At 35.3% G+C, this 72,089-nt stretch overlaps 1 protein-coding gene and 1 non-coding gene across 9 annotated transcripts; one reads left to right on the top strand and one right to left on the bottom strand.

The window, feature by feature from the left end:
• The first annotated feature begins 36,919 nt into the window (after positions 1 to 36,919).
• LOC121210298 (small nucleolar RNA R71) lies at positions 36,920 to 37,026 on the top strand. Its single transcript, XR_005905412.1, has one exon. It is a non-coding gene; the product is annotated as a small nucleolar RNA R71 (small nucleolar RNA).
• A 10,237-nt stretch (positions 37,027 to 47,263) lies between these two features.
• LOC107902342 (uncharacterized) lies at positions 47,264 to 52,349 on the bottom strand. Of its 8 annotated transcripts, XR_005905148.1 has the most exons (4): positions 52,029 to 52,180; positions 48,847 to 50,036; positions 48,451 to 48,649; positions 47,264 to 47,660 (listed from the first exon to the last, which is right to left on the bottom strand). XR_005905148.1 is itself a non-coding variant. In XM_016828553.2 (2 exons), exons 1-2 carry the CDS (start codon positions 50,338 to 50,340, stop codon positions 49,416 to 49,418), a joined length of 639 nt encoding a protein of 212 aa, XP_016684042.1. In that variant the 5' UTR covers positions 50,341 to 52,182; the 3' UTR covers positions 47,312 to 49,415. The 8 variants fall into 8 exon arrangements, 2 of the variants coding, with proteins under 2 accessions (XP_016684042.1, XP_016684035.1); XR_005905146.1 differs by having other exon boundaries at positions 48,451 to 50,036; XR_005905145.1 differs by lacking the exon at positions 48,451 to 48,649 and having other exon boundaries at positions 48,650 to 50,036.
• Between the last annotated feature and the right edge of the window lie 19,740 nt (positions 52,350 to 72,089).

Below are 72,089 nucleotides of genomic sequence, written 5' to 3'. Positions count from 1 at the left end.
TCAAGTGGCAAAGTGATAAGTGGTAGCCTAGCTACACTTATCTGATCAAGGACAAGTGATAAGAGGTCATATGTCAAAGTGAAGTGAAGTACTCAATTTTCCGTAACCGTTCCTTAATTTTGATCAAGGATGATAAGTGACAAATGGGCCCAAAGGAATTATGATAAAAGAATAAGTAGTAGTGAGTTTATACCAAGGAACTCACCAAAGATTGTGGTTGACAGGTAAATTTAGTAATGGTGTATATTGTATAAGTGTACAAGTGTTTGGTAAGATTTATGTTTTATGCCTATGAACTTACTAAGCTTTTCTATAAGCTTACATGTGTGTGTTTATTGTTTTTGTAGATTAACGTATTTATACATTCGGAGGATCGGATCTACATCAAGAATCACACTATCCAGATATACTCCGGTAGTTTATGTTAAGCAACTTTTTGGATTTATATGGCATGTATAGGGAATTGAAGTAAAAGTAAATTTGAATGTTATGGTTGCGTTAGATATCGAAATATATACATGTTTTTAGTTTGAAATGGTTGATTGGTTGAACTTAATTAGTATTTAAATGAAGTAGATGAAATACTGGAATTGGTTGTGATTTGAAATTTGCAGGGAAGGTTAGACAATTATAAAGGGTTATATTGAATTTTTTTAAAAAAATTGCAATGGAGCAGTTCTTGGACAGCAGCATTGATGTAACTTTTAAAAATCACCAAAAATAGTGGAAATAGAATTAGAAGTTGAGTGAGATATGAAATTAAAGCTGAAAGAGTCTACTTTCATATAAAAGAAGTTGAGTAAGCAAAAGAATTATATACTTTTAGATATTTGAATTTAGTGAAACAGGCAAGAATGTTTTGAAGTCCCTGTTCTGACTTTAGAAATTCATTAAAATTTACAGAAGGAATATGAGTTATAATTATATGTATAGATTCCTTAATGAGTCTATTTCAGTAAAATAAGTTAATCACCATATGAAGCCTTTAATAAGAATAATTAATTTTAGTGATGAGTGTCAGGATAGTCGATTAGTGAAACAGGGGAGACTTCAACTAATAAACTGTACTAATTGGATAAAGCAAAAATTCTGAAAATTTATGGTGAATAGATATATGAGTCTAGTTTCAGGTAAATTACGGATATAAATTTCGAGTTTCGTAGCTTGAATTATAATTATTTAGTCACTGCTGTACAGGTGGACAGCTTTATTATGAATGATGAAATTAAATTTGAAAGTAAATTTTTATGCCCCGAACTTTTAAGTTAAGTCAAGTAACGCCTCATGCTCGACTCCGGCAACGGTATTGGGTAAGGGTGTTACAATCCAATCACACATGCATATATATATAATTGGACATTCGGCAACCACCTGCTAATACTCATTTTAGTCGATTATATATAATCCAAAATACAATGGCATAATTATATAGCGAATGGCAAACTGACTAATACTATGCCTCAATGATTACCTTACCGTTGACTCGATTACTACAAAAGAATGTTGAATTTATATGGTCAGACGAATGTCAGCAGAGTTTCGATCAGTTGGAAAAGATGTTGACAGAGGCTCCAGTGTTGACTCAACCAGAATCGGGCGTACCGTTTGTAGTATATAGTGATGCGTCTCTGAGTGGTTTGGGTTGTGTACTTATGCAGTCAGGAAAAGTGGTGGCATATGCTTCCCGACAACTGAAACCGCACGAGAAGAATTATCCTACACATGATTTGGAATTGGCAGCGATCGTGTTTGCTTTGAAGATATGGAGACACTACTTATATGGTGAGAAATGTTATGTGTATACTGATCATAAAAGCTTGAAGTATTTAATGACTCAGAAAGAGTTAAATTTGAGACAGAGACGATGGTTAGAGTTGCTGAAAGATTATGATCTTGTTATTGACTATCACCCAGGGAAAGCAAATGTCGTAGCAGATGCACTTAGTCGGAAATCATCATTATTTGCATTACAGGCATTGAGTGCTCATTTATCTATTAATGAGGATGGTTCTGTACTAGCGGAATTAAAAGCTAAACCTGTGTTCTTTCAACGGATTCGGGAATTACAAGATGAAGACCCAAAATTGATGCTAAAACGACAGATGGTTCAAAATGAGTTAAGCTCAGAATACTCCATTGATGAAAATGGTATGTTATATTATCGTAATAGAATATGTGTTCCAAATAATTTAGACTTGAAAAATGATATTTTATCAGAGGCTCACAGTAGTATGTGTTCTATTCACCCGGGGAGTACAAAAATGTATTGTGATTTGAAGAAAATGTATTGGTGGCCTGGAATGAAACGAGAAATCTGTGAATATGTAGCAAGATGTTTGATTTGTCAACAGGTGAAAGCTGAGCATCAAGTACCGACAGGGTTGTTACAGCCCATTATGATTCCAGAGTGGAAATGGGAACATGTCACGATGGATTTTGTATCTGGATTACCAGTAACTCCGAAGAAGAAAGATTCGATATGGGTGATTGTTGATCGGTTAACTAAGTCGGCACATTTTATTCCAGTCAGAGCAGATTATCAGCTTGAAAAGTTAGCGGAGTTATATGTGTCTGAGATAGTGAGGTTACATGGGGTACCAATATCTATTATTTCGGATCGAGATCCGAGATTTACCTCGAGATTTTGGAGTAAATTACAGGAGGCTCTGGGCACCAAATTAAATTTTAGCACAGCTTTTCATCCCCAGACAGATGGGCAGTCAGAGCGAGTGATTCAGATTTTAGAAGATATGTTAAGGTGTTGTATACTTGAGTTCGGCGGCAGCTGGGAAAGGTATTTACCTTTAGCCGAATTTGCTTATAATAATAGTTATCAAACTAGTATTAAAATGGCACCGTTTGAAGCTCTGTATGGAAGAAAGCATAGAACTCCATTATATTGGTCTGAATTAAGTGAATCGAAACTGGTGGGAGTGGACTTGATTCGGGAAACTGAAGAAAAAGTTCGTATTATTCGAGATTGTTTAAAAGCTGCCTCCGATCGGCAAAAATCATATGCAGATTTGAAGAGAAGGGATATAGAGTTTAGTGTGGGTGATCGTGTATTTTTGAAAGTGTCACCGTGGAAGAAAGTTTTGCGGTTCGGCAGAAAGGGAAAACTCAGCCCACGATTTATCGGGCCGTATGAAATCATTGAAAGAATCGGTCTGGTAGCTTATAGATTGGCTTTGCCCCCGGAACTTGAAAATATTCACAATGTGTTTCATGTGTCTATGTTGAGACGGTACAGATCAGATCCATCACATGTAATTCCTCATACGGAAATAGAGCTCCAACCTGACATGACTTATTCAGAGGAACTGGTGAAAATTTTAGCTCGGGAGGTTAAAGAGTTGAGGAATAAACGTGCACCACTAGTTAAGGTGCTATGGAATCGACATGGATCTGATGAGGCAACCTGGGAAATGGAGGAATTGATGAAATTTCAGTATCCGAATTTATTTCCAGGTACGAAATTTCGGGGACGAAATTTCCTAAAAGGGGGGAGAGTTGTAATAGCCTGAATTTTTAGTGGTGTCGGAATGGTGATTCGAGATCACTAAATCTGACAAACGAGTAGAAAATATTATAAATTTAGTAAGTATAAGTTAAATGTGAAGTTAGGAAAATTTTTGAAATAGTGAATAGTGTACTAGGAATAAATATTAAAATAATTAAAATAAAAAAATGAGGTATCGAGACCTCGAAGATTTTCAACCGAGCCATAAATATTTTTATAAATATTTATAGAGTGTCATTGAGTTGGTATTAAAGTTTCGTTAGAAAATTTTAACGTTTGGATAGTTAATTAACTAAAAAGGACTAAATTGGGAATAGTGTAAAATTTGTTAAATTGTGATTAAATAGCTTAAGTGACTAAAGTGGAGGGATTTAAAAGGCAATTAGGCCCAAATTATATGGGCTGGACGGTTGGGTAAAAAAAAAATCAGCAGAATGTAAGGAGAAACAGGGGCAAAATTGGAAACTTAACAAATTAAACATTTAAAACAAAGACAAAAGTGAAAAATCTAGAGATCTCTTCACAATTTATCAGCAAAAACGCCATAGGAGGTCTGGAATAAGCTGGTTTTTCATATTTTTGAATCACGTAAGTTTAATTCTTGATTATTTCTTCTAATTTTTGTGATTTTGATACTTTTACAATTAGGTCCAACTAATTATTTCATTAGTTTTTGATTCCATGGCTGATTTTGAAAGTTACCATTGATGAGTGTTGGGTTTTTATGATGAATAAACATGGAATTGAAGCTTTAATTTTGTTATATGATGATTTTATTAAGTAATTTTGATAGAAATTGATTTTAGGGACCTAATTGTAAAAAAGTTGGGAATTAAGGTTTGGTGTTGCGGTTTTGAGTATGAAAGGCTATGTAGTAGTCTAAAATAGTTGGAAAGGTGTTAATTGAGAAAAATTAGATCAATTGAGGGGTTAATTGAGTAGGGATCAAATTGTAAAAATTGTAAAGTTTGGGGTAAAAGTGTAATTTCGAAAATTAAAGGGCATAAATTGTGAAATGAATTAGAATTGAATTAAATGCTGATGAATGAATAAATTTGCATTTTAGATCGAGAACCCGAAACAAGTCGAGGAAAAGAAAAAGTAGCCGATTAGTCCCTGAACTTTTACAAATTCTGCAAATCGATCCAGGTAAGTTCATATGGCTGAAATTTAATGATTAAATGTTAATTTCATGAATTATACAATGTATGATGAAATGTATTTATTGTTGAAATGAGAATAAAATAAAAATGTGAAAATCGAATAAATGATCAAATTAAGTGGAACACCGGATTTGAGTACTTCTGATCAAGAAACAAAGTGATAAGTGGCTACACTTATCTGATCAAGAAACAAAGTGATAAGTGGTTACAAAGTGATAAGTGGTTACACTTATCTGATCAAGAGACAAAGTGATAAGTGGCTACACTTATCTGATCAAGTGATAAAGTGATAAGTGGTAGCTTCAGCTACACTTACCTGATCAAGTGGCAAAGTGATAAGTGGTAGCCTAGCTACACTTATCTGATCAAGGACAAGTGATAAGAGGTCATATGTCAAAGTGAAAGTGAAGTACTCAATTTTCCGTAACCGTTCCTTAATTTTGATCAAGGATGATAAGTGACAAATGGGCCCAAAGGAATTATGATAAAAGAATAAGTAGTAGTGAGTTTATACCAAGGAACTCACCAAAGATTGTGGTTGACAGGTAAATTTAGTAATGGTGTATATTGTATAAGTGTACAAGTGTTTGGTAAGATTTATGTTTTATGCCTATGAACTTACTAAGCTTTTCTATAAGCTTACATGTGTGTGTTTATTGTTTTTGTAGATTAACGTATTTATACATTCGGAGGATCGGATCTACATCAAGAATCACACTATCCAGATATACTCCGGTAGTTTATGTTAAGCAACTTTTTGGATTTATATGGCATGTATAGGGAATTGAAGTAAAAGTAAATTTGAATGTTATGGTTGCGTTAGATATCGAAATATATACATGTTTTTAGTTTGAAATGGTTGATTGGTTGAACTTAATTAGTATTTAAATGAAGTAGATGAAATACTGGAATTGGTTGTGATTTGAAATTTGCAGGGAAGGTTAGACAATTATAAAGGGGTTATATTGAATTTTTTTTAAAAAAATTGCAATGGAGCAGTTCTTGGACAGCAGCATTGATGTAACTTTTAAAAATCACCAAAAATAGTGGAAATAGAATTAGAAGTTGAGTGAGATATGAAATTAAAGCTGAAAGAGTCTACTTTCATATAAAAGAAGTTGAGTAAGCAAAAGAATTATATACTTTTAGATATTTGAATTTTAGTGAAACAGGGCAAGAATGTTTTTGAAGTCCCCTGTTCTGACTTTAGAAATTCATTAAAAATTGTACAGAAGGAATTATGAGTTATAATTTATATGTATAGATTCCTTAATGAGTCTATTTTCAGTAGAAATAAGTTTAATCACCATATGAAGCCTTTAATAAGAGATAATTAAATTTTAGTGATGAGTGGTCAGGATAGTCGATTAGTGAAACAGGGGAGACTTCAACTAATAAACTGTACTAATTGGATAAAGCAAAAATTCTGAAAAATTTATGGTGAATAGATATATGAGTCTAGTTTCAGGTAAAATTTACGGATATAAATTTCGAGTTTCGTAGCTTGAATTATAATTATTTTAGTCACTGCTGTACAGGTGGACAGCTTTATTATGAATGATGAAATTAAATTTGAAAGTAAATTTTTATGCCCCGAACTTTTAAGTTAAGTCAAGTAACGCCTCATGCTCGACTCCGGCAACGGTATTGGGTAAGGGGTGTTACAAATCCAATCACACATGCATATATATATAATTGGACATTCGGCAACCACCCTTGCTAATTACTCATTTTTAGTCGATTATATATATAATCCAAAAGTAATATCACGAATGGGCATACATTTATATATATATAGCCGAATGTGCAAAACTTAGACTCAACATCACCTATGCTCTTAATTTGATGGCCGAATATGCATATATATATATATGATATCAACTATACTATCATCTTTAATTCATCTAAACACAAAATTTCATCTCATGAACACTTGACCGAATTTTTCCTAATCTAGCATGGCTTCACATCTATTTGTAACATCTTATAAATCCACATATACCACATTTCTACATAAATTTTCTTTCACTTTTCCACTACTTCCATTCACAACATCAAAAGAACCATACTCTTAGCATTTACCTTTTCCTAACCATATGCCATCTAAGTACCCTTTTAGGTAGAAAATTAACATATGGGTTGTAATAAGCCATTGGCTACTAACTAGATTTTCACAAGAATTTAGTAAAAGTAACATAAATCCTACCTTAATCAACCCCCTTTTGAGTTGGCCGAATGTCTAGAGCATTTCTTCCTTCCTTCTCCTAACTCACGGCAATTGCAAAAAGAAATAAAAAAGAAAGAAGATGAATACTCCCTCTTCCTTCCTTACTTTATTCATCTTTTCTTTTTAATTCCTTTCTTTAATTTATTTTAATTGTTAACTAATAAAAGAATTGCATTGAAATTCAACCTAGTGGATGGGGCATCATGGCTTGGCCGGCCACTACTTGGGTTTTTGGGCAATTTGACATGCAAACCCAAGTTTCCTCACTTTGTTATTATTTGATCCTTACATATTCCCCTATCATATTTTCTTAAGTTCTCAACTAAGTCAATCACATGAAATTCACATTCATAAGTCTAAATTAAGACATCAAATTTTCACACATGCACTAATACACATAGAGGATATGCAACCAACTTTTAAATAAATTTTGGGACTCGGTCTTGTGGCCCCGAAACCACATTCCGACTAGGGTCGAATTAGGACTGTCACAATATTTCTAATATTTGAATTAATTTTCCCAAAAATGATAGTTTAATAGTGTGATTTTGCCTCCGACGATCTCCAACCCTGAGCCGACCTACCAATACTAAAGAAATGGAGAGGATGGGTAAGCTTTACGCTTAGTAAGTTCATATGAAAATAATAAGCAATTACTACCATGCTTTTTAAGATAAAACACTATAATTGTACAATTACACATATTCAGGTTAAGATATGTTATCGAGTTACAGTTACTAAATCATTCATATCTAGAGCTACAAAACTCCAAATTTAGTTTCGTTAATTTTCCTTGAAACTATATTCATATATATTTCTCCCATAAAATTTCCAGAATTTTTGGTTTAGCAAATTAGTACAGTTTATTAGTTAAAGTCTCCCCTATTTCAGAGTATGACTACTCTGACCTCTGTGCACTACGAACCAAATTTCTCCTTGTACAGAATTCCAATGACCATGCAGTTTATTTCCCTTAAAATAGACTCAATAAGGAATCCATCCATGTAAGGTATGACTCTTAATAATTTTTTTTACAATTTATGGTGAATTTCTAAAGTCAGAACAGGGAATCTCGAATTCATTCAGACCCTGTTTCACAAGAATTCAAATATCACACAATATAGAATTCTTTTGCTTCCCTTGTTTCTTTCATGTGAAAATAGACTCATTAAGATTTATTTTCATATATCATTTGCATTTTTATTCAACTTCCACAATTTTTAGTGAATTTTCAAAGTCATGCAACTGCTGCTGTCCAACACTGTTTTACCACTAAAATTCATTCTTACATAATTCCACTTAATTCATTTTGTCTTTATCGAAATTCACCCAATTATCGAGCACATTGCTCATAATTTTTCATAAACATATTCCTACACTTATTCATCATATAATCATGTTCAATTGTATTTTTACTTAATCGATTTTCCCGTTGAACTATTCGGAATAATAACTGATACTCAATTGCCTGCACATATTTTCACACTTGTAGCCAAAGCTATCTGGTACGCATAGGAGCCTGCACATAGTACTACACATGCGACCAATTATCCGGTACACGTAGTAGCCTGCACTTAGTACTACACACGTGACCAATTATCCGGTACACGTAGTAGCCTGCACTTAGTACTACACACGTGACCTAACCATTTGATACACGTAGTAGCCTGCACTTAGTACTACACACGTGATCACAGTTTTTGGGTACGCATAGTAGCCTACACTTAGTACTACACATGCTACCTCACAATAGATCATTCGTATCGTTTTTATTTCGAAGGTTCAATCGGGAAATTCCTCACTTTTCAACATTTTACTAAATTGTCCGTAATCAATTTAAATTCATAATTTACATCAAATAACCATTTGATAGGCAGCCACATTTCATATGATATCAAAATATAATAACATAAAAAGAATCGATAAATTATTTATGTACGAATTTACTCGAAGTGTCGATCTCACTATCCATAGTACCAATTGTCCATTCATAGTATAATAAAACACAACTCAAATATCAAATCAGGTTTTAAGAATTTATAGAACATATATCACATATTTCATATATCACTTGTCATGTATTTTCATTTTCTTGCATTTCATGTAACATTCTTTCATGTCATATTTCCACATCATAAACACCATTCCATCAACTTTTCCAATATACTAAATCATAAAAGATATGCAATAATAGTAAGAAATATAATTCAAACATAACATTGCATTATTATTATCATACGAACTTACCTCGATCCAGAAACAACACTTTACCATTTTAGTCCATAACCTTGTATTTTCTCGATTTAAGCCCGAATCTCGATTTCCTTCATCTATAATATCACATTTAGCCTAATAATTAGTCACACTATTCATACGGGTCCAAAAATCATATTTTTAAAAATTTTCATTTTGACCCCTAAACTTTTGCATATTTTCACTTTTTCCCCAAGGTTCGGAAATTAAACTTCATCCTATTTTCTTATGTTTTATGACATGCTGATCATTTTTCCCTTCTATGGCAACATCAAATTCTCACTCTAACATGTACTTATGACTATTAGGTATTTTTATCGATTAAGCCCTTTTGCTCGTTTTCACTAAAAACCGAGTAGCACAAGTCGTCTAACATAATTTAAAACCTCATATTCTATCATAAAACACCAAAATACACTAATTTCACCTATGGGTATTTTTCCAAATATGAACCCTAGGTTAAATTATTGCTAGCATAAGCTAAATCAAGTTACCGGGACTCCAAAAACGTAAAAATCATTAAAAACGAGGCTAGAACGGACTTACAATCAAGCTTGGAAGCTTGGAAACCCTATACATGGAGTCTCCCTTGGTATACGCATCCATGGTGAAGAAGATGAGCAAAATTGGCTTTTAATTTTGTGTTTTAATTCATTTTACCCCTAAATGACCAAAATGCCCTTACTACTAAACTTTCCAAAAATTCCATTCATGTCTAATATTTGTCCATAAACTTTGAAATTGGTCAAATTTCTATTTAAGACCTCCTAATTAATATTTGAAATCAATTTCATACTAGAAACTTCTAGAATGCAAGTTTTGCAACTTATTCAATTTAGTCCCTAACTTCAAATTAAGCACTTTATGCATAGAATTTCTTCACGAAATTTTCAAACAATCATGAAATCATATCATAGACCTCAAAATAATCATAAAATATTTGTTTCTATCTCGAATTTGTGGTCACGAAACCACTATTCCGATTAGGCCCTAATTCGGGATATTACAGATTAATTGTTAGACATAGTTATGTCTTAATCCAATGTGTCTAGACATTTGATAAGCTATAAAGTAACATTTTAATCTTATTCTTAATGTATTTTTGGATGATTAATGATGTAAATTAGTGAAATTGATGCTCTTTATCCTTTAAATTCATGTTTCTATACTTAGAAGAGCATTTGGGAGCGAAATGAGCAAAAAAAAAGCCAAAATCAGACAAATAGAGTTGTTTCCAGGATCCACACAGCTTGGGCATTTCCACACGGGCTAGCTACATGCCATGTGCCTAGCCCGTGTTGTAACACCCCGAACCCGAAACCGACATCGGGGTCGAACACGAGGTGTTAACTGGCTTTAACCTCTTACAAAATTTATTTTCCAGACACTGCCCAATCTGTGTACTAGTCGTTTTAAAAAATCATATCTTGAGTTTCGTAACTCGAAAATCAGTTTCGTAATTTTTCCCAGAAACTAGACTCATGTGCCCATCTATGTACTTTTTTCTAGAATTTTTGGTTGGGCCAATTAGTACAGTTTATTAGTCAAAGTCCCCCAAGTTGCAGGGGTCGACTACACTGACCTTTGCCCATTACGACTTGGATATCTCTCTGCACGGGGCTTCAATACTGTTGCCGTTTGTTTCTATGAAAACTAGACTCAGAGAGGAATCTGTACATATATGGTACGACCCCTAATTATCTCTGGTTAATTTATAATGAATTTCCAAAGTCGGAGCAGGGAATCTAGAAACCGTTCTGGCCCTGTCCCACTAAAATCTGATTATCTCTTAATATACTGCCCATATGATCTTTTCGTTACTTCCTCATGAAAGCAGACTCATCGAGCTTTGATTACATAATTTATTCATCAATTAATTCCACTCTTACTATTTTTAGTGATTTTTCAATCTCATGACACTGCTGCTGCCAGCATCTGTTACGAAAGTAACTAGGTCCATTTCATGCCTACCCTTGATCCAATTCAATCGAACATTCGTGCCATTTTCGCATGGCTTAAAGTTTACATGCCATAATTCAAACACAACGTACTAGCTTATACATGCCAAAATGATCTTCTAAACACACTAAGAAGAAAGTACCAAAACTTGCTATCCGGTGTGATGACTTCAACGACGGCCCGACCCCGCAAAAATAGATGAGTCCAAGCAACCTATAGTGGGTGACAAGGAAACATCGAGTGAGTTTATAACTCAGTAAGTCATAAGCAATGCACTACCATCTATCAACAACATTATCACAAGAGGAAACAAAATGGAACGAGACAATTTACTCCATCCATACCGAACCATACCATAGTTCCTCCAACTTATCAATTCAATTTCATATCAATTCATGCATTCACATTCTATATACTCATCAATAGGACATTGAAGCAATTTCATAAATCGATTTATTTTCGTTACAACCAAACGACTATACGGCCTTTCACCCATCCTACGATAAATTTTATGTACGTGACTTCAAGTATATTTGTCACATAGGTTCGAACTTACCGAGCTCAACACCAAGTATAAGCATAGCACATAATAGCCATGTACTCAAAACACTTACCCGATCCGCTGTCCGTGATCGACTCAATAGTGTCGCACACATAGTGTCCGTAATGATTCACGAATATTTATTGAGCCCGCACACTCAGTGCTATATAATCAACTCGCACACTTAGTGCTACGTAATCAAATCGCACACTTAGTGCCACATAGTCCATCTCGCACACTTAGTGCCGCATGGTCAATTCGCACACTTAGTGCATCATATCCATTTCGCACACTTAGTGCAACATAGTCGAATCGCACACTTAGTGCTGTACAATTTAGTCCCGCGCACTTAGCGCCAATCTCATGGTCATAAATGGTTATCCCGCACGTTTAGTGCCGAGATCAACAACTCATTACATCTTACCTCTTCTCTTTCATTCAACAATTTCATCATCACATACGTACATGCATATATATATATGTATATTTATTCATTCCAATCAGCATCAATACATACACATTATGACCATTTGAAATACTACCCATTACATGCTTAATGACTTACCTCGTGTTGGGTAAGACGGTTCCAACTCGGCTACTCGATAACCTTTTCTTTGCCTTTGCTCGATTCACCTCCTCTAGCTCCTTGAGCTATATCAATAATTTAACTAGTTTAACCACCTTGCTAAATATTTACAATCCAATCTCACATGTATATGTATGTTAGTATTTTCGGCTAATAATCTCATGCAACTACCAAAGCCGAATCAACTAAATATACTTATGTATATACACATATATCATCATCGAAATCACCTAAGCTTAGACATCGATTTTTAATTTCAAGTAAGTTGCCGAATGCAACCTTACTAAATTCTCATGGATTCAATATACCATTACCATGAAATCAACAACCAAATTCATAGACAATTTAGGAAAATCACATTACAAATCTCATATTCAAGCAAAGACCATGGCCGAAATGCACATATGACCTCATAACAAAAATATTGAACCTTTGGTTGCCCAATTAGCTTAACATCCATCAAATTTTAAATCAAGAAACTCACCTCATCTATAATCAACCCTCAATGCCCTAAAGCATCAAAACAACATCAAAGAAATACAACCATCCATGGCCGAATGTCATAGCCGAATTGTTTTAACCATGAGTAACATAACAAGCATAGGTCGTGTTTATGGATATACCGTGGCCGATTCAAGCTAATCACCTCCAAAATCATCAACCATTTTCGTTGCATATAACATATATAAACATGAATAAGTTTCATATAATCTCTTAACACATTAATTTCTTTCATCAACAACCTTTTGTTTTCTTGATCCATCAAAACTTAAAGGTAAGAAAGAATCAAGTTCTTCTCACACATACCATAACCGAAAGCTCCATCCAACACTCTAAATTCGAAATTTTAGTATGGCTAGGTAAGAAAAACGTGATGATTAACCCAAACAACTATTATTTCAAAAGAAAATTTAACAAAATTTACTAACCTCCTCTTCATTCAAAAGGCCGAATGCCTTTGCTTCACCTTCTTCTCTTCTTTTCTTTCTTTAGGTTCGGCTATTGTGGTAAGGAAAAGGATGAACACTCCTCCTTCCTCCCTTATTTTATTCATCCTTTCTTTTCTTTTTAATTCATTTCTTTTATTTCCTACTCCACTTACCAATATTAAATAATTATCAACATAAACTTGGAGGAAGGGAACCATGCTTGGCCGGCCACCTATCAAGAATTGGGCACATTGACATGCAAACCCAAACTTTCTCACCTTGTTATTATTTAATCCTTATAATTCATCTATCATCTTTTCTAACTTCGTCAACTAGGTCCTTTTTGAATTAATTCACAATCCTAATGCTAATATTAAGCATTTAATTTCTCATATATTCACTGTCACGCAACAATTTATGCAATTAAAACACGAAAATAAATTTTTGGCTCGGTAATGTGGTCTCGAAACCACATTCCGACCAAGGTCTAATTTGGGTTGTCACAACTCTCCCCCACATAAGAAATTTTCGTCCCCGAAAATCTTACCGGTAAATAGGTTTGGGTATTGTTCTTTCATCGAGCTCTCGGGTTCCCAGGTTGCTTCCTCGATCCCGTGTTTAAGCCACAACACCTTAACCAACGGAACCCTTTTATTTCGCAGCTCTTTCACTTCACGAGTTAGGATACGAATCGGTTCTTCTTCATAGCTCATATCAGCCTGAATTTCAACCTCCGACGGACTAATTTTGTGCGAAGGATCAGATCTATAGCGCCGAAGCATCGAAACATGAAAGACGTCGTGAATCTTTTCAAGTTCAGGAGGCAAAATCAATCTATATGCAATCGGCCCCACTCGTTCGGAAATTTCGTACGGCCCAATGAATCTCGGGCTCAACTTGCCTTTACGGCCAAACCTGAGTACCTTTTTCCAAGGCGAAACTTTGAGGAACACTTTATCTCCCACCTGATATTCAATGTCCTTCCGTTTCAGATCCGCATACGATTTTTGACGATCTGTGGCTACCTTCAGACTTTCACGGATTACCTTTACTTTCTGTTCGGCATCTTTAATCAAATCAACTCCGAAAATTTTACTTTCACCGAGCTCGGTCCAAAACAATGGTGTACGGCATTTACGACCGTACAAAGCCTCGTAAGGTGCCATCTTAATACTTGATTGAAAACTATTGTTGTAAGCGAATTCAATCAAAGGTACATACCGTTCCCATGAGCCACTAAACTCAAGGATGCAGCATCTCAGCATATCCTCGAGTATCTGAATTATCCGCTCGGATTGACCATCGGTTTGGGGATGAAAAGCGGTGCTAAAATGCAGCTGGGTACCCAAAGCTTCTTGCAATTTCTTCCAAAATCGCGAGGTGAATCTCGGATCTCTATCCGACACGATAGAAATAGGTACTCCATGTAATCTCACAATCTGAGAAACATACAATTCGGCTAGTTTATCCAATGAAAAATCCGTACGCACGGGGATAAAGTGAGCCGACTTAGTCAGCCTATCAACAACAACCCAAATCGCATCCTTCTTACTTGCGGACACTGGCAGTCCGGACACAAAGTCCATTGTGACTCGGTCTCATTTCCACTCGGGTATCATGATTGGCTGAAGTAACCCTGAAGGCACTTGATGTTCCGCTTTCACTTGTTGACATATTAAACATCTCGAAACAAAGTCGGAGATGTCTCGCTTCATACCATGCCACCAAAACCGACGTTTCAAGTCGTTGTACATTTTCGTGCTCCCCGGGTGAATTGACATTCGGCTACAATGGGCTTCGTTCAGGATCATCGGAATGAGTTCCGAATTCCTTGGAACGCACAAACGACTTCTAAACCTCAAACAACCATCATCATCAATCTGAAACTCCGATTCCTTGTTCGGAACACACTCAGCTCGTTTTGCAACCAATTCATCATCGACTTTCTGAGCTTCACGAATTTGATGAGTCAATAATGGTTTGGCTTTTAATTCAGCTACTAACACATTGTCAGGTAGAACAGACAAGTGTACATTCATCGCTCGCAAAGCAAACAGTGATTTCCGGCTTAAGGCGTCCGCAACCACATTAGCCTTTCCCGGATGGTAATCAATGACAAGCTCGTAATCTTTCAACAACTCAAGCCAACGTCTTTGTCGCAGATTCAAGTCTCGTTGAGTCATCAAATATTTGAGACTTTTGTGATCCGAAAACACATGGCACTTCTCACCAAACAAATAATGTCGCCATATTTTCAATGCAAACACAATGGCGGCTAGTTCGAGATCATGGGTCGGATAATTTCTTTCGTGTGGCTTCAATTGTCTCGACGCATAGGCCACAACTCGACCTTCTTGCATCAATACGCAACCCAACCCGAGTAGGGATGCGTCACTATAAACAACAAACTCTTTACCCGATTCGGGTTGCACCAAAATTGGAGCTTCAGTCAGATGAGTTTTCAGTTGATCGAAGCTTTTCTGACATTTCTCCGTCCATTCGAACTTAACATCCTTCTGAAGTAGCTTCGTCATTGGTGTGGCTATCATCGAGAAACCTTTGACAAATCGCCGGTAATAGCCGGCGAGCCCTAGAAAGCTCCGGACCTCGGTAACATTTCTCGGAGGCTTCCAGTTAAGTATGGCTGAAATTTTGCTCGGGTCAACTCGAATACCCGATGCGGATACCACATGACCCAAGAAGCTAACCTCTCTTAACCAGAACTCACACTTACTGAACTTAGCATATAACTGCTTATCCCGCAAAATTTGCAACACTTGCCTCAGATGCTCAGCATGTTCGGTCTCATCTCTTGAATAGACCAAGATGTCATCAATAAACACAACTACAAACCGATCCAAATACGGCCTGAAGATCCGATTCATCAGATCCATAAACACCGCAGGGGCATTAGTGAGCCCAAACGGCATCACTAAGAACTCGTAGTGACCGTACCTCGTTCTGAAAGCAGTTTTGGGTACGTCCGAATCTCGAATCCGCAGCTGATAATAACCCGATCTCAAATCTATCTTTGAAAATACCGATGCTCCCTTTAATTGATCGAACAGATCATCAATACGCGGTAACGGATACTTATTCTTTATCGTCACTTTATTCAGTTGACGATAGTCAATGCACAACCTCATGGTTCCGTCCTTCTTTTTCACGAACAATACTGGTGCACCCCAAGGTGAGAAACTCGGTCGAGCGAAGCCTCTATCCGTCAATTCTTGCAACTGAGCTTTCAACTCTTTTAACTCGGTTAGTGCCATACGATACGGAGCGATCGAAATTGGCGTAGTTCCAGGTACAAGCTCAATTCCAAACTCTACTTCCCGAACAGGTGGCAAACCCGGTAACTCTTCAGGAAAAACATCCGGGTATTCACAAACCACCGGCACCGACTCGGGTTTCTTTTCTAACTCCTTGTCATCAAGTACATACGCGAGGTATGCTTCGCACCCTTTCCTTACATATTTCTGGGCCAACATTGCTGATATTACAGCTGGCAACCCCCTTAAGTCCGCAGACTCAACTCGAATTATTTCGTCATTCGCGCACCTCAAATCGATAGTCTTGCTTTTGCAATTCACAACCGCATCATGCGCGGTTAACCAATCCAAACCAAGAATAACATCAAACTCGTCGAACGGCAAAAGCATCAAATCGGCCGGAAAACAGGATTCTCGGATTATTAGAGGGCATCTCTTACACACTTTATCAACAAGTACGCATTGACCCAAAGGGTTTGACACTCGAATTACTAGCTCAGTAGACTCAACAGGTAGAGTCTTACTGGATGCTAAGGTTTCGCATACATATGAATGAGTAGAGCCAGGGTCAATCAATGCAATCACATTAGTATCAAAGAGAGTGAAGGTACCAGTGATGACGTCGGGGGAGGATGCCTCCTCTCGTGCGCGAATGGCATACGCTCTAGCAGGAGTACGGTTCTCGGCGCGATCGGCCATATCAGAGGCCCCCCTCTGACTACCACCCCTGCCTCCTAAAATTCTCGGTGGTCTACCTCTAGATGTCACTCCACTAGGTCTTGCACCTTGAATCTTATTCTTCTCATCCAGCTCCGTGCAATCTCTAATGAAGTGGTCCTTCGAACCGCATCCGTAACAGGCCCTGTTAGTAGACTTGCCCCAACATTCACCTAGGTGTCGTCTTCCACATTGGGGACATTCAGGTTTCTCGTGACGATTATTGCCCACACTAGCTACCGAAGTAGCTCGGGAGCCCATCGATGGTCTTGCCCTGATGGAAATTCCCGCAGTCGCCCTCGACTTATTAATGTCCTCCCTGAACTTCTTCACAGCTGAGAACGGAGCTTTACCCGTCGATCTTTTACGATAATCTCTAGCTTCAAATTCAGCCTTCCTCTTCTCCTTTCCAAGTTCCTCCGCCTTGCAGGCTCGTTCGACTAGTGTTACGAATTCCTTTATTTCCAAAATACCCGTTAGTAGCTTTAAATCTTCATTCAATCCTTCCTCGAATCTTTTGCACATAGCAACCTCATCAGCTACACACTCCCGGGCATACCTACTAAGTCTTACGAATTCATGTTCGTATTCAGATACCGTCATACGGCCTTGCTTGAGTTCCAAGAACTCCTTACGCTTCTGGTCAATGAACCGTTGGCTAATAAATTTCTTCCGGAATTCCGTTTGAAAGAAGTCCCAAGTTACTCGCTCGTTCGGGACTATGGAAATCAAGGTCCTCCACCAATAGTAGGCTGAGTCTCGCAACAAAGATACAGCACATTTTAGACATTCATCGGGTGTGCATGACAATTCATCGAACACCCGAATGGTGTTATCAAGCCAGAACTCGGCCCTTTCGGCATCATCAGTTACTATGGCCTTGAACTCCTCGGCCCCACGCTTCTTAATCAAGTCTACAGGTGGCTTACTCAGCCTCACAGGATCAGCGACTGATGGCCTTACAGGCTATTGGGGTGGATTATTCAAATTTGGGAATTGTTGGACAGCCGGGTTGGCTCGGGCATATTGCGCGACCCACTCGTTCATCATGGTAAAGAAGGCTTGTTTAGCCCCCTCACCTTGATTATTCGCAGATGACTGAGGTTCAACAGGCGGCGTCCCTTGCGCAGGAGCAGCCGCTACGCTCTCAACGTCATCCGCTAGGGTTCTTTCTTCACCGGGATCCATTTACTAATCAAGACAAAAACATTTCAACCGTCAGAAGTCATCACCCTTTTAAACATTAACATTATGGCATGTATAGCTAGACTCATAGGTGCTATGGTAGTCCTAGAACCGACTAAACCATAGCTCTGATACCAATAAAATGTAACACCCCGAACCCGAAACCGACATCGGGGTCGAACACGAGGTGTTAACTGGCTTTAACCTCTTACAAAATTTATTTTCCAGACACTGCCCAATCTGTGTACTAGTCGTTTTAAAAAATCATATCTTGAGTTTCGTAACTCGAAAATCAGTTTCGTAATTTTTCCCGGAAACTAGACTCATGTGCCCATCTATGTATTTTTTTCTAGAATTTTTGGTTGGGCCAATTAGTACAGTTTATTAGTCAAAGTCCCCCAAGTTGCAGGGGTCGACTACACTGACCTTTGCCCATTACGACTTGGATATCTCTCTGCACGGGGCTTCAATACTGTTGCCGTTTGTTTCTATGAAAACTAGACTCAGAGAGGAATCTGTACATATATGGTACGACCCCTAATTATCTCTGGTTAATTTATAATGAATTTCCAAAGTCGGAGCAGGGAATCCAGAAACCGTTCTGGCCCTGTCCCACTAAAATCTGATTATCTCTTAATATACTGCCCATATGATCTTTTCGTTACTTCCTCATGAAAGCAGACTCATCGAGCTTTGATTACATAATTTATTCATCAATTAATTCCACTCTTACTATTTTTAGTGATTTTTCAATCTCATGACACTGCTGCTGCCAGCATCTGTTACGAAAGTAACTAGGTCCATTTCATGCCTACCCTTGATCCAATTCAATCGAACATTCGTGCCATTTTCGCATGGCTTAAAGTTTACATGCCATAATTCAAACACAACGTACTAGCTTATACATGCCAAAATGATCTTCTAAACACACTAAGAAGAAAGTACCAAAACTTGCTATCCGGTGTGATGACTTCAACGACGGCCCGACCCCGCAAAAATAGATGAGTCCAAGCAACCTATAGTGGGTGACAAGGAAACATCGAGTGAGTTTATAACTCAGTAAGTCATAAGCAATGCACTACCATCTATCAACAACATTATCACAAGAGGAAACAAAATGGAACGAGACAATTTACTCCATCCATACCGAACCATACCATAGTTCCTCCAACTTATCAATTCAATTTCATATCAATTCATGCATTCACATTCTATATACTCATCAATAGGACATTGAAGCAATTTCATAAATCGATTTATTTTCGTTACAACCAAACGACTATACGGCCTTTCACCCATCCTACGATAAATTTTATGTACGTGACTTCAAGTATATTTGTCACATAGGTTCGAACTTACCGAGCTCAACACCAAGTATAAGCATAGCACATAATAGCCATGTACTCAAAACACTTACCCGATCCGCTGTCCGCGATCGACTCAATAGTGTCGCACACATAGTGTCCGTAATGATTCACGAATATTTATTGAGCCCGCACACTCAGTGCTATATAATCAACTCGCACACTTAGTGCTACGTAATCAAATCGCACACTTAGTGCCACATAGTCCATCTCGCACACTTAGTGCCGCATGGTCAATTCGCACACTTAGTGCATCATATCCATTTCGCACACTTAGTGCAACATAGTCGAATCGCACACTTAGTGCTGTACAATTTAATCCCGCGCACTTAGCGCCAATCTCATGGTCATAAATGGTTATCCCGCACGTTTAGTGCCGAGATCAACAACTCATTACATCTTACCTCTTCTCTTTCATTCAACAATTTCATCATCACATACGTACATGCATATATATATGTATATTTATTCATTCCAATCAGCATCAATACATACACATTATGACCATTTGAAATACTACCCACTACATGCTTAATGACTTACCTCGTGTTGGGTAAGACGGTTCCAACTCGGCTACTCGATAACCTTTTCTTTGCCTTTGCTCGATTCACCTCCTCTAGCTCCTTGAGCTATATCAATAATTTAACTAGTTTAACCACCTTGCTAAATATTTACAATCCAATCTCACATGTATATGTATGTTAGTATTTTCGGCTAATAATCTCATGCAACTACCAAAGCCGAATCAACTAAATATACTTATGTATATACACATATATCATCATCGAAATCACCTAAGCTTAGACATCGATTTTTAATTTCAAGTAAGTTGCCGAATGCAACCTTACTAAATTCTCATGGATTCAATATACCATTACCATGAAATCAACAACCAAATTCATAGACAATTTAGGAAAATCACATTACAAATCTCATATTCAAGCAAAGACCATGGCCGAAATGCACATATGACCTCATAACAAAAATATTGAACCTTTGGTTGCCCAATTAGCTTAACATCCATCAAATTTTAAATCAAGAAACTCACCTCATCTATAATCAACCCTCAATGCCCTAAAGCATCAAAAACAACATCAAAGAAATACAACCATCCATGGCCGAATGTCATAGCCGAATTGTTTTAACCATGAGTAACATAACAAGCATAGGTCGTGTTTATGGATATACCGTGGCCGATTCAAGCTAATCACCTCCAAAATCATCAACCATTTTCGTTGCATATAACATATATAAACATGAATAAGTTTCATATAATCTCTTAACACATTAATTTCTTTCATCAACAACCTTTTGTTTTCTTGATCCATCAAAACTTAAAGGTAAGAAAGAATCAAGTTCTTCTCACACATACCATAACCGAAAGCTCCATCCAACACTCTAAATTCGAAATTTTAGTATGGCTAGGTAAGAAAAACGTGATGATTAACCCAAACAACTATTATTTCAAAAGAAAATTTAACAAAATTTACTAACCTCCTCTTCATTCAAAAGGCCGAATGCCTTTGCTTCACCTTCTTCTCTTCTTTTCTTTCTTTAGGTTCGGCTATTGTGGTAAGGAAAAGGATGAACACTCCTCCTTCCTCCCTTATTTTATTCATCCTTTCTTTTCTTTTTAATTCATTTCTTTTATTTCCTACTCCACTTACCAATATTAAATAATTATCAACATAAACTTGGAGGAAGGGAACCATGCTTGGCCGGCCACCTATCAAGAATTGGGCACATTGACATGCAAACCCAAACTTTCTCACCTTGTTATTATTTAATCCTTATAATTCATCTATCATCTTTTCTAACTTCGTCAACTAGGTCCTTTTTGAATTAATTCACAATCCTAATGCTAATATTAAGCATTTAATTTCTCATATATTCACTGTCACGCAACAATTTATGCAATTAAAACACGAAAATAAATTTTTGGCTCGGTAATGTGGTCTCGAAACCACATTCCGACCAGGGTCTAATTTGGGTTGTCACACGTGTAGAGGCTGGCTGTGTAGGATTTGATACTGCATAACTGTTACTGTACTGAATATTGATAATGTAATGGGCTAAGGCCCTATCTGAAACTAAAACTGTTACTAAAATTGGCTTAGGCCCAGACTATGATTGCATTCTAACTGCTTGTTTATATGGGGATTACACACTGAGTTTACATAAACTCACCCATTTTGTTTAATCTGTACAGGTAATCCCCAGACATAGGCGGGTCAGTGCGATGGAGGACTCAGTGGTGGCCACACGTTTTCTATTATGCTGTTTATTTCCCATTTATAATTTTACTTTTAATTGGGATTATTTTGCTGTAATATGGCCTTTATGGAATTTTACTTGATTTGGGATTTTCATTTTTGGTTTATTACTGCTAGCAGTAAGAAAGGACACGGGTTTTCAAAAAGATAGATGTTTTATCAAAAATACTACAAATACGAAATATGTTTCAAAACCTTTCACATTGAATAAACATTTTGAAAACACTCGACTGATTAAATAATACGGTATTAGAAGTAATAGGTAATAATACCAAGTTTCTAAACGAAAATTATTTTTAAGCAAAGTTACGGTTTTCAAACATACTACCATGTGATATCGCCTAATCCGACCATAACGTCCAAGCCGGGTTTGGGGTGTTTCATTTAGCTGTAATAGAATTAAATCTATTTTCATCAAAAATAGCATATCTTGATTCAATAACAGTATTAATTGAAATTGAATCATTTGGTTCAATTACCTTGAACCTATATGTCTTGCTATTATGTGCATATCCTATAAATATGCATTCAATTCCTCTTTCACCTAACTTTTTATGTTTTGGTGTTGGAACTTTGACAATAGCTCTACAGCCCAAAACCTTCAAATAATTAAGGTTTGGTTTCCTTTTCTTCCATTTTTCATAGGGGTAATTTTAGTTTCCTTATTATGAACTATATTCAATATACGACAAGCTGTTAGAATAACTTCTCCCCAAAAACATTGTCCAAGACTTGAATATGATAACATTGAATTTACCATTTTATTCAAGACTATTTTTTCCTTTCAGCTACACCATTTTGTTATGGTGTGTAATAGGTTGAAACTTGATGGACAATTCCAATGGATTCAAAATTAGTGGATTCAAAAGAACTTGAATTACAGTATTATCCACCTCTATCCGATCTTAAACACTTGATAAATGATTCACACTGAAGTTCAACTTCAGATTTATAAACTTTAAATTTATCAAGCGCTTCATATTTTGAATGCAATAAATATACATAGCAATATTTAGAACAATCATCAATATTTCTTTCCACCTAATGTAGGAGTATTATGCATGTCACATAAATCACTATGTATCAAATCAAGCAACTTTGTTTTCCTTTTAACCTTTGGGAAATGGTTTCTTGTGATTTTAGTCAACATACATAATGGTCGTGAAACTAACTATAAATTCGACTAAGGCAAGCGCACCTATCGAATAATAGTATAGTTCTGATGAGACTAGAAATATCGTATCCACGAGGACTAAAAGTACTAGTAATTACTATCTTTTTATTATCTAGCCTAAGAATTAAAGCGTGTTTTTAAAATAAAACTAATTATCTAATTAACTAAAATTACAACAAAGATGAAAGTTTGGAAAAATACTTTAGGAAAAACCGATGGAGAAGACAATACCCAAGGAAGAATCCACCTAGACTTCACTTATTACTTCTGAATTAGACAATTTAATCACTTAACTTAATCCATAGAAATCCCTAGTTTATGTTAATATCTCTCTCGAGACTAAGAACAACTGACTCTATGTTGATTAATTGAAATCTCTTTCTAATTAAAACCCCTATTGTCGCATTAACTCGATCTATAGATTCCCTTATTAGATTTGACTCTAATCCGGCCGATTTATCTCGTCCTATCTCTAGGATTGCATTCAAATTCGCTTAATTATGAATGATCTACTCGTAAACAGGGACTTTTGCTCCACTGAATAAGCACATCAAAACCTGAATTAATACCCTGGAATATTAAAACAAGAATTTAAAACTCACAATTAAGAATAAGAATAAGTCTTTATCATATAATTCAAATAGTAATAAGATTTGTCATAGGTTTCATCTCCCTTAGGTATTTAGGGAGTTTAGTTCATACTAATGGAAAACATCTCAAAGTATGGAAAACAACAAAACATAAAGAAAACCCCAAAGAACTTCTAGGAATTTGGGTGGAAATCTTCAGTCTTGATGTAGATCCTTGCTTCCGAGATGATTTTGATGGCTGTTCTTAGGTATTTTCTACTTTCAACTCTCCGTGTGTCACTCTAATCCTACTCTATGATGTTTAAATAGACTTCTGAACGCCCAAAATAGCCCAAAATTAGCCTTTTCCTAGTAGAACTAGACTTGGGCTCGACAAGGACATGGTCGTGTACCATGTCCGTGTGGAGGTGCTCAGGCTGTATGCGATTCTGGCTTGGATAAATGTCGACAAGCCATTACACATGGGCGTGTGTTCTACCCGTATGTCACATACGGGCGTGTGTATCACCCGTGTGAAAGTGCTTAGGTCGTGTGAAACACTGTTTTAGGCCCATTTGGTCTATTTTTGGCCTGTTTCTTGCTCTTTTTGCTCTCTAAGCTTTCATGAGTATAAAACATGAATTTAAAGGATTAGGAGCATTGAATTCAATAAAACCAGGGAAAAATCATCCATAAATATGCCAAGCATGGGGTAAAAATATGTATATATTATGGTTTATCAAATATCCCCACACTTAAGCATTTGCTTGTCCTCAAGCAAAAGTCCTCAACTCACAATTAAAATAAATTCTTCTCAACTTATAATTCTCATCAATAAAGTTTGAAATAATCCATAAGTAGTCATACATTAAGAGCCTAACTATAAGAACATCAAAGTTTCAAACAATTCAAATTGAGCATTTTAATCATAAAATCATAAGCATCCCCTTTTATCTAAATGGTTATCTTTAATTCCAAATTGACAAGGGTTGACATCCTCTCTAAAGGTTCACTCAAATCACTCAAAGTGTTTAAGGTTTAACAATTAAGCACTCAAAAGTCAAACATGAAAAGTTATTACCAAAAGCTTGCATGAAAATCAAATCTCCAACACTATAAATGAGATGATACACAAAACAAAAGGTCTTTAGTAGAGTTGTAATGGGGCTTAGGTTAAAGGTGTGGATAAAGGCTGAAAAAGAGGGTTAGAATCAAGATTAATTTAAATAGATTATCCAACTTAGAAGAATTAAGCAAAATGCTGAATTACAAGAAAATGCCAGAATTTGAACTATCTAAAGCAAATGATGTGAGCTTTTTTCTCAATAGAACAATTGTGTAATTGAATGAATAACTATACGGGTTTTTTTTTCTTTTAAGAATAAGAATAAATAATGGAGAATACATCATAAGGATAAATTCAGCAACTAGACTGAATGAACATAATTAGGTAACTACTCAAATTAAATTTCAACAAAAAGGGAGTCAATGAAAGGGGAGAAATTCTTAACGAATTAAAAAGGGTTAAGTTGTGGGTTAATATTAAGGTGAAAATCAAGAAATAAAAGTCAAGGCCCAAGAAGGTTCACTAAGGGTCAATTATGTGGGTAGGCTTTTTATGGGATAAATGGGTTAAAACTTAAGTGCCTTTATCATTTTAGTATACCAAATCGAATGTGTGGTCTTGACATGTATAATCAATGCAAGTTCTAAAATAAAAAATCAATGTTGACACACTCATAACCAATAAAATCAATAAGCAAGAAAGATATATGCTCTAAAAGGCTCAAAATATCACGAAAATTATGGGTATTTGATGTCAATCCTGTAAATTCAAAACTTCAAGATAATACTTCAATTCAGAGAAACAACCTAGCAATTTTACTTCTCAAAAGTCAACTTATCATGTAATATCCCGATTTTGGGCTTAGTCAGAACAGTGGTTTCAGGACCACAAATCCGATGAGAAAAATTTCATTTTTATTATATTTTTATGGTCTACAAGTTCACGAAATGATTTCTTGAAAATTTCGTTTGAAAATTTCAATGTTTGGGCACTCAATTTAGTAAAATAGACTAAATTGTAAAAAGTACAAAAGTTGAGTTTTATATGTTAGAGGTGTCTAATTGTCATGAATTTTAAGTAGGAGGTCCTTAAATGATAATTAAACCATTGTATAACTTTTTGGACAAAAATGGCCTTGTTTGGGTAAAATTTGAAAGAATAGTAAAAAGGGCATTTTGGTTATTTAGGGGTAAAATGAATTAAAAGACAAATTTTAAACCCCAAATCTGTCCCTTTCTTCTTGCTACAGCAGAATGTACCAATAAAAGCCATGGTTAGGGTTTGGCCAAGCTTCCAAGCTTAATAGTAAGTGATTCCGAGCTCCGTTTTTAATGTTCTATGTATTTTTGAAATCCCAGTAACTTGTTCTACTTATTTCTACCATTAATTTGAGCTAAGGTTCATGTCTAAAAATTTACTCATGAATAATATGCATGTATTTTGATGTCTAATGATAGAAAATGAAGGTTGGGTATTAGACAAAAGACTTTTGCTAAGCGATTTTACTTGAAAACGAGTAAAATGACATAATCGATAAAAATACCTAATGTTCATAAATACATTAGAGTGAGAATTGAATGTTGCTATAGAAGGGAAAAATGATCAACATGTCATAAAACATAAGAAAATAGGGTGAAGTTTAATTTACGAGATTTGGGGCAAAAGTGTAAATATGTGAAAGTTTAGGGGCAAAATTGTAATTTTTCCAAAATATGATTTTGGATCGATTTGAATAATATGAGTCCTAATTAGGCTATATTTGAAATGATAGAGCAAGGAAAATTGAAATTCAAGCTAAAATAGGCAAAATACCAAGTTGTGGACAAAATGGTAAAAATGATCATTTTCGCATACGAGATAAGTTCATATGATTTTAATAATGCAATGTGTATTTTAATGTTAATGTTATGATATTATATGAACAGTAAGTATACATATATGTGAATCATTTGATATTATGTAAATGATGTAACATTACTATATGTTGTTGATGTATTTATAATGGTATGATTATTATTATTTACGAATTGTTGCATGTTATGATTATTGTTGAATTATTATACAAATTATATGGAATACTTGAAAAATATGAGTTGCCATAGGAGTATCGATATTGACATCACGAGAAAGATGGAAAAGGCATATGATCGAGGAAAAATCTCATTTAAACCTTAGGAATAGATTAGGATACAAGTGACATGTCACTAGGATATTTGAGTTCCGAACTCGTTGAGTTGAGTCCGAGTTCGTGAGATGTAACTAGGCATCGGAATTTATTGAGTTGAGTCCGATTTCACTTATGGATGCGAACACTCGAGCTCGTTGAGTTGAGTCTGAGTTCACTTATAGGTGGGTTACATGGTAGCTTGGCTACATATATATTCTGCAGGCTATTGAGTTTGTCTAGCTGTAGGCATGGCACTTATGTGCATGCATTCCGTGTATCCGATTATATTCCGAGTCTTCAACAGGTAATTTGACAGAGTATTCGATAATGGTCCCAATGAGACAAGCCACTGGTGAGTATGTTCTTAAGTTAAATTACAAGTTGTACAGGTATGTACACTAAACTTATGTGTGATGCCTTGATATATGATGTATATAGTATTGGTGAATACTATGAAAATGACATGATGAGGAATAAGTCTTGATACTTGATGACATTGAGATTATGGATCTATGCCTATGAAGCATAATTATGTGTTCTTTCCATGACGGATGAAATGATATTGTATGGATTTAGTGAATAATAGTTGTGATTGAGTAAATTTAGCCTTGGCAGTTTTGGGTTACTGCAGTGATGCAACTTTGGAAATTCACCATAAATTTTGGAAATTGAGTTAGGGGTTGAATAAAATATGAGATTAAATCTCAATGAGTCTAGTTTCACATAGAGGAAAAGGTACATGCAATTGAATTTTATGTTATGAGATATTTAAATTGCTGTGAGAAAGAGTCTGAATGACTTCGACATCCCCTGTTCCTATTTGAGAAATTAACTAAAAATTGCGAAAAAATAATTAGGAGTTATAATTTACATGTATAGATTCCTTATTGAGTCTATTTTTAAGATAAATAAACGGTATAGCTCTTTGAATTCTGTATAGAGATAAAATTGATTCGTAGTAAATAGAGGTCAGAGTAGACAAACACTGAAACAAGGGAAACTTTAATGAATAAACTGTACTAATTGGCTATGTCAAAAATTCTAAAAATTTTATGGGAGAAAGGTATATGAGTCTAGTTTCAATTAAAATTAATAGAACTTAATTTGGAGTTTTTTAGATCCATATATAAATGATTTAGTAACTGTAACTCAATAAAACAGCTTAACCTGAACATGTGTAATTGTACAATTATAGTGTTTTATCTTGAAAAGTATGTTAGTAATTACTTATTAATTTCACATGGACTTACTAAGCGTAAAGCTTACCCCTCTTCTCCATTTCTTTAGTATTGGCAGGTTAGCTCGGGGTTGGAGATCGTCGGAGGCAGAATCACACTATCAAGCTATCACTTTTGGGAGAATTAATTCAAATATTAAAAATATCAAGTGAGTGGCATGTATAGGGACCTAGTTTTATAACATGTGTGTTATAGGCTTCAAAGGCCTATATAAGGGACGATATGCATGTGTTTAAGATATTTTAATTTTGGACAAAAATTTTGTGGCCCGATTTTGCATGTTGTAAATGTTTAAGTCCGGTAATGCCTCGAACCCTGTCTCGGCGTTGGATACGGGTGAGGGGTGTTACATATCATGCTTGATCCTCTAGTTTCTTAAAGTTTCAAAAATTAATGCACAATTACCTATGATTTAATTCAAAACATATCAATAAAAGTCATAAGTCAATCAAGATTCATTCTAATAGTAATATGAGAAAATTATTTGAGCACAAGATAAAAATTCAGGGGTTTTATGATAATCACATAAATAACCTCCCCACACTTAAGATGTACATTGTCCTCAATGTACAAAGATAGATAATAGCAATATAAGCATAATATCAGAAGAGAGGGAGAGAAGCGAAACTGCCTTAAATTTTTGAATGTAATCCTTAAAAAGAGCGGAAATGGGTTTAGAGGCATTTGAAAATGATGTGTAGATAGAGGTGAAGGTGGTGGTAGAGGTTGGGTTCCACAATCACAGTGTCCAGCGAAGAGGTTATCGTGGTGGTCGATATCGTAGTGGCTATGGTCATGGTCGAGCAGGACATGGCAGTCGTGGAGGAGTGTTTGTTTATCCCTGAGTAGCTCCCATTAACTGAACCTTTTGAAACTGCGACGCCATCAGTAATGTTTAAGGGATTTATAATTATAGGGTTGTTATAGTTAGTAATAATGAAATAACTAGATAAAATAAAATTCAAAATAAACTAATAAAAGTCTTGGAAAAAAATGATAAATAAAGTCCAAAAGAAATGCAAAAATAAAAAAAGAAAGAAAGAAAAAGAAAAACAATCTAAAAATTAAATGGACTTAAAAGTCTTCATCGACAGCTGGATCCTGAGGTGGTGGTGCTGGAGGTGATATGTGAAAATGTTGGCAGATTTGTTGTAAAGTCACCTTGATGCTGTCGAATCACTGAGTGTAATATTGCTCAAAGCGATGAAGGTGGTTTGAAACTTCAGACAATGAAGCAGCCGCATAAACTGGCCGGTGTCTCGGCGGTGGCTGAGAAGGTGGCTCGTCTTGAACTGGAGGGATATCATCAGGAATATCCTCGTTGTCATCCTTATCAAAGGCTCGTACAAGTCGATACTGAGGAAGGTCGAACCCACGCTGACGCTCAATCATTCACATATGGAGCATACTTTGGATGCCCTGTAGGGACATCTGGCCAATGAGAGAGAGAGAGGAAGACTGCGCTATCGTATTCATGAGCCCAAAATAGAGCACTAGACGAGTCACATATGGGTCGATACTGATGACTTCTTTTCGGTGTCGTTCTGTCTGATGGCGAATAGCAAGGGCGACGAAGTACGCGAGATCAAAGAAGTGCCCTCTCCTCATGCTCCACAAGAAGTATGCGTTGTGAGTGTTGACGACGCCAATGCTCTCTCGCCTCCCCATTAATGTGTGTGCTAAAAGGGCATGGAGATAGCGCAGAGCTGAGGTAGTGCTGATGCCTTTGAACGACTAGGATCATAAATACCTGTAGTAGGCTGGAGGTCATTTCAGCACATAGAAGGTGAACGATGGATTGACAGTGGAGGTTAGGGAAGATGTCAGCGTCTATGAACTCGTCTGTATAGAGTCCCAAAGCAACGCCAAATTCAGGGACACTCAACTGTCGTACTAGACCGCCAAGGTGGAATTGAACTGTTTCTGGGTCGTCATTCTCTGCCATCACTGTCTGTAGCTGGAAAGTCGAGCCTAGTTCCAAGGTGAATTCTAAATATGTCGGCTCGATGATGTCAAAGAATCGATCCCACGGAACGGTGGCTAGGAGGGCCTGAACCGAGTCAGCTAGGTAGACCTGTTCTAGTGCGGCCCAATCAATACAACGGCCCACACCAAGAGGTTGGGCACGTAGAATCTGAAATAATTCTACTTGGTTTCTTGGTGGGAATTGGAGGAATGGGTGTCGTATCTCAGTGGTAGGACCCAAGGAGGATGCTGCTCCTTTTCGCTTTTTCGAGGTGGAGACAAAAGTCTTTTTCCCACGAGTATTTGTCATGATGTACTTGAAAAAGATAGAACAGTGATATGACTAAATTTAGAATACCAATCAACTACATCGTGGGATAGGATACGTAGAAAGGAGTAAATGCGTGACAAGATAAATACTAATAAGAAAAATGATCAAAGTGTAGAATCGAGTCCTATAAGTGCTACTACCCAAGCCATCAGTATACTAATTAAATTAGCCATAATAAAGGATTAGTTAACTAGACTAAACTAAACTAAGAATTCAAAGCACCTAATAGTGAGTAAGGATGATCCTATAAGCAACATGGTAGGATAGAACATGACAATGAATCCCAAACTAAAAAAATTAATAAGAATAATCGGCTAAACTAAATAATACTCACATAATCAAGTGAAAATAAATGTAAATAAATAAAGGATTAATAAAAGAGAGATAAAATTAAAATAAAATAAAGAATAAAAGAAAATAAAAGTAAAAGAAATCAAAGAAAAGAAGAGGATGATATAAGATGTAACCGATTATGGTTGGTGGTGGCTGAGAGAAAGAAGTGGCGCGACGGAGGCGTGGGTTGAACGACAGCGGCGATGGTGCTGGTGCGATGGTGCTGGTGCGATGGTGGGGCGTGGGGGTTTTGGTCAATCGGTTGGGGGTGAGGGTGAGTGGTTGGGGTTGTTTGGGAAATAGGAGTTTGGAGGGGAAAGTGAAGGATGAGGGGAAAAGAAATGAGAAGGGGAGTTGTCGATGAAGGGAAAGGGTTTGAATAGTGAAAAGGAGAAAAAAGGAAAGAAAGATGAAGAAAAAGAGAGGAGGAATAGGGTGGCTAGATGAAAAAGATGATGAATAGTAAATGGGGTAGGGAAAAAAATTAGTGTTATGGGTAATTTAAAATAGGGCCACGGTCGTGTAAGTCCCATTTTGGGCCACACGGCCATGACCCACGCCCGTGTGGTAGTCTTTCAGCCCGTGTTTTTCGTGAAATCGTGGTCAGGTTCGCACAAGGGCTCTTTGTCACACCCGTGTGTCCGGGACGTGTGGTGTGCACAGTCGTGTGCACATTCTTTCGCTTCTTCCACGTCCGTGTTGGATTCTCCACACCCGTGTTCATGGTTTATGCTTATAGGTTGATGTTTCAAGTCAGTATCGCACACGGCCTACGGGCACACCCGTGTGTCCAAGCCGTGTGGCCCACACAGCTGTATTGGACGGCCATGTGGTGCTTCCTTCGTTTCTCCTACGCCCGTGTGAGGTCCAACACGCCCGTGTTAGTCAATCAGTATTATATACGGCCTAAAAGCACGGTCGTGGCATAAGCCCGTGCTCTCTTCTGACTTTGTTGGATGTTTTAATCTTTGGGCAAGTTCACGCACGGTCTCGAGCACGCCTGTGTTGAAGGCTGTGTGGATTTATCCTAGTCGTGTCTCTGCTGATATTTTTTGAAAATTAAGGTGCAGTTTTACCACAGTCAGGGACACGCCCGTGTCTCGTAACCGTATGGCTCACACGGCCGTGTCACACGGCCATGGCTATTTATCGTAGCTCGTGTTCCATCCTATCTTGGGGAAAATATTTGTCCTATTTTAGCACGTCCATTGCCATGCCCACGCCCATGTCTCCTTTTTGTGAGGGTCCCACGGCCTCAAGCACAGCCGTGTGCAAGGCCGTGTGTGCCAAGTATACCTGCAATTATATTGTAAAACAAAAAAGAAAAATGAACTAAGTTATTTAGTGGGGTTAGTGCTCGGGTTGCCTCCCGAGAAATGCTTATTTAAAGTCTAAGCTCGACTCTACCTTGTGGGTATATTCAGGAAAGTTCGTGGAGCCGTAGCTCCTCTCTATCGTCTTTAAAATTCTCACCATTATAAAGTTTGAAATGATGTCCATTTACCTTGAAAATGCCTTGTGATGGGTGACTTACCTCTACTGTGCCATATGGAAAGACAGTTTGGACTACGAAAGGACCTGACCATCGTGATTTAAGCTTTCCAGGAAATAATTTGAGCCTCGAGTTATATAACAGAACAAGATCTCCAACTTCAAATTGATTGCATTGCCTTAAACGAGCATCGTGGCGGCGCTTCATTGCTTCCTTGTATAGGCATGAGTTCTCATATGCATTGGTCCGCCACTCATCTAACTTGTTCAACTGCATCAACCTGCTTTCACTTGTAAGTTTGGGATCAAAGTTTATAAATTTTATAGCCTAGAATGCCTTGTGTTCTAGTTCAAATGGTATATGACAACTTTTTCCATAAACAAGTCTGTAAGGTGATGTTCCTATAGGGGTCTTAAAAGTAGTTCTATAAGCGCATAAAGCATCATCTACTTTGATCGCCCAATTCTTCCTGTTTGATTCTACTGTCTTTTCTAGGATACGTTTAAGCTCTCGGTTTGCTATTTCGACTTATCCACTAGTTTGAGGATGGTAAGGGGTAGTTGTTCTGTGGTGAACTTCGTATTTCTTAAGGGTCTTCTCAAATTGGGCGTTACAAAAATGAGTACCCCTATCACGTGATAATTGCTCTAGGTGTTCCGAATCGAGAGAAGAGTTTCTTAAGGAATCGTACTACCACTCTAGCTTCATTAGTAGGTAAGGCTTAGGCTTCCACCCATTTGGACATATAATCAATGGCTACTAAGATGTATTTATTCCCAAATGAACTAGGGAATGGACCCATAAAGTCGATGCCCCAAACATAAAATATTTCACATGAAAGCATATATGCTTGAGGATTTTTATCATGTTTGGAGATATTACCTGTTCTTTGTTATTTGTCACAGGAAGTAACATACCTGTTGGCGTCTTTTAATAGCATGGGCCAATAAAAACTTGATTCAAGCGTTTTTATGTGCGGTCTTAGTTCCACTGTAATATCCTCCAGTCGGTCCTGAGTGGCAATGTTCCAAGATCTTTAATGCTTCTGACCTTGTAACACATCTCCTAATGACTTGATCTGCACATATACGGAAAAGAAAAAGGGTCTTCCCAAAAGTAGTTTTTCACATCATTAAAGAATCGCTTCTTTTGCTGATGTGTCAACCCTTTTGGGATAATGTTAGCGACTAAAAATTTGCAATGTCTGCAAACCAAGGTACCTCAAAATTAGATATAGAAAAAAATTGTTTTTCAGGAAATGAATCATTTATTTCAACTTCATCTAGCTTTTTGGTACTTGAATTTTCAAGCCTGGAAAGATGATCAGTCGTGAGATTTTTAGCTCCTTTCTTATCCTGAATCTCTAAGTCAAATTCCTACAATAACAAAATCCATCGAATGAGTCGAAGTTTTGCATCAGTCTTAGTTAAAAGGTAGTGAACAGCAGAATGGTCAGTATAAACGACAACTTTAGACAATATTAGATATGACCTAAATTTATCGAATACAAAAACCACAGCTAGCAACTCTTTCTCTGTGGTGGTGTAGTTTTCTTGTGCGGCTATCAAAGTTTTGCTAACACAATAGATAGGTTGAAAATGTTTCTCTGTTCGCTATCCCAAAACTGCACCTACTGCAAAATCACTCGCGTCGCACATCAATTCGAAAGGTAAATTCCAATCAGGTGCGATTATAATTAGAGCATTAATCAATTTATCCTTTAAAGTATTAAGTGCTTCTAAACATTCCTGATCGAAATTAAAGGGCACATCTTTTTCTAGTAATTTAGTAAAAGGCTTAGCTATTTTAGAAAAGTTTTTAATAAATCTTCTATAAAAACTAGCATGTCCTAAAAAGTTTTTAATAGCATTAACCGAACTAGGGGGAGGTAGTTTTTCAATGGTTTTAATTTTAGATTTATCAACCTCAATCCCTTTACTCGAAATTTTATGTCCTAACATAAAACCTTCTTGAACCATAAAGTGACATTTTTCCCAGTTAAGCACAAGGTTCATTTCCTCACATCTTATTAAAATTAGTTTTAAATTTTTAAGGCAAAGATGGAAAGAGTTACCGAATACCGAGAAATCATCCATAAATACCTCCATGATGTCTTCTACAAGTTCGTCAAAAATGGCCATCATGCAGCGCTGAAAAGTAGTAGGAGCATTACATAATCCAAAAAGTATTCTGCGATAAGCAAACGTACCGTATGGACATGTAAATGTCATCTTTTCTTGATCTTCAAGAGCTATTGGGATTTGAAAATAACCAGAGAGTCCGTCTAAAAAGCAGTAGTACATGTGCTATGATAATCTTTCCAACATTTGGTCAATCAATGGCAGGGGAAAGTGATCTATTCTCGTGGTATCATTCAGCTTCCTATAGTCAATGCAAACTCTCCAACCTGTGACTGTCCTTGTTGGGATTAATTCATTCTTCTCATTGGCTACAACAGTCATGTCTCCTTTCTTAGGAACAACCTGTACTGGACTTACCCAAGAATTGTTAGAAATAGGATAAATAATTCCAGCATCTAGGAGTTTAATACCTCAGCTTTAATAACTTCTGGGTTCAGTCGTCTTTGAGCTTGCACACATGGCTTATATTCATCTTCCATTAAAATTTTGTGGGTGCAAAAAGAAGGGCTGATCCCTTTAATGTCAGAAATTTTCCAAGCTATGGCCCTTTTATGCTCTCTTAATACTTGGAGTAATTCCTCTTTCTCCTTGGGTTCCAAGTTAGAAGCAATAATCACTGGTAATGTAGAATTATTTCTAAGGAATGCGTATTCCAAGTGATTTGGTAATTGTTTAAGTTCCTGTTTGGGAGGTTCTTTAATAGAGGGTTTTTGCTTAAGTTCATCATTTGCCTTAATACCCTCATGTTCTGCTTGTCTTGGGAAAGGTTCATTGGAATTTAGTTCAGCTTTTATCTTACCTATCTCAGAATCATCATCATCTACCTCCTCTCATTGGGCAAGACACAGTTCCAACGTGTCCTTATGTATGATCTCCTGAAAAGACTCTTGAGTAGCATGATCAATAGAGTCAATAAAATAAAATGAGTCATCCTGTTCCCTAGAAAATATCATGGCATCAGAAATTTTAAAAATAATCTCTTCGTCACCTACTCTAAGCATAAGTTTACCATCACCCACATCAATAACAGCCCTAGCAATGGCTAAAAATAGACGGCCTAAGATTAAAGGCACTTCAACATCTTCATCCATGTCAAGCATAACGAAATCAATAGGGAATATAAATTTATCTAGTTTTACAAGTACGTCCTTTGTAATACTGTTAGGATATTTAACAGATCTATCAGCTAGTTGAATACTCATCCTAGTTGGTTTAGGTTACCCAAGACCAAGTTGTTTAAACATTTTATATGGCATCAAATTAATGCTAGCGCCTAAATCAGCTAGTGCCTTCTCAACATTCAAACTACCAATTAAGCAGGGAATAGAAAAACTTCCTGGATCTTTCAGTTTGGTTGGCAGTTTATTTTGGAGTATGGCCGAGCACTCCTCGTTAAGTTCCACTGTAGATAAGTCTTCAAACTTCCTTTTATTTGTTAGAAGCTCCTTTAAAAATTTTTCATATGTAGGCATCTGTGATATAGCTTCAACAAAAGGTAAGTTAATATGCAGTTGTTTAAAAAGTTCAAGAAATTTACCGAATTATGCATCCATGCGGTCTTTCTTCAACTTTACTGGATATGAGATTGGTGGTTTATATTCCTCTGGCATTGGGTTGTCATTGTTTTTGGGTTTTACCATCTCTCCTTCATTTCTGTCAGCTTCTTGTGGTGGCTTCTTCTCAGATTGAGCTAACACTTTCCCACTCCTTAATGTAACTGCTTTCACATGCTCTTTTAGATTGTGTTTGGTGTTACTAGGTAAACTTTCTGGTGGTCTCTCCGAAATCATCTTAGCCAGCTGTCCAATTTAATTTTCGAGCCCTTGGATCGATGCTTGCTGATTTTTAAGTGCAGTTTTAGTATTCTGAAAACAGGTTTCCGCTAGTGAGATAAATTTTGTCATCATATCCTCAAGGTTCGGCTTTTTCTCTGGCTAGTAAAGTTGTTGTTGAAAACCTGAAGGGGGTGGTGGTCTCTGATTCCCTTGGCCTCTCTATAAGAAATTTGGGTGGTTCCTCCAATATGCATTGTAAGTGTTACAATAAGGATTATTCTAAGGTTGAAGATTATTACCCCTATAATTCATTTGCTCGTTCTCCATGTTATGGCCATAGGGTGGGTATTCTGAATTACTCGTTCCACCTCCACTTGCATCGCACTACATTACTGGATGAACCTGCGAAGAACTAAGTAAACCATCAATTTTTCTATTCAAAAGTTCTACCTGATTAGAGAGCATAGTAACCGAATCAACGTTAAAAATGCCGACCACTTTCGTCGGCTTTGTCCTCATAACTTGCCACTGATAATTATTCAATGACATTTTTTTATAAACTCATAAGCCTCTTCAGGTGTCTTATTATTAATAGTTCCACCAGCAGCTGTGTCAATCATCTGTCTAGTCGAGGGATTCAGACCGTTGTGAAAAGTTTGAACCTTGTAGCCAAAGTGGTAACCCATGGTGAGGGCACCTTCTCAACAGAGCATTGTACCTCTCCCATGCATCATAGAGTGTTTCTAAATCCATCTGCACAAAAGAAGAAATATCATTCCTTAGTTTAACAGTTTTAGCCGGTGGAAGATATTTAAGCAAAAATTTCTCGGTCATTTGTTCCCAAGTGGTGATTAACCCGCGTTGTAACGAGTTCAACCACTATTTATCCTTATTTCTCAATGAAAAAGGAAACAACTGAAGGCGAATGGCATTGTTAGAAACGCCATTGATTTTAAAAGTGTCGCAGAGTTCCAGAAAATTCGCTAAATGAGTGTTTGGATCCTCATCCTGCAAACCATCAAACTGAACAAACTGTTGTATCATTTGAATCGTGTTAGGTTTCAGTTAAAATTATTTGCTGCAATAGCAGGCCTAACTATACTCGATTCAGTTCCTGTTAAAGTAGATTTAGCATAATCATACATAGTACGAGGAGCAGGATTCTAATTTACTGAGTCTGCAACAATCGTAGGAGGTAGCGGATTATTCTGATTATCAACCATCTCCTCGTTTGTAGTATGAATATCGTTCTCTTGCCCTTCCTCTATGTATTGTAGGCTTCGCCTAATTTCTCTTCGGTTTCTGCGAGCTGTGCTCTCGATCTCACTATCGCCTGACGAGTTTCTTCTAGTCATAAACTATAAAAACCTGTCAGAAGTAAGAAAAAGAAAATTTAGTAAATAAATACAAAATTAAATAAAAAATAAAAATTATGGCTAAAGTAATAAAAATTAAGCGTTCCTAATATCTTAGTCCCCGACAATGGCGCTAAAAAATTGATGGTCGTGAAACTAACTATAAATTCGACTAGGCAAGCGCACATATCGAATATTAGTATAGTTCTGATGAGACCGGAAATATCGTATCCACGAGGACTAAAAGTACTAGTAATTACTATCTTTTTATTATCTAACCTAATAATTAAAGTGTGTTTTTAAAATAAAATTAATTATCTAATTAACTAAAATTACAACAAAGATGAAAGTTTGAAAAAATACTTTAGGAAAAACTGATGGAGAAGACAATACCTAAGGAAGAATCCACCTAAACTTCACTTATTACTTCTGAATTAGACAATTTATTCACTTAACTTAATCAGTAGAAATCCCCAATTTATGTTAATATCTCTCTCGAGACTAAGAACAACTGACTCTAGGTTGATTAATTGAAATCTCTTTCTAATTAAAACCCTATTGTCGCATTAACTCGATCTATGGATTCCTTTATTAGATTTGACTCTAATCCAGTAGATTTATCTCGTTCTATCTCTAGGATTGCATTCAACTCCACTTAATTATGAATGATCTACTTGTAAACAGGGACTTTTGCTCCACTGAATAAGCACATCAAAACCTGAATTAATACCCTGGAATATTAAAACAAGAATTTAAAACTCACAATTAAGAATAAGAATAAGTCTTTATCATATAATTCAAATAATAATAAGATTCGTCATAGGTTTCATCTCCCTTAGGTATTTAGAGAGTTTAGTTCATACTAATGGAAAACATCTCAAAGTATGGAAAACAACAAAACATAAAGAAAACTAAAGAACTTCTAGGAATTTGGATGGAAATCTTCAGTCTTGATGTAGATCCTTGCTTCCAAGATGATTTTGATGGTTGTTCTTAAGTATTTTCTACTTCCAATTCTCTGTGTGTCACTCTAATCCTCCTCTATGATGTTTAAATAGACTTTCGAATGCCCAAAATAGCCCAAAATTAGCCTTTTCTGAGTAGAACTAGACTTGGGCTCGACAGGGACACGGCCGTGTGCCATGCTCGTGTGGAGGTGCTCAGGCCGTGTGCGATTCTGACTTCGATAAATGTCGACACGAACATTACACACGGGCGTGTGGTCTACCCATGTGTCACATACGGGCGTGTGTATCACCCATGTGAAAGTGCTTAGGCGTGTGAAACACTGTTTTAGGCCAATTTGGTCTGTTTTTGGTCTATTTTTCGATGTTTTTGCTCTCTAAGCTTTCCTGAGTATAAAACATGAATTTAAAGGATTAGGAGCATCGGATTCAATAAAACCAAGGAAAAATCATCCATAAATATGCCAAGCATGGGGTAAAAATATGTATATATTATGGTTTATCAATACATGTATTGCATTTTTCAATATTATTATTAAAAACAGGAATTAAATCTAACTTATGCATATCCTTCAATTTTCTATAATTCAAATAACCTAATCTATAATGCCATAAACAAGAAGATTCAACCATATAAGCAGAAATAGTATTTTTATTCTTATTAATAATATTGAGTTTGAACATGCTCTCATACATATACCCTTTCCCTACAAAAATTCCTCCCTTAGACAGAATAAACTTATTTGCCTCAAAAACAAGTTTGAAACCAAACTTATTCAACAAATTTCAAGACAGTAAATTTTTCCTAACTTCTAGTACATAGTATACATCATTCAAGGTTAAAACCTTTCTCGAAGTGAATTATAGTTCAAAAGACCCTTTACCTTTAATTTTTGCGGTGGAATAATTTCTCATATACAAGACATTATCATTTTCACACTGTGTGAACTTTGTGAACATGCTTTTGTCTTTGCACACATGTTTGGTTGCTCCAATACCAATCTACCATGCATTATCATCTTGTGTCATATTAATTTCAGATATCATTGTAATGACCTTTTTGTTATTATCAGCATTAGAAGATGATTTCTTCTTTAAAAATCGACATTTATGCTTGAAATGTCTCAACTTACCATAACGATAGCATGAGCCATTTTGTTTCTTTTTTAACTTAGCTGCTCTATCAATTTTTTTAAACTTTCTCTTGAATGGTTTCGCAGTCTGTACTTCCTCCGTAACATGCACTTTGGCATTTTCAAAATTTAGGCTCTGATTTTACTTTCGATATTCTTCTTCAATACGAAGATGGTTAGCCAAAGCCTCAAGAGATATTTCCTCTTTCTATTGTTTTAGACTTCTTTTAAAGTCTTTCCAAGATGGAGGAAGTTTGTCTATTATGGAGGATACAACAATCATTTAATCCATTTTCATATCATATTGGTTAAATTGATTCAATATTTTTTTCAATATCACGAAATTATTCCATGACAGAACGACCATCAACCATTTGATAACTATTAAAACGACTGACAAGAAATTTCTTACTTGTAGCATCTTTGGTCATGTCTCTTGTCTCCAATTTGTCCCATAATTCTTTAATGGTAACCTAGTTTTGGTAGGTGCCGAACAAACCATCAGATAAACCATTCAATATGCGGCCTATGCCTTTTACTTTTCTGGTGTTGCAGTAATAGATTCGTTTTCATTCTCTTCAGGTCTTAGAGTATCCAAAACATAAGCAATCTTCAAAGTTGATAATAAAAAATGCATCTTTTTCTGCCATCGTCGAAAATTGCCACTATCAAACCGATCAAGTTTGACAAAGTTGGAAGCCAACTTCCTTAGTGTTCCGCTTTTATGTGTTGTGGTGGCCATTATGAAATATAACCTTAAAATTGTTATTACAAATATCTGGTGAGGAAAATCTCGAACATATGAACGAAACTCGAACAGAAAATGAAGAAATAGGATAAGGCTCCAACGCTTGTATCAAGTTGACAATAAGAAATGCATCTTTTTCTGCCATCGTCGGAAACTGCCACCATCAAACCGATCAAGTTTGACAAAGTTGGAAGCCAACTCCCTTAGTATTCCACTTTCATATGTTGTGGTAGCCATCATGAAATATAACCTTAAAATTGTTAGTACAAGTCTCTGGCGAGGAAAATCTCGAACATATGAACAAAACTCAAATAGAAAATGAAGAAATAGGATAAGGCTCCAAGGCATGTTGTATCAAGCCACTATCTTTAAGGTTATATTCACCCCCACTTATATTTGGTGTGCAAAAGAGTTTCAAGCAAATTAACCTTGAGGATACAATGAAGCCAATGACTATTTGAGTTTTGCACTGACAAGAATAGTCCACTAAGCACTGAGCAATTTATAACAAGAAACTCAATTTTTACAAAGAATTTCTGCAGTAATTCTTTATAAAATAATCTAATTATATTTTTCTTTTTATTTAGGAAAACACCTATCGAAAGATGTCTCTACGAAGAGACATGAAAATTCTTATAAATAGGAATGAGATTTCATTTGGAAATGAATCCAACAAGTTCTAATATTCTTTCTATCCTTTCTTCATTCTTTTAATATTATTAGATTATTCTATAAAGAATTACTGCAAAAATTCTTTGTAGAAATTGAGTTTCTTGTTATATATTGTTCAGTGCTTAGTGGACTATTCTCGTCAGTGCAAAACGCAAATAGTCATTGGCTTCATTGTATCCTTAAGGTTAATTTGCTTGAAACTCTTTTGCACACCGAATATAAGTGGGGCGAATATAACCTTAAAGATAGTGGCTTGATACACGCCTTGGAGCCTTGTCCTATTTCTTTATTTTCTATTCGAATTTTGTTTGTGTATTCGAGATTTTTCTCACAAGAGATTTGTACTAACAAATTAACGGGAGATCGTATGCTATGCTAACCACTTAGATTTCATATTTTTAGACATATAAAATAAAACCAAACTAAAGGAGCTGAGTGTTTGACGCGGGTCAAATTCGCACTCTATCCTCTACTATTGTATCAAAAAGAAATAAAACTGAACTTGTTACTAACATGAGCCAAATACATAAATAAGCGATTAGTTGTGATAGGTAGTACTGCACTGATGCCCTCCACCATTTCCGCCAGCAGCAAGGCGACTCCATCCAGATTCAACCTCGTTCAACACTTCAGCTAATAAGGCTTTTGCAGCTTTGGCTATCAACACCAAGGCTCGCTGGTCAATGTTGAGATCATCATCAATTACTGCTTTGATGACCACGTTGGCCATGTCATCAGCTACTTTTGCCTTTGCTTTACTCTCTGAAAGGACCCTCTTCAGTTCTTCCAGTGAACTTTCATCCGACATTTGCTCTGCTTCGTTCCATGTTTCCTCCTCTCTCACTCTTGCCTGCATTGAAAATTAAAAAGCAATAATTAAATTTTTTTTTAAATTAAACGACTAAGTTTATATTAACTCAATTCTTACTCATGGCTAAAAGAAATCACAAATATCCGGTGAAATGATAACAAAATCCAAATAGACTTTCAGAATAATGGAATGCCTATAAGGAATATAACTACAAAATTACAAATACAAGTAAATTACCATTAGTGGCTGCAAAAACTGCTATGGAAAGTATCCAAAAGTATCAGACTTGTAGTGAAAGTGAGAAACTGAACTGAAAGTGAACGGGCTACCAAGCAATTTATAAGGCATCCAAGTATATCGTTTATCCAACTTTTTTACTAGCATGTTAAATTCTGCTATTACTGCCTATTACTGCCTGCACTCTAGTTTGGTCAATTTTAATCATTGTATTCTTTAAATTAAAATTCCAATCCTTAGCAACTGATAACAATTAAATCATTAAGTTAAGCTTTGGTATTTCTAGAATCGATCTAATGCAGCAAATACATTTTCATATGTTTAATGTCATATCAACTTGTTATTTCTGCATATTACTCACTAAAAATTTAATTAATGGATTAACTACTGCCATTTACGTCAAGATTGAAATTTCAAAATTAAAAAAAAAATAAAGACTTAGAATGATCCAATTGGAGAATATGGACTAAATCTACAACTGTATGCAATGTACATACTAGTAATTGTATTTAAACAAACAAATCTAATTGCAACTGTTTAGAGCAGTACTAAAATTTTAAAATTCGTAAAGTATAGAAACAAAAATTGACCAATTTTAAAAAGTAAAAGGACTAATAGTAGAATTTAACCTTTTTTTAAGAACTCGTCTATTAAAATAGTAATTAATGAATTTTTATTTCAAATTAAAATAAATTTTTATCTTTTTTAATTTAGATGCCAGATTAAAATTATGGAAACATAAATTTTAATACATGTTTTAGCTTTTCTGATTATCAAAAAAGTTTATTTAGTTCTTTAACATTAATAAAAAAAGAAAATTAAAACTTTGGAATAAAACTATTTGGAGTAAATCTTTAACTTCTTTTATTTAATGTCAGTTAACTTAGTTAGAAAATAAAATTGTTAAATTTTACAAGTAATTTTAAAAAATGCTATGTGTCTCTTTTTTTAAATATTTTAGTATACCTTCTAAAGAACATTTGTCAACCCCTTGACGTTACTTGTGAAGTCTAAAAATTCATTGATAGTATACCTAATATTATTCCATATTTTAATACAAGTAAAAACCTTATTTATAAATTCAACAAGTCTTATTAATATTGAAATAATTTATAGATATTCATATATTCAAATTTCTCTTCTTTTTTTCTTTTAATCTAGTATTTGTTGTTACCAATTTATACATGAATAGATATATTTTTTATACTTTTCATATTTACTGTATGATTGATGTTTAAAATTTATGATTGTACCATACATTTGTTAGTGGAATAAATATTATTTATTTATAATATTTTATAAATGAGAAAATTAACTTTGTAATAGTGATCTATTTATATTATTGTTTATAGAATTTTTAGTTGAGTGTAGTTTTACTTGACTCAATAATATTAATTCAATAATGAATGGACACAATAAAGGATGAAAGTTTAATGACAATAAAGAACATATTTATATATTTATGCATGAAAATAATTACAATATAAGAAAATTATTCAATTTACTAGTTTTTTTTTAAACAATTGATGAAGAAATATAATTTATATAACATTTTTTTAGTTCTCTTAAAATTCAACCTTATATTATATATTTACATAACATAGTTAATATGCAAAAATTACTTTCATTAAATAAAAAATAAAAAATAAGTCTCGACATTGTAACATGAAGATTGAGGTTGTATTCAAGTGTCTAAGTTTAAGATTCATTATGCATGGTTGTTTTTGTATATGTATAAGTTATCAATTCATATATATATATATATATATTATTTTGGTTTAAACCCTATCACATGTGGGCTTAAGTCTTATCACGTGTAAGTTTTATCTAAATTTATTCAATTTTAAATTTAGATATAAATCGATTATTAATTCATCTGTTTGTGCACCGTAATGATTCGGTTGTAATCGTAACTATATTAATATATTAATTTCAATTGTAATTTTATGTTTACATTATATTGGTTTCAAAACACAAAATAATCTATGTTTGAATTACCAAACTCAATTTCAAATTTTCAAAATTATGCTAATAATTTGGTGTTCGTCGTTCTGAAATTTTAAAATGTCCTACATTCCTATCTTTGCTTAGCATATCATCCATGGGTTCTGTATTAATAGGCAAAAGAATAAAACTTAATATATAAGGTTTGTATAGATGAATAAGAGGTGAATTTGGGCTGGGATGCACATTTAAATTAGTGGACCCATAATTTTGAAATAGTTGCTTTCCATCTTTGTTCAGCGCTTCGGTGAAAGCCCCTGTAGCTTCGTCTATCATGACCATGGTTGCCTGTTTAATGTTGAGATCATTATCAATTGCTGCTTTAATGACCAGGTTCACCAAGTCATCAACCATTTTTGTCTTTGCCTTTAAATCCCAAATCACTCTCTTCAGCTCTTCGAGTGAACTCTCCACTGATAGTGGGCTCGCCTCGATGCCTATTTCCTCTCTTGCAACGTCTCTAGAACTACCCTGATGCCCTCCGTTATTTCTGGCAATAGCGCGGCGGCTCCCGCGAGATTGAGCCTCGTTCGGCACTTCAATTAAGGTCTTTGTAGCTTCGTCTATCAAGACCATGGTTGGCTGGTTAATATTGTTGAGATCCTTATCAATTACTGCTTTAATGACCAGGTTCACCAAGTCATCAACCAAATCTGCCTTTGCTTTTAAATCCCAAATCACACTCTTCAGCTCTTTGAGTGAACTTTCCGCAGATAGTAGCCTTGCCCCGATGCCTATTTCTTCCTTTGGTATTCTTGCTAAGTCAGCTTTTACGGCCTTAACTAAACCCTGTATTGAACAGCAATCAGAAAATAAATAAATTTATATTAGTGTAAAACAAGCAAAATTGCTAGCAAGTTGGAGGTTGAGCAACAACAATTCGTAAAAAAAAAAAAATGAATCTAGCTCTATAATTGACATGAATAATTAGCATTAGGTTATTCATAAATGGAAAAAAGAATGGGTAAGTTGCCTGCAGGTAATTCCAGTCCTAATCGAATCTCATTGACCTTTGCATGAAAGGGATCTTACCCACACCTCTCTCTCTCTCTCTCTCTCTCCCCTTGGGCCACATCGGTTTTGTATAAATTTTCGGGTGGGCAAAAGTCCGACCAGTTGCTGTCTGGCCATTTCTGTTTGTTTCTTCGATTTTGTATAAATTTTCAAAATTCACAAAGTGTTAAAATTAAAATTGACTAATTTTAAAAAAATATTGGGACTAATAACCGAGTTTAATCCTTTTTAAGAACTCTATTAAGACAAAAATTAATGAAATCTTTTTATTTCGAATTAAAATAAAGTTTGTTATTTTAGACTTAGATGCCAAATTAAAATTCTGAAAATAAATTTTAATATATGTTTTAGCTTTTCTGTTTGTGAAAAAAGTTTATTTAGGTCTGAACATTAATATAAAACAAAATTAAAACCTTCAAATAAAATAATTTGGAGTAAATCTTAACTTTCTTTTATTCAATGTCAGTAAACTTAGTTAGAAACAAAATAGTTAGAATTTAGTATATTGGTAGTGTATTTTTTTAAAATTTTACAAATAATTTAAAAAAATTATTATATGTTCTTTTTAATATTTGATTACACTTTCTATATAACACATGTCAAGCTCTTGATCTTACTTATAGAATCTAAAAACTTTACTAGTGTATCAAATATCATTTCATCTTTTAATACAGTAAAAACCTTATTTATAAATTCGGTAAGTATTATTAATGGTAGATACTCATTTGTTCAAAATTCTCAAAATTATTTTGCTTTTAACTTAGTATTTGTTGTTACGGGTTTTAATCTGAATGGATATTTTTTTTTTTATGTTTGTTTATAATTCATGAAATATGTAATTGTACTTCACATTTGTTAGTTAAATAGATATTATTTATAAAAGTTTTTGGTTGAGTGTAGTTTTACTTCACTCAATAATATTAATTCAGTAGCGAAATGACAAATTAAAGGATTAAAGTTTAATGAGAATAAACTTATCGAATACGCATTTTGGATGACGGAAGATGGTGCGAAAATGCGAAAATGGAATAAAAAAACTAGGTATGAAATTGAATACGGGAACCAAGTCAAAGTATGAAATGTTATATTAACTTTAAAAATACCCAAAATAATAGGTCATCTCCTTCGTCATTCTGCAAAAAAGAATATGTTAGTGAATGACGAATATGCGTTTTGCACCCCTTCTTGGACCGCTGACGGAAAATGGTGCGAAAATACGAAATGAAATAAGAAAACCAGGTATGAAATTAAATATGAAAGTAAAGTCAAGTATGAAATGTTATCTTAACCTTTAAAAAACCCAAAATAATAGGTCATCCCCTTCATGGTAGAGGTGTGCATGGGCCGGGTTACCCGGCTCGGCCCAAAGACCCGCTCGAAATGTGAGAGGGTTTGGGCAAAATATAGGCTCGAAAAATGGGCTTAGACAAAAAAATAAAGCCCATTTAAAAAATAGGTCTGACCTCTGATAAGGTATTTTTAGCTCGGGCCCGGCCCGAATCACTAAAGGATAAAAAAATCTGCATTTTTTTTTATTTTTGAATGTTATTTTCTTGTTGTTTTCTGCCTATTTTACTATCATTTTACTATTATATTGCTATTATTTTATTGTTATTGTTTGGATATTGTATAAAATTTATTTTATTGTTAATTTTCTTATTATTTTAAAGGCATTTGTTAATTTTTTTATTATTTTAGAAGCATTTGCTTGTTAAGTTGTATTTATCTTAGTGTTATTTAAGTCTACATATTTTTTAAAATTTATTTTTAATTTGTTGGGAAATATTTATTTTGATATTTTTTTGTATTTTTGATGTATTATATATATTTAAAAATAATATAAAAAATTAATACGGCCGGGCTGAGCCGAGCCCAAATTTTAATATTTTTATCCGGGTCGGACTTGAACAAAATTTTAAGCCTATTTATTGGACCCGGCCTGGCCCGATCCCAATAAATAAACATAATTTTTTAGTTAAGCCCGACCCGAACTCGACCCGGCCCGGCCTATGAACACCTCAACTTCATGGTAATGGATGACAAATACGCAATTTGACATGCCTTCTTGGACAGCCGACAGAAGATGGTGTGAAAATACGAAAATAGAATAAAAAACCAGGTACAAAATTGAATAAGGGAGCGAAATCAAAGTATGAAATATTATATTAACCTTTTAAAAAAATCTAAAATAATAGGTCATCCCATCCGTCACTCCACAATAAGAATATGGTAGTGGATGACGAATACGCGTTTTCGGGCGTCTTCTTAGATCCCCGACGGAAGATGGTGGGAAATACGAAAATGGAAAGAATAGGGGTGGACCCAGGTGTACATGGCCATCACCGACGTTTTGAAATTTCAAAGGAGCATAAGCGTGTGGGGCAAGGCAAAGAGATTCCGCGTGAACCACGGTCTTCAAGGATCGCCAGTAAATGGATTAATGGTAGTCCGAATATGGCAAAGTCGAACGACAAGCAAGGCCTATATCACCAGTCAAAAAGTCAAGAAATTATTTCCAAAAGTACGACAAATCTAATGCCATCTCTCTTCTTTTTCATAGACAAAACATACAAAATATTGAATCAAAGAATCACTTTTATTTACTCGACTTCATTTTTATCCATCGTTACTGTTCCATTAAATTCAATTAATTTGGTATTAAATATGATGTGCTTATAAACATATGATGAACTCATCACCGCTAAGCATAGTTTTAAATGTACTTCTATTTATTCATGTTTGTCCTCTTCTTTTTTCTCCTCTGTAGTTCCATGCATATTGAAAAAAGAAAATCCGTTACAATCTTCATCCTAGTTCCTTTTTTGTCTAAAAATGAAGTTTTAAGTTATTAATAAGATTGCTTATCAAACATTTAATTCTTCAATTAACAGCTTTTTAACTTTTTGAAGTTTACATTGTTTAGTTAAAACGAAAATGTAATATCTAATTTTATAAATAATCAGAATAAAGAAAAATAAATCTGTTGAATGTTTTTGTACATATACTTTCCAAGGAGACTCATTTTCATAAGATTTTTTTATGTGACGTCTTAAGTAGGCATCATGCAAGTTAAAACGTATTTTATTCTAAGAATAACACGAATTTCCTAAATATTGGTTCACTTGCATAATGATGCAAACTTATGTTAGCAAACTATATAGGCTATTACTACTGGATCGAGTCGATCTCAGCCAAGTTACGGGTCGGTAATGGAAAACACCATAACAACACCAATTAAAGAAATAACAATTAGATAAACAATTAAACCTACAAAGTATACGAAGAAGCCTGCGAGTACAAGAGAAGATTAAGGAGATTATACAGTCAAATAGATAATATAGGAGACATGCTTATGTAATTTGTCCAAGTTTTAAGGATTTTGGTCCAAGCCCTGCCTTCACATCATTCAAACAACAATTTGAAATATTAAGAATAGAGACAGTAAAGCGGAAACAGTTTTGCCTTGTCACCTGCAGAAACCAAAGCTTCATCAATGTAGGATACAGAGGGAAAAAGGAGAGGAGATACATAGCTAAAATAAATAAACAAATAAAATGATAGAAAAATTAAAAGCTCCCAGATCTTTCACTTTCTTTTTCTTGCAATATTTGATACTAAAACTCCTTCAATTTATTTCTCAGGGGAAGGATTGAGAGTAAAAACATACTGAAGAAGCCTGTGAAAGAAAAACTGCCACGATGATAAATGGTTGCAAACTTCGCGACCCAGAACTATATTTATAGACAAATTATGCTGGCGTTAGATGGTTGACCTTTGGCAGGCCCGCTAGACTTAAAATTTAGACCAAAGAGTGAAACAGCGTATATACTAAAATTAAATATTTTAAAAAGAAATGTTCATGTTAGATTGTGTGTGTTTAGATTTAATAAAAGGAGTAAATTTTGAGAATTATATTTCGAGGTATTCATGAATACCATCAATAGGACTCATATATTTTAGGTAAAGATATAAATTCAAATATGTTAGTGTTGAGTTGCTAGGAACACGGTTATGTAGTTTCAATTTCTATTGGGCTTTACTTTTGGATTCTGTAGGTTGGTTTTTGGTATGCTATTCACAGTAAAATTTTGATTGTTGGATCAATACATTGAAACTTATTAGATATTCTTAATTATGATTTCATTAAGGGACTCATCCATTAATCCCTCTCAATCATGGCACTTCGATTTTTTCACAAACTTCAGAAAACGTAAAACAAAACAAAGTATCACAAAATTAATTGTGCTTGCTAGAACTGTCCTCATGACCTCCACCACTTCCGCCAACAACAGGGCGGCTCTCGTTCAGCGCTTCGGTGAAGGCCCCTGTACCTTCGTCTATCATGACCATGGTTGCCTGTTCAATGTTGAAATCATTATCAATTACTGCTTTAATGACCAGGTTCACCAAGTCTTCAACCAGTTTTGCCTTTGCTTTTAAATCCCAAATCATTCTCTTCAGCTCTTCGAGTGAACTCTCCACAGATAGTAGCCTCACCTCGATGCCTATTTCCTCTCTTGCAATGTCCCTAGAACTGCCCTGATGCCTTCCGTCATTTCTGGCAGCAGTGCGGCGGCTCCCGCGAGATTGAGCCTCGTTCGGTACTTCAGTGAAGGCCTTTGTAGCTTCGTCCATCAAGGCCATGGTTGGCTGGTCAATATGGTTGAGATCCTTATCAATTACTGCTTTAATGACCAGGTTCACCAAGTCATCAACCAAATCTGCCTTTGCTTTTAAATCCCAAATCACACTCTTCAGCTCTTTGAGTGAACTTTCCACAGATAGTAGCCTTGCCCCGATGCCTATTTCTTCCTCTGGTATTTTTGCAAAGTCAGCTTTTACGGCCTTAACTAGACCCTGTATTGAACAGCAGTCATAGAAAATAAATAAATTTATATTAATGTAAAACAAGCAAAATTGCTAGCTCTTTATTTGACATGAATAATTAGCATTAGGTTATTCATAAATGGAAAAAAGAATGGGCAAGTTGCCTGCAGGTAGTTCCAGTCCTAATCGAATCTCATTGATCTTTGCATGAAAGAGATCTTACCTACCCAGACCTCTCTCTCTCTCTCTCTCTCTCTCTCTCTCCCCTTGGGTCACATCTGTTTTGTATAAATTTTCGGGTGGTCAAAAGTCTGACCTGTTGCTGTCTGGCCATTTCTGTTTGTTTCTTCCTGCTGTGATGTGGGATTTAATGGTTTTGCTTTTCTGGCTGTATCTTCGGAGGGATTGAAGAGAACTCCGAGAGAAGAGGTGAAGTTGATAGCCTCGTTTGTGGAGGAATAGGGGCATGCTCAAGTTTCAAGTCAGGCACGGGTGTGAATTCAAAAGCACCAACGCATAAAGGCTGGGCGAGGGCATGTGAGCCAATATATGTAAAACCATAACTCTGAATTTCCCCATTTCACTATACTAAATTTGTAATTTAGACTCTTTATCATAATTTCTACTTTCTAAACAATTGTTGGTAAAAGGATATATCTATATCGGACTTTTGACTAGGATCAAATATAATGATTTGTTCATTATCAGTTTAAGGAGGCTATTATATATATATATATAACCACCATAAATTTGTATGTTTAATCTTATTAATTAAAAATATTTTATAAATTAGTAGCAAAATTTTTCCAACATTACTCAAAATACATGTAAATATCTTCTCGCTTAAAAAAATATTGACAGTAACACACTAAAGTCTGCAGATATTCATCCAAAAATCAAGTTGTACATTCAAAGGCCGTGGTGACTAAGAAACACTTGAAAAAGGAAAAACATAAGACCTGATTGGAATCCAACGACAGTGATAGATTGCAAAGAAGCGTTTGTGTGTTTGCTTATGAAAACAAATGGAAAAAAGAAAATAACAGAGGACGAAGCTGGTGAGAAGGGTGGTTTGATTGAGAATCTTAGAGAAGGAAGCTGGTGAGAAGGGTGGTTTGATTGAGAATCTAAGAGAAGGGTATGGATTAGATAATCAAGAGATTCATGATCCAACTTTTTGAAAGACTTCATTTCTTTTTGATAATGGAGGCTGCTAAGAGTTCAAAACATAGAACTCCTAGTCCCATGAAAGACCCAAATGGTACTTGTCCATTAAAACCCGAAAGGTTTCATAACTTACCACTAACTCAAATCCAAATATCTATAATTCAGATCTCCATTAACGAAATCTTCAAAATCCCAGAAATATTCATCCAAGAAGCACTTGTGTGTATATATATAATATGTTAAAGAATCCATTCCGAAAATGGTATATTAAAGGAATATGAAAGGTAGAAGTTTGATTTCTTTATTCTTTGCAACATTTTTATTTTCATCAACAAATACCCCCCTCCCCTTTCACGAGTGCTCCCTCTTCGTTTCGTGAATGGTTGGTGGTTTGAGTAACAAATCTAGAAACACAAACCACCCCCTTATTCCACAACAACAACAACCCAAACTAAGCACAGTTTTGACATGATTAGTTTCCATGGTGAGTTTAGGGATTAAGAGTAGGACTGGGCAACGACCCAGAACCTATCACTTCATCTGGTTGACAATTACTAGCATTAAGAAAAGGGTCGACAAGGACAAGATGGTAGCGACGAGCCTGATGATTAGCAGAGTGGATGTGGGCATCGCAAGTGACTGCAGCTGAGGTCCCTGGCCTACTCGCACACCCACACCCTCTCATCACCAGAAGAGACGAGCTTGTTTTTGCCAGGGTGAACTATGGAGTCACAACTCAAGGCACAACCACAACGGAGAAATGGAATTCGGGCAAGAGGAGTCGAGATCGTAGATTGTTTTGGTTCGCTTTTCAATCATAGGCCAAGGGCCAAAGCTTTTTCTACTGAAACTCACCGAAGGAAATCTCACCGGCACCATCTTTGTCGCAGTTATTTCACGTTTCCAGAAATAACAACTCAAGGCAGTGAGGAGGACCTCTTTTGAGATCTAGAGGTTTTTTTTTTTATAAAAATCGTGGATATTGAGTTCAAGGGCTCGATTGGACCGATTATTTTATAGACGAATTGTTACCCTAGATAAGCTTTGTTCCTAGTAAAATTTTGAGGCGGAAATAACAAATCCCCTATCAACGGTGGAACCACGTGGTAGAGTAGTGAAAATTTAGGTCTTAACCCTAAATCAGTCGAACTAAAAATATTTTAGACATTATATGGAGGGAAGAGCAATATTTACTACTTAAATTTAATAATTTCTTTTAATTTGGTACAAAAACTTTTTTTTACTCTGATTAATTAATTTTTACAATATCGAGATGATGATATAATACTTTAATTTTATCATTTCATTACTTAATTAAAAAAATTATATGAAATATTGTAAATTATAAAACATATAAATCTAAAATTTATAAATATATATTATATAAAAAATTCGTATAAAATTATTAAATTTGTAAAAAATTAAAAATTTTAAATCAAATAAATTTAATTGTGGACATAATTTAATTTTATTACAACCTAAAAGGTGAAACCCAAATCAATCTTACTTTTTAGTAGTCTTAAACTAACATAATTTTAACAAATATACATTAATACAATCTTTTTTATCAAGTTAAATATCAATCCACCTAAACTAATCTAAAGTAACTCTAATTAAATTTAAATTAATCTTACCAACCAATGTTAATAAATTAAATATCAATAAATTAAGAATATAGATTTAGCTTTCTCAACATTTAAAAAAATAAGTATTTTTCAATTGAGTATTATCTCGATTGGTATGGGCATTGTTGCCAATGCAGGAAGACGTGGGTTCGAGTGCACTAAAGCGCGTTATTATTCTATTTATGGGTTGAGGATAGACTATAAATAGTTTTAAGCGTTATGTCAAAAAAATCATTTATAATTAGAACCTCTAACGAGATTATTCAAAAAATAATAATTTAAAGTACAGAGGGATGAAAGGAAAGAATAGAGATGTAGGAAGAAAATATATTTTTTATATTTTTCATGTCCATGTTACATCCTGAACCACAAAAATCAATTCTTTCAAATTGTAATGATAATAGAAGAGAAAATAAGAACGAAATATATGGTATTTTAAAATTATGTATTTTTTAAATGTTCTATTTTATTTCATTTCATTTTCTAACTTTAATAAGTAAATGATGAAAAGAAAATTACTTTTTCATTCAATTTTTTTTATTTTTCTTATCCAACACACCTATAAAAAATATTATATTTCTCATCTTTCTATTTTTCTACCCCTTCAATTTTTCAACTTCTTAATTTTCTTTTCACTCTACTAATACATTCCATTTTAGATTCATACCAATTTACTTCTCTTGCAAATTGCACCCTTGTATATTTGTTGTCAATTCCAAATGTTCCTCCAAATACTTGAATCATATCTTTTTCCCATCAACTTCTACGACTTGACTACATTTGGTTGTTTTACTTTCTCCTTCTAAAATAAATACGGCTCAAACCACAAAACCATACTAACATAATGTTTTTTTTTTCTCAAGTTGGTTGTAACATTCTTATTGTAACAGCCTATTTTCCAATGGTGTCAAAAATAGTGATTTCGGGACCATAAATCCGTCGAGTAAATTTGTAAATGTTATTATTTAATATTTACGAATCAGATTTGATATTAAAATAAATTTTGAATTGGAAATTTATGCTATTTGCATGAACAATTAGGTTCAAGTGATATGATCCTAAAGTTAAATGATTTTAGAAAATGAGGTATAGGGACCTCATTTCTATAAACTGACCCGTAAATATTTTATTAAATATTTACGGAGTGTTATTAAGGTCGTATTAAATTTTGGATAAGAAATTTTAATATTTAGGTAGTTAATTAAGCGAAAAGGACTAAATCGTAATAGTTGAAAAATTCAATCACTATTAATTTAAAGGTGTTAATTTATCAAGGAAACATGATTGGATGGCCTTAATTGGTAAATTATTCATTCTTAAATTAGTGTGACGGTTTGGGCTTAAATTTACTCTTAATTTATATGTTTTTTTTATTATTAAAATAAAGTAGAAAGGTTAAAATATGAAACATAAAGCCATCTTCTTAATTTATTTCCTTTCTTCGACCAAAACGCCATTGTTGGGAGCTTGGAGCTTCGGGTTTTGCTTCCCATACATGTGTATGCTCTTGAGACCCATTTTTAGTATTTTTTACGTTTTTGAAATTGTTGTAGTTTAATTTAGCTAATCGGGATTAAGTTGTTAAATTGTTAAATATTTAGAATTTTATTATGAATGAATTTGAGATGTTTTTGAAAGTTTATGGTAGAATCTTAAGCTTGGTTGCTAGATAGGACTATTTTGTAAAGTAACTTTTCGGTAATTTTAGTGTTTAAGGACTAAAATGTGAAATTAGAAAAAGTATAAGGACTTGTTGTAAAATAACGGTAAATATGGGCTGTAATAGGTTCCAAACAATTCAGCTAAAATTGAAATTGAATAAAAATGGTTAATTTACATGTTTTGGGCTTAGGGATTAAACTGTATAAAAGTAAAATGTTGGAGGCAATTTTGTAAAAATGTCAAAAAGGACTTAATTGCATAAAATGAATTGATTTTTCTGTTAGAATTATTGAATTGAATAAAATTGTTATTTTAAATTAAGAACGAGTGGAAAATCAAGGAGAAGAGAAAATAACCAAATAACCTCTATATTTAATTGTTGTTGCAATTTAGTCTGATAAGTTCGTATGGACTATAATCGTTATAATATTATTTAAATTAAATGTTTACTATGTTGTTTTTAATGTAAATAAATCAATATATATGAGAATATATCCTGATGCGTCGTTGAGAGCACAAAAAATATCCTATCCCTAAAAAATAGCAAAAAAATAGTATAAGGGAAGTAGGGTCAAATCCTCAAGGACTGGATTTGCACAAATTCCTGTTCCTTGAGATTCCAGGCAAAGTCGTGCCCAAGAAAACCTGTGTACTTAGAAAAAAATAGAAAAAAACAGAATTAAAGGTCTGATTGAATTGAAATTGCATAAATTGAAATTAAAATTGTAAAGATAAACAGAGTTGAGAAAAAAAAGAGTTTTCTTATGGAGAGATTTCAGCCTCCGGTTATCTCGATCCTCTTAGGGTTCAATCCTAGGCTTTTAGGTGATCATTCTCGAATAGAATAAGCCAGTTATAGTGGAAGAGGATGCCTACGACCACCAGCTCACTTAGATTTTAGACTTACGATTTAGATGAACTTGACTCTAGCCAATTGTCGCTTTTGTAGGACCGTCTTACATTAGATCATCACTTCTCAATGGCGAATGCCACGCCATTTTGTCTCTTGGGCTTGACAACCACTGACGCAGTAAGCTAACGAACTGGCTGTGCAACCTTCCCAAAACATACAAAGCAGTCGCCTTTTCACAAGATGAAAAGATCACTTTTGAAGGGATATGGATGGAAGAGTCAGCCTCATAATACGGAGAAGCGATGAATACTCATTGAGAAGGCTAAGCACAGATTCTAAGCCTCATAAACCCTTTTTGGGGAATCTTGATAACCTTTGGCTAGAGGAATTTAGTGGCTCATGCTTTTTGGGGAAAAAGAAATAAACTTAATGAAAATGAAATTTTATTGAATAAATGAAAGGAACAAATGCTAAGTTTTTTGGGAGAGAGAGTGTTGTAGAAAAAGATGAGTGAAATTTGTGTCACTCATTCCCCTTATTTATAGTACTTAAAAAACCTAGTTTATTCCTATCTAAATTCTAAAAGATAAATAATAAATAAAGATAAAAGTTAAAATTAAATCTAGATAATAATCTTAACAATTATCCTAATATAATTAAAATTTAAATAGAGTCTTGCGTTTATAAAATCTCTTCTTTGCACTTTTGCCCCCAAATCTTCCATACTTTACATTTTTGGTGCCACTTCTTTCATATTTCACATGCTGGCCCATTTTATCTTTAAATTCATTTTTTGCCCCTAAATTTTCTTTTTCCTTCAATTTAGTTCTTACATGATAAAAAAACCATAAATAGCTCAAATTAGTAGGATCATGCTCAAAATAAATGTGTAATTAATACATAAAAATATGTCAGTCCAAAGTATTATCATATCTACATTATGACGAATCGACAGATATCAAGTCCCGGTTGAACCTTAAGAATTCTTAGGATACAAATGACATGTCATTAAGGATTTCATGTTTCGGGTGTTAGTCTTGAATGTCCTACCAATGGTTGAGGTCCTACATCGTTTAAGGATTCTCCACAGCTCGGGTGACCAGCATACGAACTTACCAAATTAAATGTTTACTATGTTGTTTTTAATGTAAATGAATCATATATATGAGAATGTATCCACATTGTGATGAATTGACAAATATCAAGTCCCGTTTGAACCTTAAGAATTCTTAGGATACAAATGACATGTCATTAGGGATTTCATGTTTCGGATGTTGGTGTTGAATGCCCTACCAATGGCTGAGGTCTTGCATTTGTTGAGGATTCTCCACAGCTCGTGTGACCAGCATCGTGTAGCTTACATTCTGACCCACAGCTCGTGTGAGCAAACTCATTTAATAGCTCATGTGAGTAATTATGTAAAGGAAAGGTTACGATTATATGTAAAGGCACACTTCCTGTGAGCTTTCCCTAGTATACGATCTAATTCTAGATGGTTCAACGGGTAAGAAAAGGAATGGAACTGTAAGTGACTTAATGGAAAGGTTCAAGACTATATGAAAGAGTTGATGTTTATGTAACATATCTTATGAAATTCTACTTATGATGTAAATGAGTTTATATGCGTTGTTGATGGACCTATTAACATGTGAGTTCGATGATGCTGAACAGGCTTATACTAAACTCAAGGCATTAGTAATGGTTTATGCTTAACCTCTGAATGGTAAGATTTGGGAAATAGTAAGTATGCAAATGGAATGAAACATGATTGTATGGTAACGATGATGAAACAAATGTTATGTGTATACATAAATGATTTCATATGAATCATGAACAGAAGTACTAATTTGTGAGTTTGATGATGTTATATAGGCTTCTACTAAGCTTATGGCATTGGTAACAATTTGTACTTATTCTATAAATTTCACTATTGAAATTATAGGTTATGTTTTAAGTTTATACAAGCTTACTAAACATTCATTGTTTATATAGTTTTTCCTTTGTTTTTTAGATTATCGAAAGCTCGATCGACTGAAAGCTCGTCGATGACCTAGCATACTATTCAATGGACAATTTGGTAATTTTTTAGTAATTTGGCTAAGGTTTATAATGACATGTATAGAGTGATTTGTAATGGTATTATGGAGAATGTGTTAATGGTGTTTTGGCTTGTATAAACTTTGGAAAGCTATGTTGATTTGGTATACTTTGATACCTTACCAAATTATGTTGTTTTGATTATTTTAAAGTGATTGTTTATAAGATTATCCTGGCATGATGATGATGGCTTGAAAATGGTTACTTGTGACATATTTTAGTTCATACTTGAATTAGGTTATCATGTATCGAAATGACAATGTTAACATGTATAAGTCTTTTGTGTTGATGGTCTATGGAATTATAAAATGGTTGATTTAGTATGCCTAGGTCTTTGAAGATGATGTTACTTGATGAACTTATAAAGCTTTTTAAGTAAAGTCTTGTTGATTACTTTAGGGTAATTGAAATCTATGGTGTTACGGTATGCTTGTAATGGCTTGAAAGTGATAAATGTGGTATGATTTGGTAAATGTTTGAATTAGGAATTTATGTTGTGGTTAAGCATATAATAGAATTAGTCTTTATGCATGGTATTAGGTAATGTTAACACATTTTGGTAAATGGTGTTTGAATGTAATTGTGGTGCCTTTGAACGGAATATTGGTTAGGTGATTTAGGTTGTTTGAATTTGCAAGATTATGTGTTTTTGAATGATGTTTAAGTCTTTTAAAAGTGTACACAAATGGTATAGTGAGTTATGCATTAAATGGTTGTGAAATGCCTTTGTTTATAGGTAAATTTTGGGTTCACATGGCTTAGAACGGGTGTGTGGCATAGTTGTGTAAGGCACATGGCCTAGCGGCATGGCTGTGTGTCATTTGAGGATTTCTTAAGGTTTAAGTCAGTGAGTTATATGGCCTAACACATGGCCCGACACACGGGCGTATGGGGTAACTCAGAGAGTTACACAGCCTGGCATACGGGTGTGTGACACGACCGTGTGACCCTACTCAGTGAGTGTGTCCCTTGTGCAAAAGTTACACGGCTTAGGGCTATGTCACACGGCCGTGTGACCCCTGTTTTGCAAGTTTTGCATTTTTTTCCTAAACTTTCCAATTTGTTTCAAATTGGTCTCGAAGTGCTTCTAAGCTATTTTTAGGGCCTCAAGGGCTTGATTTAGGGATAGTATGCATGTGTATGAATGGTTTATGATATGACTAAATTATTGAATGATATAATTGTAGCGACGTAAAAATTTTGCTTTGGTCGCTAGTTGAGGCGATTATTTGAAAATTTGAAAACCGACTTGTGATTTTATTAAAAATGGGAGTCGCCACCGATCCTTTTTCCTAGGTGTGATCGGACACCTAATAAATCCTCTTTTTTAAAAGAAATTTTATTTTTTTAAACAAAAAGAAGGCCGAGTTTAGGTCTACGTTAAAAGCCAGAGAAATAATAGGGTTCGGGAGTCGGTTACACGCGAGGAAGGTATTAGCACCCTCGCGACGCCCAAAATTGGTATCTTATTAAACATGTATTGTCTTAATTTTTAAAAATATGAGTTCAATTTGACATCTAATCGTGATTCGATTGAAAAATGAGAATTTTTAGTTTTCGTTTTTTAGAAGGGTGTCCCGTTTTTAACACGAACCGACGAATTTCACCCAACATAGCGATGAAATCGATGACTTAATGTTAAATCGGTTCGTTGCCTTATTTATTGAAATTAATAAAAAACATGAAAAAATCTTTAAAGTAGTGAACAACAAAATGATATAAAATGGGCGGGAAACAAAAAAAAATAAAAGAGTTAAAAATACATCGAAGCAAATAATAAATATGACAATAATATTAAAAATAATAACAATGTATGCGATATTAAACATGATAACAATAATATTAAACACGAAATAGAGACGAGAATATATATAAACATATAATAAATGAAGTGACGTAAACATAATATTAAAAATACTAATAGTGCTATATATATATTAAAATATGTACGTAATAATAGGAATGAAAAGTGTATACATAATAATGCTAAATATATATATACATAATATATATAAAATGAACATATACAACATATATTGGAAATACTAATAACAAAAAAAATACATATATTAATAATACTACATAAATGTGTACATATATATTAAAATAAATACATAATATAGTTATTAATATATATATATTAGAAATAATAATAATGTTACAAAACAATTATTAATAACATTGCATAAACATATACATATATATATTAAAGATATATACATATATAATAAACATATACTAATAATAATAATAAAAAGATGTATATACACCAAATAACACATTATAATATTAAAATAAAATAATAAATGACAATAGTGAAATAATAGGTATAATAATAAATATAATGATATATGAAAATAATACTATGTAAAGTATATATACCCATATAATAAAATATATGTACTAATATTAATAATAAATATAATAGGGATAAAAATCGATATAATAATATATACATAATATATAAAATATATATAATATATACATATGTTAGAAATGATAATAATATAAAGAAAACTATTCATACGCTACATAGATACGTACATATATATATAAATAATAATGGTATTAGAAATATACAATATAGCATTAGAAATATACATACAATAGTATAAAAGATATATAACTAATAATATTAAAATATATACATAATAATATATATAAATATAATATTAAAAATATATATACATAACATATATGAAAAATATATATATAATATAGTATTAAATATTTACAATATATACATATTAGAAATAAAAAAAGCGACTAATAATAATACTACATAAATATATACATAATAAAACATATACTAATAATAATAATATTAATAATAATAATAACAATATAAATAATGGTAAATACAATAATAAGTAATATTTTAAAAATAAAAAATGGCAAAAAAATAATATAAAAACCAAATTAAATCTGGAAAAAGGACTAAATTCGAGACGAAAATGAAGTTTCGGGGCGAATTCGAAATAAAAAGAAAGAGAAAGGGCTTATTTGAACACGCGTGAAACGTAGGGGGGCCGAAACAACAATATTTCCTTCCCCTCAAAACGCAGCGCATCAACGGGGACTAAATTGAAAAGCGCAAAAAATTATGGGGCCAAATTGAAAATAAATCGAAACTTAATTGCAAAGCAATAAAAAGCGGAAGGACTACACGCATAAATAACCCATTAAACAAAAACACGCGAATCCTCTAGCGGGTCGGGTCGGATGGATCGGGTATAGGCCAAAACGACGTTGTTTTGGGGTTAAAGGGCAGCCTCCAAAACGACGTCGTTTTGGAAGGCTATATAAGGCCAAATTTTTTTAAAATTTTCATTTGCAGTAAGGGAAAGAAAAAAAAAAGAGGAGAGGGAGGGAGAGAGTGAGGCGATTTCCGGCACTAGGGTCGGTCACCGTCTGGTCGTCGGCCGCCACCGCCGGCCACAGTGCACGGTGGTCGGAAAAGGTAAAAATTTCTTTTTTTTGTATTTTTAATATATATGTGTAAAAAAATAAAAGAAGATAAATAGATCTATGTGTAGACAGATTCGAAGAAAAGCAAAATAAATAGAAGGAAAAATAAAAAACCTTTCGTCCGAATCTATTTCTTTGTTTTTGTACTTCTTGCTGAGATTGGATGCTCTTATTAGTGTTTGGATCTACTTTTTATTTCTATTTTTCATATTCAAAAAATGTCCAGCCCCCAAATACCAAATATGGCAAGGCTTATATAGCCATTTACACTTGATTTGCTACTGCTTATTGCATGTTTTGTGCTTCTTTTTGCAGTTGACGGAATGGGAGCAGGTGGTAGCAGGTGGAGCGGCGGTATGGCGGCTGACATGGGGAGGCAGACCTAGGTGCGGCACACCTAGGGTTTTTTGTTTATTTTTTCTTTTCTTTTTTTTTGATTTGGGCTATTAAGGTTAGTTTGGGCTTAGGATATGTTAATTGGGTTTGGGTTTAATGGGTCTTTGTATGGGTTGGGGTAGGTTTAGGTTAAAATGGGCTTGGGATTATTTGGGCTTCTACAGCTGCCCCTCTTTGCTTATTGTCGTGCAACGAGAATAGAGCAAAGACTTTCAAGGAAGACCAAATTTGCCCGATCTTGCTGAGTTTTGACTTGCTTTGGTGCTCTTCTTGCTCCGGTAGTCTCTTTCTAGTCTACCGTATCCTATAACTCTGGTTCAATCTACTGCAAATTCAGAGATATGCCTTGTAGCTTCAATCTACTCCCATGTAACTTCAAGGATATGAGATTTATGGCTTTGATCTTCTCTGCAACTTCAGGAAGATAAGATCTACAACTTCAATCCGCTCTTCTACCACTTCAATGAGATAAGGTTTGTGGTCTTTTCTTCTGCGACTTTATAAAGGTAAGATCTGATATCTTCAGGGAGACGAAATCTGATGTCTTCAATCAGCTCCAATCTTTATTCTTTACTCGACATGTAATCCTAAGCTCAACTCACTTCTCGCAATATGAGCTGACTCTTTTTTAAAAAATAGACATTAAAAATAGAAATTGAGAATAGCTCAACACGTGAGCCAAGGCTCAACTCACCTCTCGCAATAAGAGTTGACTCTTTTTAAAAAAAAAGACATTAAAAATAAAAATTGAGAATAGCTCAGCACGTGAGCCAAGGCTCAACTCACCTCTCGCAATATGAGTTGATTTTTGAAAACGTAATTGAGAAACAGGAATTGAAAATACCTTGGCGTGTGAGCCAAGGCTCAACTCACTTCTCGCCATATGAGTTGATTTTTGAAAACAGACATTAAAAACAGAAATTGAAATACCTCGGTGTGTGAGCCAAGGTTCAACTCACCTTTCGCAATATGAGCTGATTTTTTTGAAAAATAGATATTTAAACAGAATTTGAAAATACATTGGCATGTCCTGAGGCTCAACTCACCTCTCACAATATGAGTTGATTTTTTTTATGAACAGAAATTAAAATTACTTCTGCGTGTCCTGAGGCTCAACTTATCTCTCACAATATAAGTTGATTTTTTTGAAAGACAGAAATTGAAAATACCTCAATGCATCTTGAGGCTCAACTCACCTCTAGCAATATGAGTTGATTTTTTGAAAACAGAAATAAAAACATCAAAATACCAAAAGATGTCATCTGGTGGAACTCAAGTGTCTTTTCCTTTGATTTATTACAGCTATCATCACATCCTCTTGCTCTACTAGAGTACCTGTGTATGTCTTGCATGATGTTATCATGATATGCACATGTTTGTCTTAAATGCCTTTATGCCTACATGATTTTACTATGCGCCTTAGGCATGTCTGTCGTATGTTTTTTTTCGTCACGATTTTTGTGATGATCTGCATTCATTACTTTGGCTCTTGACTTTCTCTTTAGGCCCTGTACCCATCCTCAAGCTTCACGAACAACCTGTGTTTCTCAAATATCACTCTTTTGCCCCTGGTTGAACTTTGTCCTTGCTTTGAGGCTCTTGTACTTATCAAATTCTTATCCGGGTAATGCTTAACATTTCTTTTGTTTAGAGTATGTCATTTCACTATTTATCATTTAAATAAACCACATAATAAGATGCATGAAAATGGTCAAGTAGGGACAAAAGGAATACCTCACATTTATTTATTTCAAATGTAGCAAACAAAGAAAGTTAATAAATGATAGTAAAAAGTGTCATAAAGAGAAAGGGGATCTCATTCAGCGGATACAAATGCTTAGATTTTCAACGTATGAACACTTCCATGTTTCTTAATCAAGAATCTTTTCAAGCATGGCTTCTTGCATAGAAGATCTCGAGCTTTCAGAAATGCTTCAAATACTATAGTCTCGCTTTTGACCTACCGTTCAAAACGCCTTGCTTTTTAAGCCTAGTGTTTGCTTCATTAGAACGCCCTTTCGGGTTTTCATCCTAATCCTTTGTGTTAATCAAGATGCCCTTTTTGGGTTTTCACCTTGATCTTTTTTTTTAGGCATAATAGTTCTTCACAGCATCTGAATTCACTGGATTAGGTAACTCCTTCCCATCCATCTCAGTGAGAATCAAAGCTCTAACCGAGAATGCCTTCTTTACGATGTATGGTCCTTCCCAATTTGGTGCCCATTTTCTTCGCAGGTCTTTTTGTATTGGGAGAATCTTTCTCAGCAAGAGTTCTCCTTCATGGAATTCTTTTGGTCGTACTTTCTTGTCATGGACCGTGATCATTCTCTTCTAGTACATCTGTCCATGACAGATTGCCTTCAAATGTTTTGTTTGATAAGGTTTAACTGGTCATATCGAGCTCGAACCCACTCTGCTTCCTCTAGTTTTGACTCCATTAAGACTCGTAGAGAGGGGATCTCAACTTCAATAGGTAGCACGGCTTCCATTCCATAGACCAGAGAGAAAGGAGTTGCTCCCGTACAGATGTGCGATATGCATACAAAGCGAATAGTAATTTCTCATGCCAGTCCTTATATGTCTCTATCATTTTTCCAATAATCTTCTTAATATTCTTGTTGGCCGCTTCAACAGCTCCGTTCATTTTCGGGCGATAGGATGATGAGTTATGATGCTTTATTTGAAATTGCTCACACACTTCCTTTATCATCTTGTTGTTCAGATTCAAGGCGGTATCTGAAACGATTCTTTCAGGCAAACCATATCGACAAATGATTTCCTTTTTCAAAAACTTGCAAACTGCAGTCTTTGTCACATTGGCAAATGAAGCGGCTTCTATCCATTTTGTGAAGTAATCAATAACCACAAAAATGAACTGGTGCCCATTAGAAGCTTTTGGGGTAATTGGCCCTATAACATCCATGCCCCACATAGAAAAAGGCCATGGAGAAGTCATGACATGAAGGGGCGAAGGGGCTACATGAATCTTATCGCCATAAATTTGACATTTGTGACATTTTCTTGCATAACTAATGCAGTCACTTTCCATCGTCAGCCAGTAATAACCGAGTCTCATAATCTTCCTAGTCATAGTGAAACCATTAGCATGTGTCCCACAAATTCCCTCATGGACATCTTCAAGTATTTTTCTGGCTTCAATAGCATCTACGCATCTCAAGAGCACTTGATCTTTTCCTCTTTTGTACAGAATGTCCCCATCAAGAACAAATCCTACTGCCATTCTTCTGATTGTTCTTTTATCGTTCTCATTTGCTTGTTTGGGATACTTTTGATTCTTGACATATTCTAAGATGTCATGGAACCATGGCCGTCCATCTGGCTCTTTTTCAATGCTGAAACAATGTGCAAAGATTTCATATATGCTCATTTGAAGAGGCATTATTTTTTTTTCTCTGTTTGCTTTGAACATTGAAGCCAAAGTGGCTAGGGCATCAGGCAATCGGTTTTCTTCTCGTGGGAAGTAATTAAAAGTTACTTCTTTGAATTCTTTAATCAGTCTTGCCATTAGATCATTGTATTTAACTAGTTTCGAATCTCTCACTTCCCAATCTCCACAGATTTGGTAAATCACCAACGCTGAGTCCCCGTACACCTCTAGAATTTTGACATTTCGTTCAATAGCTGCGCGAAGTCCCATGATACAAGCCTCATATTCCGCTATGTTATTGGTACAGAAGAAGTTCAATCTGGCGGTGAATGGATAATGGTTCCCTTCTGATGATATCAAGACTGCTCCAATCCCATGCCCCAATGTGTTTGATGCACCATCAAAGCTCATCTTCCATGACTTCTTGTTTGATGACTCCCACTCTTTTTATGTAATGCACATCAAATCTTCATCCGGGAAATCAAACCTCAATGGCTCGTATTCATCCGTTATTCGAGTTGCTGAGAAGTCAGCTATTGCACTTCCTTTTATCGACTTTTGACTCACATAGACGATGTCGTACTCCGATAGTAAGATCTGCCACCGTGCCATTCTTCCTGAAAGTGCAGGTGATTCCATCATGTACTTTATTAGGTCCAGCTTTGAAATTAACCATGTCGTATGATACAACATATATTGCTTGAGTCTCCGAACTACTCAAACCAAAGCGCAACAGAATTTTTCAATTGACGAGTACTTTGCCTCATACTCTGTGAACTTTTTGTTGAGATAGTAAATTGCCTTTTCTCTTTTCCCTGACTCATCATGTTGCCCCAGTACGCAACCCATTGAATTTTTGAACATAGTCAGATACAATATTAACGGTCTTCCTGGAGTTGGAGGTAGTCTTCTTGGAGTTGGAGGTAGTCTTCCTGGAGTTGGAGGTACTAACATCAGGGGACTAGAAAAATACTATTTTATCTTGTCAAAAGCCACTTAGCACTCTTCGTTCCATTCTCCCGGATTATGTTTTCGAAGGAGTCAAAAAATTGGGTCACACTGGTTGGTAAGTTGAGCAATGAACCGAGCGATGTAGTTCAACCTCCTTAAAAATCCTCTGACTTCTTTTCGCGTGCGCGGAAGTGGTAGTTCTTGTATGGCTTTTGTCTTATCTGGATCAACTTCAATGCCTCTCTCACTGACGATGAAGCCTAGCAATTTCCCCGAGGTAGCCCCAAACTTACATTTGGCTGGATTAAGCTTCAGCTGGAACTTTCTTAGTCTTTCGAACAACTTCCTGAGGTTCTCAACATGCTTTCTTTCCTCCTTGGATTTGGCGATCATATCATCGACGTAGACTTCTATTTCTTTGTGCATCATGTCATGAAACAACATCACCATGGCCCTCTTATATGTTGCCCCAGCGTTCTTTAGTCCGAACGGCATCACCTTATAACAGAATGTTCCCCATATCATTACGAAAGTAGTTTTCTCCATATCTTCAGGAGCCATCTTTATCTGCTTATAACCCGAGAATCCATCCATGAATGAAAACAACGAATGTTTAGTTGTATTATCCACCAATGTATCGATGTGTGGCAATGGAAAATTATCTTTAGGACTCGCTCGATTCAAATTGCAATAATCTACACACATTCGTACCTTGCCGTCTTTCTTCGGTACTAGGACTATGTTAGCTACCCATTGTGGGTACTTGGAGACTTGTAAAAAGCCAGCATCAAATTGTTTCTTGACTTCTTCTTTTATCTTTAAAAGTATTTCAGGTCTCATTCGTCTTAGTTTTTGTTAAATGGGTTTGCATTTTGGTTTCAGTGGGAGTCTGTGGACCACTACATCCTCATCCAATCCTGGCATGTCCTGATACGACCATGCAAATACATCTTTATACTCATGAAGCAAAGCGATCAAATCATGTTTGGTGTTATCTGAAATAGAGGTCCCGATCTTCACTTCTTGTCTCTTTTCTTCATTTTTCAAGTTTACTATCTTAACAGATTCTTGATGAGGTAGAATCTATTTATCTTCTTGTTCTACCATTCTTAGTAAGTTTGGAGACGAGACATAGTCTTCAACATTTTCCTCAGCTTTGAACTCTCCTACACAAATAGCTTTCTCGAAATCGATTTCAAGATTTGTAACGGGTTTGTTCATGTCATTAATATCTGAGCACCTGAAAGTTGAATGGAAAAGAAAACTATAGAGGAGCATCAAAGTATGGGGATCAACAAGCATTATGATGTGAGATATATGCAATGACAGGCTGTGAGAAGAGGGAAAAAATTATGAAGTTAATGAGAATGAAAAGACCATGACAAAATGCATCTCCATTGATGTTCATTTAAATGATAAAGAGCAAGTCATAAGCTCTTACAAAAGAATCCCTACTATTACTTACGGACACACAAAAAGAAGAGTGTTAACATTGAGCATTACTCTGGAGAAGACTTAGAAACTACAAGGAGGTCCACAGCAGTCCAATTGTTCAAAACGAATCTAGGAGGACAAGGGCGTATCATTGAAACATCTTTAGTTGCATCATCTCCTTTGTCAATGACATTTATACTGACATTCTGAAGACCCCTTTCAATCAATAATAGCGTGCTTCATGGATTATCTTGCCCGGGGTATATCATTTCTGCAGATAAAAATATTTTTGTCAAAGGAGGGTACATTATGGGCTCTCATTCTAATTCTCGGCCTAAGGCTCTTACAATCCGCCTTTCTCGATCTTTCTGCAACTGTTTTCTTCTTTGTCGCATATCCGGTTCGAACCCTAAACCATATCGAGCCTTATTAGGCACAGGTTTGAGAGCTCTAACTATCCCTTGCTGATATCTTCCCAAACCTTTCCTCACTCGGGCTTCTTTTCCTACAGTTAGCTTGATTCCTATCTTAGTATTCCTTGATAGCTTAGGCATGAGAATTCTATTTCCTTCAGCAACAAACGTAGCATTGATAAATTCGAGGGATCGAAAGGAACATTCTACTACATCTTTGCTTACTTCGAGGTATGGTGCATCAGCAAAGATAGATGTGACAATGTCTTCTTCACCTGCGATAGTGACCAAACAGCCATCCATGATAAACTTTACTTTTTGATGAAGAGATGAAGGAGCTGCCCCAGCAGAATGGATCCAGGGCCTTCCTAAAAGGCAATTATATAAGGGTGTAATGTCCATGACCTGGAACTCGATGTCATATATATAAGGGCCCACTTCTAGAGGAATTTCGATTTTTCTCATAACTTCTCGTCTTATCCTATCGAATGCTCTTACTGTGGAGTGACAAGGCCTTAGATAAGACAGATCAATTGGAATTTTAGAAAGTGTAGCCAAAGGCATGACATTGAGTGCAGACCCATTATCAATGAATACATTCGGTATTATGTAACCCTTACAACGAGTTGTGATGTGCAATACTTTTACGGAGCCCCTACCATTTGGCGGTATTTCATCATCACTGAAAGAAATAAAATTATCCGCGTTCAGGTTATTCACCCACCTATCAAGCTTTTCGACATATATATTTCTTGCCACATAAGCATGATTTAACACATTCAGCAAAGTATTTCGATGTGGTTCTGATTTCAACAGTAGGGATAATACCGAGATTCGTGCCAGTTGATTGTCAGAAGCGCATACTTCTCCCTCATTGGTCTCTTTGTTAAAGATCTTAATCTCCTTGTTGTCCATCATGTCTTGAAGTAACTTTCTAAATTCCTCACAAGACTGAATGTCATGCCCTTCAATACCATGGAAGTTACAAAAACATTGGCTTTTTATACTTCCTTCTTTAAAAATTCTGTAGGGGCGATAGAATAGCCCTTTTCAACCATCACCTTCCATATCTTCTGTAAAGGTGTCTTTATTTCAGAAACGCAGCTTTTGGTTCGCCACTTGTCTTCTTTGGTCACCGCGCTCACATTCCCTTCAGTATGGTTAGGGAACGGATTTCCAGTTGTATTGCTAGTACCGTCAAATCGTAAGATGCCTGCATCAATGAGGCCTTGAACTCTCCTTTTAAATGCCAGACAATTTTCTGTAGAATGCCCCTGGTTTCTAGCGTGGTAAATGCAACTGGCATTAGGATCGTACCATTTTGGGTATGGAGGCTTCAAGGGTGCCATATAATGTGGGGATATTAATTGTTTTTCCAACAGTTTAGGGTACAGCTCTCCATATGACACGAGAATTAGGGTGAACTAGGGTTTTTCAGGGTTGGATCTTGTCGGTCTTTGTTCATCTTTAGGTTGGCTTTGAGCTGGCATGGTATTCTGTGGGAACGTAGTGACTGGTCTTTGGTTATTTGTGGCGTAGACGGGGTAAGAAGGGTAATGAGGTGGTGCTTGATAGAAAGGGCTTTGGGGAGGAAAATAGAAATTTGGAGGTGGGCGATATCGAAGTCGTGACTGGGTTGGATAGGATTAGAAGTGTAGTGATTCTCAATTCCCACCATATAGGCTTTTGCCTCTTTTTTCTTTACAGGTGCTACCCTTTTCGAGCTCTCGGAACTTCCATCCTTCCACTTTTGATGGCATTTTCTATAAATTCCCCGGATATTACAATATCTGCGAAGTCTTTCGTGACACTTCCTACCAACTTATCAAAAAATGATGCTTTCAAAGTGTTGATGAAGAAGACCGTTATTTCAGTTTTGGTCAATGGGGGTTCTACTTGGGCTGAGATATCCCTCCATCTTTGCACGTATTGCTTAAAAGTCTCCGTTGGCTTCTTTTCCATCATCTGCAGAGTTAGTCAATTAGGCACCATGTCAGATACATGCTTGTATTGTTCGCAAAATGCTTATGCCAAGTCTTTCCATGATCGGATCCTTTCTCTACTAAGTTGATTATACCATCGAAGGGCCGATCCGACCAAGCTATCTTAGAAACAGTGTATTAGTAATTCATCTTCATTCACGTAACCAGCCATCTTCTGGCAAAACATGACAAGGTGTGCCTTTGGACATTTTGTTCCATCATATTTTTCAAAATCGGGCACTTTAAATTTTGGAGGCAGAACCAGATCGGGCACCAAACTGAGCTCTTTGGCATTCAACGCAGAGAAGGCTTCAGTACCTTCTATCGCTTTGAGTCTTTCTTCCAAACTCCTATACTTATCCTGAACATCATGATCATCCATTTTCAACCTGGCTATCTCTATCGGGTCATCCAAATCTAGAACATTGGGATCAGCAGGATTAGCTCCTGGGTTTGATACGAATATACCTTGCCCTAGATAAGTAGGTGGTACAATTCGTTGCTCGAGGCTTGCAGGTTCCCTTTGAGGATATTCTCTTTGCGTTGCGTATGCATGAGGTGGAGTGAATCCTAGGGGATAGAGTGGATCCTGATCATGATTAGTTCTTAGCTAAGGCTCCATAGTGTCAGGGCTCTGCATAAGTCCCTTTTCTTTGACCAAAGCTGTCATCATCTCCATCATTTTGGCCATCTGATCTCTTTGCTTGAGCAATTCCTCTCGAGATCTTAACATCAAATCTCTTGCTTTCTGTTGTGACTTGGTCAACTGCTCTTGCAATTCTCTTTGGGCCCTTTCTATCATTTCAATTCTTTCATTGAACTCGACTTCCATAATTCTAGTTTTTCGGCGCGTCCTATAAAAATGGCGTGATTCTAGACTTGTAGTGTCGCAACTGCGGATTATACAGTTTTAGCCTCAGTGAATAATTATGGTGATATGTACATACAATGAATGAATGAATGAGTGAATGACAAATGAATGTTGAAAAAATGACGAATGAATGTTAGTCATGAATAAATATGCAAGAATTTGGTGTTGATTTCAAGATAGCCCCATACTTAGGCATTTCATTTATCAAAAGAGTCTATTACAAAACGTTTCGCCATTTTTTGATTCAACAGTTACACAAATTTCCTAGCCACATTGCCTTGTTTCTTCACTTGCTCTAAGAACTCTGACATGCTTGATCTTTGGCTGGGAGGGAATTGGCAACTGAGAGCTTCAGCTTCATCCGATAATTGCACAACTTGCATAGCTGGCTTGCGAATTTCATTGATCAAAAAGCTGAGTTGCATTTTTTTTCTTGGAGAGCTATTTCATAAGTGCGAGTGTCTCTATCGTACTGATCATTCTTTTCTTCTAGAGCTTTTAGAAGAATATATAACTGTTCCTAACAAGATTGCAGCATATTTTCTAGATTTCGTATTTTCCTTCTTAGCTCTTGACGTTCGGATTGACTAGTCACAAATTCTGCAGTTATAGTTTCATACTCGGCATTCTTCTCTCTTAACTCTATCATAGCACGCGCAACTTTTTTCTTTTCTTTCTTTACTTTCCCTTTCCAGAATTCCATCCCACCTTTGATGTTGCTAATTTTTTCTTTCCATTCTACCGACGATTTGCCCAACCCACTATTTTTTATAGTGCTTTTTAATTTCTTATTTTCCAAATGAAGGTCTCTTAAGTCATTTCTCAAGATCTCAACTTCTCTTTGGATTTTCACGGTTTGGGACTTTTCAATCTGAACATTAATCTTTAGCTGGTAGTTTTCCTCTTGAAGAGAGCTGATATCCCGTAACAACTTAGCCTTTTCATGTTCAAATTCGTATCTTGTTACTTCCAACTTCGATGGCATTTCTTCTGAGAAAGGATTCTGGAAAATGTAATTCGCTGATTAGACTTGTTGACTATTCACTCGTCGTTTTCTCAATATGTCATAATCTTGAGTGATAGTATCAGCATAGAGAGCTAATTCCATTAGGTGAATTTCTTTCCAAGCCTTTTGCAGTATCCCAGACTCTTTTCATGTAACCTTCACCTGTAAAGGCAAACTCTGACTATGCCAACCCTCCGGTGGCGGGTATGAAATGTCGGGAAGCAAACTGCCTTTGAACCATTAATGGAGCATATCCAACCCCTCCCCATAATCCTAGTAAAGACACCCAATCTTGGCTTCCGCATTTATATATCAGAACTGAAGGACGAATCCATGGTGCTCTCCAGGTTATCTCTTCAGCGCGAAGATTTTTAAAAACCGAAACCCAGTGCTGCTCGGTGATATCTTTCGCCAATCCTTCTTAAAGTAAGCCTTCAATGGGACGAATGTTTTTGAGAACATGTGGAAAGGTGTGCGCTCTACTTTCCTGAAATGGCTCAGAATCTAGACATTAAGCAATTGCGCGCATCCGATAAAACGTCATTCCCCTTTTTTCCTACAACTACTCAGAGATCTAAAAGTCTCGGCCAAGATAGTTGGGATAGGGTTGATCCCTTGCCCCAACCTTTCAAAGAAATCCACTACCGTGACTTCTATATGCCCCAAAACCTTTGGGAAAACGATCAATTCGTAAATGGCCAAAGCAAATAGATCCATTCTCTTCGCAGTATCTAGATGGTTTTAAACTAAGTCTCGCAGAGAAAACCACA

This window comes from Gossypium hirsutum, chromosome A11, assembly GCF_007990345.1.
Source record: "Gossypium hirsutum isolate 1008001.06 chromosome A11, Gossypium_hirsutum_v2.1, whole genome shotgun sequence".
Taxonomy (NCBI): Eukaryota; Viridiplantae; Streptophyta; class Magnoliopsida; order Malvales; family Malvaceae; genus Gossypium; species Gossypium hirsutum.
The sequence above is the reverse complement of the archived record's forward strand: the minus strand, read 5'-3'. Positions and strand labels throughout refer to the sequence as shown.

Excerpts from the sequence above, each read along its gene's own strand:
- LOC107902342 (XM_016828546.2), bottom strand. The coding sequence starts at position 52,052 with ATGGTGCCGGTGAGATTTCCTTCG. Across the intron at positions 50,037-52,028 it reads TGCCGGTGAGATTTCCTTCG|GGTCTAGTTAAGGCCGTAAA; the intron begins GTGAGTTTCAGT and ends TGTTCAATACAG.